Raw genomic sequence first — 72,089 nt, 5'->3', positions numbered from 1 at the left:
TGAGGCCAGCCTCTGGGTGTATTGTTTTGGGTTCTTCTTGGGAGGGGTAGCCATGCAGGCCAATTTCAGCCTTGCCTGTGACCAGCCCAGGGCTACTTGGTAGAAGCTACAAATCTATATGCAGTTGGTGCTGCCTGTATTGGACCTGGAGTCGTGTGGGAGTGGCCTTATGGTGATCCAACATCAGCTGCCACCAGTTTCGAGGCTGGGGCAGCTTAGCAAAAGGTCCAGGGCCCCCCTTGACCTGTTGCCACCTGCTAGCTGACTGTAAAGCTCAGTCACTTAAAGAGCCTCCTTTGGTATGTGGGCTGGTGGGCTGACCTGGTGCCCTCCATCCCTCCATCCCCTCCGACTGAATTGGGCAGGGTGCTGTACCCGGGAGCCACAATGTATGGCCAGTGGTTTTTACAAAGTTAATGCAGGTTCAATTCTTGTGCCAGTGCTGAACCTGTGCCCATTCCACAAAATGCCCAGAGAACACCGTGGCCAGCCATCACTTGTCTGGGGCCCACAGATCCCTGAGAGCTGCACAAGAAAGGCTGTAGCATGAGTAGAATGATCTGGGGCTGACCTCCTGCCATTGAAAGTTTCCCAGGCTGCCACAGGCTGTGAACTGGTATCGAAGCCTCCTTCAGCTTGTGGGGTGGGGCCAGCTTCCCAGGAGCTGAGAGAACCTTGGGCAATGAATGCCACACTAGCTGGGTGGAGCAGGGTCCAAGGGGGTGTGCATGTAAATTTTACCAGACCGATGTGGTGGGCCTGCGGGGGTGGGTTCGACACAGGAAAGATGGTGCCATCCTACAGGCTGCACAGGAGGCAGTCTCTACACGGGAATAATGGTGGCTGTCCCTGTAGCACCCTGAAAACACACAACTCAGTCTTTCCCCTCTGTGTCTCTGGTGCCTCTTGAGTTGCTGCCCTTCCACCAGAGCCCAGAGTTAGTGCTTGCAAGCTAGTGTGTCTGTGTATGGGCCCTTTAAGAGGATATCTGTATTTCCAGCCATCTTGTATCTCATTGGGACGACTGGTCAGAATCCTCACTGATTTTCACTGCCAGTTGTTGTGGGTCTCCTCTTCCCAGCACAGGGCTGGAGACCCTGGTGTGGGGCTATGATCTCTCACTCTTCTGGGGAGACCTCTGCCACATAGGTTTCCCTCCTGGTGCTTAACCAACACCTGTAGGTTTGGGGTCAGCCAGTTTCATGTCTCTGCCCCTCCTACCAGTCTTGATATGTCCTCTTCTTTACATCCTCAGTTATAGGGGTTCGGTTCATCTGGTCTTCAGATGATTCTCGAGGTTGATTGTTCTATGATTTAGTTGTAATTTTAATGTGATCACGAGACATGACAGACATAGAATTTACCTGTCCCACAATCTCGGACCCAAGCAAATCAATATCTTTAAAAAAAATTGATTTGACTTTGAAGCAAATGTACATCAGTTTCAAAACCACAACTTTTAAAATGAAGTAAATTAATTCTTTTGTCAAATCAATATTATTAAAATTGAATTCAAAGAAGTAATACATAAATTGAAAAATTGGAAAGCAACTAAATTTATTATCACAAAGTGTCCTTCAAGTCTTTCTTATAGTTTTGCAATCAATTTACATAATTCTGTCGATTACAATTAAATTTTGTATATTGGTTCATGTTGGAAAATATGTAAAATCATTATTATTGATTTGTATTACAGAAAGTTTTAATTTCAGCATAAATTTGCATACAAGTGTAGGTCACAAATAAACTTTTTCTTTTCTTAGAGCTTCAAAGTTAGTTTCTTCGTATGCAGTGTGATATCAGTAAGAAAATATAAATTGCACTGCCATTTTTTGGCCTTGGATTATTAAATATTTTGCAAACATTCCTTTTGTCTCAAGGAGTTTATAGTTTATTAGAATTGAAGTTTATATTTTGGAAACTCTTTATACAACACTTCCATGACTCAACCAATGAAAATAAGATCATTAAACCTATTGTCTTCTATTGTTTTCCAAAGTTGATAAACTGGTAATGACTTTTGCATATTTACTGCATGATTTTAACAATTATATGAATGGTGCTTTCCCTAGAGTTTGCTTCAGAAAACTAAACACAAATATTTTCAATGTGTATCATATCGTGGGATAAATCAACAAGGGAAATATCTATGTCTTGTGTTAAAATACCAGTAAATGAAATTTTAATATAATTGGAACACCATACATAGTCATAGAAACTAATTTTTCATGTCTAGATGGAAATTTTCTTTGAGAGATATAAAGCATTTAAAAATATCTGTGCCATTGGTTTGAATTTTTAGTTCGCAAGTTGATGTTTATAAATTTGGGATTCAAATTGAGGCGAAATGTACCAAAGTATTAATTGGGTCCTATCTCTTAAATATTGTATGGCCCTTCTAAAGCTAATGAAAAGTATTTGTAATTTTTCATATTTTGAATCAACTGATTTTTTGATACTGTTGGAAAAATTTATTATTCTAGTGATAATGTTGTAAGGTCATTAATTGAGGATCTTTCAACTGAAAAATTTCTTTTGTAGATTTTTCTTATTATTTTATAACAAAATTTCTATAACTGAAATAACTTATAATTTCTACATCTGAAAAAAATCACTTTCTATTTTGTGTAAGTATCTAAGGAATTTTCTAGCTGGCAGCATTACAAATTCAGATCCTGTTAATACTCTTACAAAATTTTTGTTAGATATTTAATTCTGATTCCAGGTAACTAATTTTATCATTTAATTCCTTTTTCACTGTTGTGAGGAATCTTCTTATCAAATTCATTCTATATTATTGGCTGAAAATGTCTTAATATTGCTCACTTATTTAAAAAATTCTTTTACACAACAAACAACGTTTTTGTTTTCCTTTGCTGTAGCAAATTGCAATTGCCATTTGAAAATTATGATGCACTTTCTTCTAGTCTCTTTTTTCTTTACCTTTCCAGTTATAATACTGGCCTTTGCATTTTTACTCCATCTGCATCACAATATACTTTCATTTTGATTTAAAAAATATTTATTTATTTGTTTAAACTGGAAAAATAGTTTAATTATATTACAATTAAATAATAATAAACACTTTAATTATGTGTTACATTTTACATAGGCATCATTATAATATATACTGATTATGAAAGTACTCAAATAAACACAAGATTACATTGATGACTAGAAAAAGTCATTTGTATTTAATTACTTTGTTGATATCCAGTTGATCAGTCATGTATTTTTGTGTAATACCAGAAATGATGTGTATCCTTGAAACATGCTCTATAATATTACATTATTATATTATCCCATGTAATCTTTATCATGACATATAATCCTACCAAAACAATGAATTTTGTGTTAACAAAAGAAGTATTTTGCACTGATTCAATCTTTATATTTAAATTCATTAAAATTAAAAATTTAGTGTCTCAGTTGTATTAGCCACATTTCACATAGTTGATAGCCACATGTGGCTAATATAATAGAAGACACCGATCTAGACCTTTTGGACACTTTACAGACCATCACATTCATCCATTACATCAATTACATTATGTCATTTGGACTGGAAGAGGAAGAGGTAGCTAGCACACTAGAAACCTTGGTAACATACATAGTCTAGGGAGTGGGAAAGAAACCCTGCAAATATTCAGGGTTCTGCCATATTCATAAAATTTTTTGAAGCCCAGTGTTCAGAGGCATGGCATGATGTCCCTCCAAAGGAAAAGATAAACTATTACATAATGCACTTTTTATCTTGAATAAGAGGGCACAGTAGTGCCTGGTGGGACTCTTTAGTTCAGTTGACAGTATATTCTGCACATAGAGATATTACTCTGGCCCATGTGCCAGGTAATGTAAAAAGCTGCCAGCTTTGAGAGGGCCTAGAACAGGAAAAATTTCTGCTGCTCTGCCACTGGGGTCATATGATCCAGTGGGCCCCATGGTGTTAGTGGTATCAGTGGGAAAAGATGGCTGCATGCGGTTTGTGACAAACTCCAGTGGGAGAACCACAACACAGGCCCATAGGATTCTGGAATAAGGTCATGATATCTGCAGTGGAGAGTTATAAGCTTTAAAACAATGATAACAATAACAAATACTCCTGGTTTACTACTGGGTCCTAGTAGACACAGAATGCCTGACAATGGGACACCAAGTGACCATGTGGCTGGAACTATCCATTATCAGCTGAGTCCTGTCAGACCCAAGAAGTCATAGATTCGGTAGGCCCATACTTCATTGCAAGATGGGAGTGGTGCATCCTGGGTTGAGCATGAGAAGACACACGCAAGTGCATAAGTATGTTGCCTACACCCACGTGACACACATCACTGTTGCATTAGCGACTCCCTCAGCTCATGCCTGTGGCTGCATCAGGATTCATACAAGCAGTTGAAGCAGTAACAAAAAAACTGATCCTGGTTTATAAATAGGTCAACTTGTTATGTGGGTACAAGCCAACCCCTGTGCGATAGCTTCAGGATGGTCTTGAAAGACAGCAGTGGTAAGAAACTTCTCCTAATTGTAAGAGTTTTGGATAATGCACTTGACCCTCAATGCTGTATGAAAAGAGAAATGGCCCCAAGTTTAAATGCATATGGACTCATGGGCAGTGGTGAATGGAAACAGACCGAAACATTAGGAACAAAGAATTCTGGGTTAATAATATGGGAACGGACAAATAGGAGTTGTCATGATGTGTGGATTTTTTTGTACACATGTACCACCAGAGAACATCCACCACAGAAGAAACACTAAACAACCAAGTGGGCAAAATTATTGAGCCAGTTGATGTCAGCCAATCTCTGTCCTCATGTACCTCAGTGTTGGATGGTGGACGCATGGATAGAGTAGGTACTGTGGCAAAGATGGAGGCCTCACATGAGTTCAGCAGCATCCGTGCTCACTTACCCAGATTGATCTACCTGTAGTCACTGCCAGCTGGCCAGCCTGCTAGCAATGGAGACCAGTGCTGAGCCCCCAAATGAGCACCGTTCCTTGAAAATATCAAGTGGCTATTTGGTGGTAGTATGACAACATTGGGCGCCTTTCATTCTGGGAGGCTAGAAGTTCACTTTCACAGGAATAGGACATGTAGCTTGTATAGGTATTCCCTTCCTGCCTGCAGGGCTTCAGCCAGCACCACCATTCACGGGTTTATATAATGTTAGATGCAACAACATGGTGGAGGGGTGTGAGAAGGGGAAGGGGGGAGAGGGAGAGAGAGAGAAAGAGAGAGAGAGAGAGAGAGAGAGAGAGAGAGAGAGGATGATTGAGAATGCTGTATTCCTATAATTGAAAGGTTCAGATGTCCAGAGAACAGAAGAAAGAGTTAGTGAAGAGGAGATGGGAGATGAAATTGGAGAGGTCATCAAGAGTATATCACAAAAAGCCTTTGCAAGCCAAATTAAGAAGTTTGGGCCTTATGGCATGGGTAACCAACAAAGGATTTTAAAAAGGCAAGTGACGTGATCAAATTTGCCACAAACTTCTTATTATCTTGGAATTGACTTCTTACCTTATTTGTGGAGAAGAAGGGGAATGTGACATTCTGAACTAAAATATAATCTCATGCAAGCCAGGTTCCTGTCCTGTTTATCATAGAAGAAAGAAGCCCTCTTATTTTTATAATGAGACAATTTTTTTCAAGTAACAAAAACATACAAATGGGATAGGGAGGGCATCTTTGCCTGCTCATATTTGTAAAAACCAAGAACAGAATATAGAAATGCTCAAAGAGCGTGTTTGAATACATCTCTTTGTAAAACATGACAGAAATGAGTGATTATTTAAATTGGACAGGACTTTGCATCCCTGGCTCCTTGGTGGCAATGCCTTTTGTCTGAACTCCCTTACTAGAAAAAATGTCACAAAGGATAAAAAATGAGTCCAATAAGTTTTATTCAATTTCAGAGTCTATTATATATTCTGTTTTACACAAAGCATATAATTTTAAATTTCATAGATAGGCGCACTGAACATATACTTGGTAGATATACAGCTATTTGTACGGGTGAAATTGAAACCCTCCAGGGAGGGTACATTAATAATTCTTTACTTGTAAGACAGAACAGCCATCTCATATTCCAAACAAAGCCCGTCCAGCACAAAAATGATTCATGGTCATTTATAAAAACTGATTACCAATCACCAGATCTTAAAGCCATGGCAATCTTTATTTTTCAATCTCATAAACAATAAAGCTCCCTTTTGTTTAACACATATGAAGGACCTTTTTCCCACAGAGGAGTTAGTAAATGCAACAGCTAATTTTCCACATCTGACAGCCTGCATAAAAGCTGATGAATACATATATGATAAATATATATTTTAGTGGAAAGAAAATATTAATGTGTATATATTTATATAGAGTTTTCTTTCACTGAGTTGATTCAATGGGAGAACAATGCAGAATCTGACTTCTTTGTTTCAGTGCCCCACAGGCAAAATTTTTCCTGACAGGACAGTTAAAAATATTCTTCATTAATCCCAGATAAAAATCCATATTCACATTTAGTTTAAATGATTCTCTGAACAAGAGTTTAAAATCATAGTTTCTGTACTTAATAGTGGGAAACAAGAGATTTTAATAATTCCTGATTAGTAGCTTAATCTCACTGCTTGGTAAAGACAGACGAATCATTCATCATTTTTGATCACCGAGGAGTCCCAAGGTACCAGGTAGAACCCGCGTGACTCTGTGACCAACGGGTCCTGATGGGGCTCCTTTTCTCTGTTTCAGTGGTTGAATAACAGGCCAAGTAGATAAGAAAGAAACAAGGCCATTTTTCTGCTTGGCCTTCACGTGTTCTGTCAGCATCTGCTGTGTGCTCCAGCGAGACAGTAACTTCTCCAAAGGTCAGCTTGAAAGCCTAGAAGTGTGTGCACCTACCATGTAGTCAAAAGTACTCATGAAGGGAGGTGAAATCCAGAACTCAGTACAGGGGTAGCCGGACGGTGGGAAGATGGAGGGACACAGGCAATTGATGTTTATTTCCCATGATTTACACGATTGGTCTTGTATTTGGAAGAGTTCCTTAAAGTATTTTAACTCTGAGTGAGTTGAAGAAGTATAATAAATGATCAGTCCTAAGTCAGGTGATATTTTGGGCCATGTTCAAGGGTGATGTGGTCAGGGTTGTGTAACAGTTGAACTCCTATTGACAGAAGTCCGTGGGTATCATTGGTCCCCCATATCAAGAATAAAACAGAACGGCCATAAGTTATTTTAGGCCACTTGGCTTCTCCTGCTCAAAGTCTTGAGTCCTACTTTGGAGCACTAGCTCTGGTCTTTTTTTTTTTTTTATATTTGTTTATTTTTATTAGTTTCAGGTGTACAAAACAATGTACTAGTTAGACATTTACACCCCTCACAAAGCGATATAACCCGCCCCCCACACACCAATCTACTACCCCTCTCACATTGTATATAGCTGTTACAATATCATTGACTATCTTCCCTATGCTGTACTCCATATCCCGTGGCTATACATATATATAAATACACATTTACTTATAGCTGACATTCTACATCAGCTTCATACGTATAGCGTATCGGTCAGGCATTTACACAGTCTATGAAGTGATCCCCCTGGTAAGCCCAGTGCCCATCTGGCACCTTACATAATCTTTATATTATTGATTATATTCCCCATACTGTACTTCATATCCCTGTGACTATATTGTCACTACTAATTTGCACTTTCTAATCCTCTTCACCTTCTCCCCCATCCCCAACCCCTCCCATCTAACAACCATCAGTTTATTCTCTATGTCTCTGAGGCTATTTCTGTTTTGTTTGCTTGTTTATTCTGTTCTTTGGATTCCACATATAAGTGAGATCATATGGTATTTGTCTTTCTCAGTCTGACTTATTTCACTTGACATAATATCCTCTAGGAACATCCATGTCTTTGTAAATGGTAAGATTTCATTCCTTTTTATGGCCAAGTGTAGGTTGGTGCGAATATTGTTGTGGTTTTCGCAATTAATTTTAAACTTTTAAACCACAATTACTTTTGCAGCAACCTAATATAAATGTACCACAGTGTCTTTATCCAATCATCTAACTAGCCCTGATCTGAGTCCTTCTAGAGCCTTAGGACTTTCATGACCGGGTCTTCATTTAAAAAAATAACTCCATGTCCAGTATCTGTGGGCTCTCCTTTGTCCTTTGGCCATTTACGTGCTTTGGGCTTGAGCTTCCTTTTACTCTGTAATATGATTTGACCCACTCACTCTTGTTGCTCATCTTGACTGGTGGCGTCATTAATGGTATATTGACTATGTCAGTCAAAAATGGCCAGGCCCCTGCCTTCTTGTATGTTTCCTTGACAATTTTCTAGGGAAATTTGAAAGGAGGTTTAGTTGTGGGGGCAAAGGTATTCAAAAATTCCAGTCCAGTTTTGGCCACAAGAACAATCTTTAGATCTTATTCTGTACCAAATATGTAATCCCTCTGGGGTCTGTTCTAAGCTGTGTAAGCAGATAGTTTCCAGTTTTTCAATGGCATTTTTAATAGTTACCTTCTGGAATTCAGCTTTCAAGGGATTTTCTGATAAGAGCTATGTAATCAGGATGGAATCTCTTATGAAAAGGACTTTCCTTTTCCAAAGCTTGAAAAAGCTGTTTCTCTTTTCTCAAATTATCAGGCTATCTATCAATAATTGAAGGTGAGATCGAAACTATGACCTTGGAAGGTAGTGCAAAAGATTTGCTGAAGTTGTTGAATAGTGTGAGCTAGTTTTTAGATTATGAGTTTTTGAACTATATTAAAAGTAAACTTTTCACACTTGTCAGGGTCCTGGGAACAGGTTCATTTATTCAACAAACATTTTACGTATTCAACAAACAGTACTGTGAAAGTAGAGGAAGAAAGCAAATATAGGAAGTTTCTAGCTGCTCTTCCATACTGAGTGTCCTTGGCACATTACTGTAGAAAGCTCCATCCTTGGTCTAGCTACTGTAGTGTCTCACAGTTCCATGTTTATCTTTTGATAAATGATGTACCCATCTTAGCCACACAGACCTCCATCCGAACGACCTGTGGAGTGTACTAAAACACAGATTCCAGACTTCAAGCCAGATAAGCAATCAGTATCTAAATGGAAGGGCTTGACATGTGTGTTTTAACAAGTACCCTAGATGATTTCTTATGCAAACTAAAATCTGAGAGTTACTACATGAGAAATTGTGGCCAGAATCCTGCTTCCCTAACTTAATAGCGTGACGTTGGGCAATATATTTAATCTCTCAGTTCATCTATTTCCTCATCTGTAAAATGGCAGATAACAATAGTGTCTACCTCATGGGGTAGTTGCAGGGATCCTGTGACTTAATATAGTATGTAATGAGCATATGTTGAATGCTTGGACTAGCGCTTAGGAAGTGCTATTATTATCAGCGCTATTAGTGGTAGTATCGCTGAAAGCAGGAGACTGTTTAAACAGAAAGATAGTTTGTATGGAAAACCAGTGGGCTCGGTTTCAGGGCTAGGCAGGGTATCACGAGGCAGGGTCTCCTGTCTTGTGCTCAACTGGGTTAGGATGAGCAGGGCCCGCGCTGTAAAGCTCAGGGATTGAGAGAGCACCAGGCAGTAGAGTGTGGTGCTTGAGGCCCAGTTCCGTTTGAGTCCCAATACTGCCCCTCGTGGCCATATGACCTCAGGCCGGAGAAGCCTCGTTCCCCCACCTGTTAAGTAGAAGAAAATTAAATCTACTCTGTTCATCTTTTAAGGCTTACCTTTTGAAACCGATTGTTAAAGTAGGACTTTTCTGGTTGACTGTATTTTGATGTTATGTCCTCCATTCCTGAAGAGAGGAGGGAGACCATGCTGAGAGCAACTCCATGATAAGCTGGTCACTCTTGGCCATCATCTTCCTCAAAGTTATATAATGGGAGGCACAGGAAAGAATTAGAAGAGAAGGAAGACTGAAGAGTTCTTTGGAGAAAGAGTGTTAGCGTTCTGTACATTTCCTCCTCTCCTGTCTGCTCCTCCCCTCAAAGTCAAGGGGGCAGGGCTACAGGTATGATCCAGAAAACTTGATATATGTCTACTGAGCTTTGGGAGGGCTACCAGGGCATCACGTTGAACAGAAAGAGCCCGGATGAACCATTGCTGTAGGAGCTGTGGAGAATCATGAGGGGATTAGCTGGGGATGGTACCAGGGAACTGCAGTCAAAGCCTGGGGACCTGGCGAGGAGTCTCCGAATATCCACCAAAGCGTCACAGGAGAGAGAGAATCAAGTTAACATTTGGACAACTGTCACACCCAGGGCTATTAATGCCAGATTACACCTATGGCTGGCAAGAGATGCCTTTTCTTGCCCTTCTTATCTCTTCTGCCTTCCTTTTACCTGACTTTGGAGAGGCCAATAATGGCCAATGGGGGAGAAAGTGAAGCAAAACCAAATGCGAATTGTCCGTGTTCCTCCAACTTCTGGATGTAGGTTTTTGAGCCTGACACAAACCCAAGCTCAGGGAGGGGAGAAACTTGATATTGAAAGAAGGTTTGAAATTTTAATATTAGACTGGATTGGGAATTTCAAAATCTTGAGGTGATCAGAAAAGCTACAGGAACTTTCTGGGATTTTATTCAGTGAAAGAAAAGACTCCATGAGTCTACAGAGTAGGTTTACAAAGATATCAGTTAGGCAGAATAAAGTTATTTTGGGGTTACATTCTGACATGTCCAGCTGGTTCACAGAACCAGTTACTTTGTAATGCTGCAAGAATCACACAAGCTCATGGTTGGGAGAGTTCTTTGAATATTGTAGTGTCACACATATTTTGCAATATTGTTAATATTATTATATGCATATAGATATAATGAAAAAAAAAACACAGAAAACACTTACTAAGTCCTCTTTAGTGAAAAGAATGTCCTGTACTAGATGTTTAGAGGATATAGAAATAAATATGACATTGTCCCTGCCTGCAGAGAACTTATTATCTCCGAAGAGTGAAAACTGCATATCCTACAGTTTTCTTACCCAGCTTTCTGCATGCCAAATGAAGTCAGACAGCAAACGTGAATGTGATCAAACTTGAAAATAAGTTATGGCAGCTAATTCTCTATAGATATGATTCAAACTAAACAGAAAGATAGTTTGTCTTCTCGTTGCCTGTCTTTGAGCTCCTCAGCCCAAGCCTCTCTTATCTTCAAATACTTGATTCTTTCTGTGTCTCTTTTCTGTGGTTCCCACTTTCTGTGCAGTACATTTTGGGGAAGATCAAAAGGAGGCATTGAGGAGCCATGTCCCTTCTCAGATATCTTTGACCTTGAGTGTAACCTTCAGACTGCTTGGTTGCTAGGCAGCAGTTTCAAAGATTTCTTAGCCAAGATCCAGTAGACAGTCTTGCTAAATCTTCACATCTGACGTAGCCTTAATGTTCTCACGTAGGACACATGTTACCTGAATTGAGAAATTCAAACTGATGTAAGATTTTATTAATTCCCAACCATTCTTTCAAAATAAAGAAATGACTGAATGATTAATCATCAATTTATTTAATTCCCATTTGTTCAGGTTGGACATATCAGGATGTCTTTTAAGTCTCCCCTCTACTTTGGGCCTAATATCTAATCAGGAACTAAGCCTATTGGTGCTTCTCCATAATGTTCTTTCTCTCTGTGTTATCTCCACCACCCTAATTTAGGAGGATAGCACAGCTTATGTTGACTACCACAGCATCTTCCAAAATTGTCCCATACGTCATCTTTCAACTTTCAGAAGTGCTATTCATTGTACGTGTAAATCTATATTAGCTTCATAAATTTTAAACCCTATTCATGGTTTTCCCCTTTGCAATAAATTCAGTGTTTTCTATTGGTTCAGAATAAAGTCCGAATTTCTCAGTCCCAAATTCAGGTCCCTTCACCCTCCTTCTCCAGTTCTTCATCCTCATCCGGATGCATTCCAACACAAAACTTACGCCCCATCATCTCTACTTTCTTCAGTGACCCTCCAGAGAACTTTAATTTCCTTCCACCGTGCTGCAAGCTCTTTAGGAGTAATATTCACCCCAACGCATTCTGCCTCCCACAGAGCAGCTAGCCCAGAGTACAACACAGACTGCTCTTGAGTAAATGTTTGTAGAACAAGTCAACGAGTGTACCCCACAAAGTTATTGTCATTCTTACATTCAGCTCTTGTCTCACAGAATGCTCTTTGCTTGGAATGCTCTCTGTTCACTTTAAACTGTTTGCTAATTTTGGTAAATTAAAGTTATGCGTAATTTTCATCTATTTCCATTCATTGGCACGAAACTCTTCATAATCTCTTCTCATCTTATTAATGTTTGTGGCATCTGTAATTAAGACTCCTATCTTTATTCTTAATTTTGTTATTCATATGTTCTCTACCTTTTATCTTGAGAGATTTGTTCATTTTAGTACTCTTTGTAACAAACCAACTTTTGGCTTTTGTTCTGTCTTCTCTATTGTGTGTTGTTTTTCTATTTTATTAATTTCTTCTCTTTATTATTTCCCTTTTATACTTTCTTTGGGTTTAATTTGCTATTCTCTCTCTTATTTTTTTTTTAACTTTCTGAGAGAGATGCTTACTTCAGTAATTTTCAGCCTTTTCTTTTCTTTTTCTAAGAATTTGAGGTTATATGTTTCACTATCAGCCCTGTGCTAATTGCATTTTACAACACAGGAAATTGTTATGTAGCACTGTTGTTTAGCTCTAGATATTTCCTAATTTATAATATGATTTCTTCTCTGATGTGAGTGATTTAGGAGTGTGTTTTTCCATTTCCAAATGTGAGGTTGTTTCTCTTTATCTTTTAGCTGCTCATTCGTACCTAATTGCGTTGTCTCAGAGAACTTTGTGTGACACTAAGACTTTTGAATTTTGTTAAAAGTTTCTTTAGGACCCAATATATTGTCTATTTTGGTTGAAAAGAATTTTTATCTTTAATTGTTGGGTGAAATATTCTAAAATGCACATTAGGTTATACAGTTAATAGTATGATTTCAATCAGTATTCTTAATGCCTTTTTTTTCTTTTTCTTTTTCCCCTGCTTGGGCTAACAGATACTGAGCACGCTATGTTTAAAAAAATCTCCCATTAACATGGTAGTTTGTTTGTTTTTCTCCATATTTATAGCAATTTTTGTTTTAAATATTTCCAGGATATATTATTAGGTACATGCACATTAAGAATGATTACAACTTTTTGATAAATTGAAACTTCTAGCATTGTGTAGTGACCCTCTTTTTGTCTTTCTCTAGCTATGTTTTTCTCTAAGAATCAGTTTAATCTGATGTTGATATAACTTTCATTGTTTAATATTTACCTAATATACCTTTCCATTCTTTTGCTCCATATATTTGTATCCTATATCTTAGATGTGTCTCTTATAAATCACATAGAAATGGATTTTTTTTATCATCTTCAATCTTTATCTTCTAAATGGAACAGTTTCTATATCAGTATTTATAATTATTGATATATATGCACAATACATTAATTTTTATGTACATATTCATATGTATATAATATATTAATTTTGTTTTTTCTAATTATAGCATCTTATTTTTCTTTCTACTTATTTTGTAGAAAGAAACTTATTTTGTGTGTTCTATATTTTTTTTACTCCTTTTTGACCTCACTTGTGAGTGATTTTATGTTTTCTTACTACATTTTTTTGGTCTTATTTTAGACATATACTCAATTTTTATTCTTTTAGGGATTACTATAGAAATTTTAACATGAATGCATAACCTGAAGTCTCAGGTTAATCAATATTTTGACATTTATCCTCACTAGTGACTTTGTAAGTTACTCTTTTATCGCTCTTTTAGTTATCTTTTTTTGTTTTTGTTGTTAACAGCTTTGAGATCTAATTTGCATACCATACAATTTGCCCATTTAAAGCATGCAATTCAATGATTTTGAGTATATTCAGAGTTGTGCAACTATCACCAATGTCTAATTTTAGAACATTTTTCTCACTCCCCTACAAATAAATGTACCCAATAGCTGTCACTCCCCATTTTCCACCCCCAACTTGCCCCTGCTCCTCTCAGCTACTAATCTATTTTCTGCCTCTGTGGATTTGCCTATTCTGGACATTTCATATAAATGGATTATATAATATGTTGTCTACTGTGACTAGCTTCTTTCACTCAGTATAATACTTTCAAGATTCATATGTGTTGTAGCATATATCATTACTTCATTTCTTTTTATGGCTAAATAATATTCCATTTTATTGATATAGTGATATATCCATGTTAACTAGGTTTGGTAAATGCTTTTAAAGTAAAGTTGGCTTCAGCAATTATTTTAAATCTAAAGATTCCTTATTCACTTATTCTCTGGTTTGAAATTATTTAGTTTCTTGACTATTCATCCTAAATCAAGACGTTAAACGAATTAAAATCAGCCTTTTCAGATGTTTGTAGCAAACATCTGGGTGCTATATTGCTGGACAAATTAACCATGCAAACATCCTCTTTTTTATGCATTCAGCTCTCCCATCTATCCTCTTCTATCAGATCAAGCACTTTTCACTAAAAGCTTCTTTTCTGATCTGCCAGCTTATTGAGGTCTCATTTGCCTCGAGTTCTTTCAACCCTATTTTGGGGTTCAATTCATATGCCTTCTGACACAGATGAGCGTGTATTCAGTCACCACTCACCGTGATGGGAAGCACTGGGTGAGCATGGATGGTCCCTGATGTTTCTCTCTATCTTCAGGAAGATAGTCTGACTTTAGCATTAGCAAAGGGTAGACATTCAAGAAATAACTATTGAATAAATAAATGAACGGAGTCAAAGCCTTCTATTTTCTTCTCTGACAATTGCTATCTTGGAGTGAAAGTTCATGTATGAGGCTCCTGATGCCTGATAAAGTGAGTCAAGATCTAGATACCAATACACCACTCGGGGCCACCTTCTCTGTGTCCGGATACTTGTTCTCAGAACACAGGAGGGGGTCAAAGTGCAAGCTCTCATTATTTACAGCCTCCACAGGGCATGTGAGAGGACTCAGAACAAATCATCTTCCCCAGTCGGCCTCCATTGATGCCTTAGGCTATTCAGGGTTGGGAGGCATTTGTTGCAATTTTGATTTCCCAAGTTCAGAGGGGACTTAGATATGTGTCTGTCTTAAGCTCCTTATTATCTTTCTGCATATTAAGTGGCAAAGCCAAGGTCTCAGTAGAGCATATTCAAAAGGGAGTTCAAGAAAGGAATTTGGATCAGCTCTGATTAAACTCTAATCTCCTAATTACCACTTTGGGAGGAAAGCGCTCACCAGAGCCAGTGGTAGGGCATTTTTCATGGAGGCTGCTTCTGTGGTTTGGTCTAATACGCAGGACACAGTGACCCAGGAGGCCTTGTGCTGGCCTGACAGGTATGGGAGGACTTTCTCTGAATTTGCAAACCTTTAAGTTGAACTAGTAATGGAGAGCGTGAGGTTGAACAGATAAGGCTATGGCCACTCTACTGCGGGATGATGAGAAATCAGTATTCCCGGATAGCGAATGACTCAGGAGGGCCCCTAGCCAGCCGGTTTAGGATTGCTTAGAGAAGGATGAGGGAGGCAGGGAACAACCATCACTGTGGAGCTTTCACCTGCTTCATGAAACCAGCACATTGCCTTTATTCTTTCTTCTGGAAATAGCAGTTAGTTCATCAGGGATGTGTGATCTTGAAACAGATTAGAAATGTCTATCTCTTTTTTAAAAGATCGAATAAGTGGAGCAGAAGTGAAAATATGGCACTGCCGCCTAGCAATAACGGAAGATTTCACATAAACCAAATCTAATTTATCGTTGGCGCTTGCAAAGGGTCGTGGAGCCTTACACATAATAGAGGCTTAATGGGTATTTGTTGAATTTAATGATTTGAATCATTTGCAGCAAAACAAATTCCACTTCATTTGAATTGTTCAGATAGGTTTCCTCTTCGCTCCATTTAGCGCGGCAGGCAGGTAAGATTTTCTACATGCAGTTGAACCCCAGCGTGAGGGACCCTTGGCCCAGTCGTACTCCATGCCCTGAGCCACAGAGGCATGTGACTGTTGTACTGAAGTAGAACGACTTTGGCCTGAGTCCTGGCTTTCTAATTTACCTGTCAGTAAAAATACAGTACTTGTTGGTGAGAAATAACATTTATGATGAAATAATAGCATCTGGTACAGAGTAGCCTTTGATAAATATTTGCTATAAAAATAAATTATGATTGCCCCTTAAGATGATGTTGGGCAAAAGTCAGTGATTCAGGCTCAGGGTGGCCCAGTGAAATATCCATGCATCCTGAGAAGACATGGAAAAGTCCTAGTAGCCGAGAAGTATTATGATGGTGTCTGAGATGGATTGACATTAATTATGGCAAAGTATGTATCTGAATGGAAATCTGATCACTGACTGGATCAGGTACCTTTGCTATTGGAAGGACACCTATAGCTCAGAAGGGAGGGAGGTTAGGAGAGACACATGATGAGGAAGAAGACTGCACTGGATGGAAAACCCAGAGCAAACCCTCTTTCTAAAGGACTAAGAATGGTATAGTTCCCCTGATTCGTACCGCTTTTTCTCCATCTGCTCATAGCATGTAAATCCTAATTTTATTATATGATTTAGTTGCAGAAGCAGACCAAGGGAGGGGCTTTATAATCAGTAAAGTTAGAGGAAGGGGTGTGGCAAAGAACCACTTCTGGAGCTGGAGTTTTTGATCTGCATTAAATAGAAATGTCTGGAAGCGGGGGCTCAGGAGGCAGGATTTTTGTCTAAGTCTCTCCAGGTGAGTCTGATATATAACTAGGGTTGCATTGCACTGTTTCAAATTATCCAGGAATAAATTTTCGTTTAGCTGACAGAATCAAATCATTTTGCATGCTAGTATCCCCCCCTAGAAAGGTGATAATCAAAGCAATGTTTCTCAAAATGTTTGTTAAAAATACAGTTAATGGACCCTTACCCCAGACATACCAAATCAGAATCTCTGGGAGGTTGGGGCTCAGAGGATTGAGTCTTGGGAATATTCATTTTGAAGAAGCTTCCTGGCTGCCTTTTATGCTTACTTCAGTCTAAAAAATAATGTCAGTGGATTGCAACCTTGGCTACATAGTAGAATCACCCGGAGAGCTTTGAGAAAAACCCTGATGTCTGAACCCCTCCTCCTAGAGATTTCCATTTAATTGGCCAGGCCTGGGCCCTGGGGATCAGCAAGTTTAAAAGCTCCCCAATGAATCCACTGTTTGCTAGGATTAAGAACCACTCTACTCGAGGCCATGTATGTTAATAAACCAGTAAGCTTAAAATGTGAGCGGAAAATCCCTACAGCAACTATGTGGACAAAGAATCCATCCCTTTGGTTTATTGGTTACACACATTTCCAGTCCCAAGATTGTTAAGCAAATGATACAAATATGCAAAATGGGAAGCCCTGCAAATCTATCACAGACTGAATTCTAGCACACCCATGGATTAAACACCAGGTGCATTTCCTTTAAAACAGGAACATGACAAGCATGTTCACTATTATTAAAAAAATTGTCCTGGAACTTTGAACTAATGAAACAAGGCAAGACCAAAAAAAAAAAAAAAAAAAAAAAATAGAGGCTGAACTAGTGGAAAAGACTAGCAAAATTATCATTATTTTCTGATGACACAAACTTTGTCTAGTGAACCTAATATATAACTAATAAGAATGCTTAGCAAATTGGTAAGACGTAAAAAAAAAAAAAAAGAAAAAATGCACTGCCTTTCCCATATTTTAACATTAACCAATTAGGAAAAATAATAGAAAATGATGTCATTCACATGAACAATGAAAAGAAATCTAAAAGGTCTATAAGAAAAGCACAACACATGAATGAGCAACATAAAAGATATCTTGTATAAATGGAATCACCTAATTCATAAATAGGGACAACTGATCCGTAATGATATCAATTTCCTTAAAATTAATTTATCGTTTTAATACCATTCCAAAAAAATCAGTGTTTGTTTATTTAAAAAAAGGAAAATAGGAATGTTCTAAATATGTTTAAATAGGAATGTTCTAAATATGTTTAAATATGTTTAAATAGGAATGTTCTAAATATGTTCTAAAAATGTTTAAAAATAGGAATGTTCTAAAGTCTATTAGCAGAATGAGTAAGAAAGATTATTTAATAAAACTGTGAAAAAAATGCCTGTATGACTTGCCTTACCATTTATAAAAACGTACAAACTAAGAAATACCGAGAGATACGTTTCAAGAAGAAAAAGAGATGTTGATGACAGAATAGAAGACAAATGAAAACAAACAAACAAACGAATAAAAAGTGAAACCTCCCTAGAATACATATAAAGTCATGATACATTGATAGTATTTCAAATCCCTGGAGAAAATTATTCAACAATTAGAATCAGAACAATTGATTAATCTTTGGAAAAATACTAAGGTTAAATTTCTACCTCATGTAATATAACAAAATTAATACCATTTCATTTGGATTAAGTGTCTCCTTATAAATCACTAGAAAAAAGATGGGTACCTTAGTAGAAAATATGTAATTTATGACTCATTAATGAAAGAAGAAATGTAAGTTACCAATAAAAATGTGAGAAGTGTCCAACTTTACCAAATATCAAACAAAAAACTTAAAGTAATATATTTTTCAATTTTTTTACTTTGCAAAGAGAAGAATTATGAAGTGGTTGTGGTAAATTGGCCTCTCTCCTAGTCTACTGCTGAGAATGTAAATTGGTATAATCATTTTTACAGGGCAATTTGGAAACATGTATTAAGAGTATTAAAATGTCCAGAACCTTTCAATAAGTAATTTCACTTCTAGAAATTTTTCTTTAGGACGTAATCAGAGATTTGTGTAATGATTATTGTGTAAGGCTGCTCAGCACGGCATTATTTCTGTAGTGAAAAGTAGAAACAACGTAAATGCCCATAATAAGGGATTGCTTAAATCAATTTTGGTTTAGCCCTATACTTCTGTAAAACTTTAACAAACTATCTTTTTGAAGAAAAACGACATGGAAGAAGTTTGTGCCGTTAATAAAAGACAGAAAAGACCTTTAAAGTAATTTGTATATTGGCTTCTGGGGAGAGGAAGTTTAAACCCATCCCATACTCTCTGGCAGAATGATGAATACAATAGTCAAATCTGGACATCTTTTATCGAGTAATATATTAGCAGGTAGAATAACTTTGTCTAATTATAAGGTTATGCTCAGACGGGAGTCACTCCTCTCTTGCGTTTTTCTTGCCAGAATTATAATGGCACCTTTTGTCTTTGGCTGGCCTCCTTTTTCTCCTCTTAGAAATAGGAAGAGCTGACAGAGTGAACGTGGAGGAGGAGGTGGAGGCCAAAGCCATTGAGGCCAGTATTCGCTCTTCCTTTCTTTTCCTCTTAGTCCTTTCCTCTGGCGCTGCTGGAGGAGGGTGTTGGACCCTCCTCCTTGTATTTCACTGGTAAGAGGCTAGATCCCAATTTGAATTTAGGGGAAACGAAGAGTGCACAACTCAGGCCTCCCCAGCCTAGTAAGAACAAACAATCCTCCTCTAGCTCATCAGAGTCACAGATTAGGGCTTGATACCACACAGCAGCTAAAAACATTCTTATCTGCCTGTTCCTTGTCCTCTGAATGTTTCTCTTGGAGTTATTTCTCTTGGAGACCTTTTACATTGTAGTGGTCTAGGACAAGATTAAGTGATTTGAGGTCTTAGTCTCCTCCGAATCTCTCCGTCTCTGTCTTAAGAGACTGGTTTTACAAATGGACAAGGGTCAGACCATATATGAAAAACAGAACTCGGACCCACGGCAGCAATCAGTCCAGGAAGATAATCACAACTCGTGTAGCAATTGGCTCAAAGCACTCAGGACTCAATCAAGAGCTGACAGTTACCCTAATTTTTGTCCCTGCTTCCAATTTAGGATCAGAGAAAGCCAAATATGCTCCCTTAACCAATCACAGAGGGAGGAGTCTCTGGTTTTACTTAGCATGCTGCCAGCTTCTCCTGGGTCACACATAAGGGCATGCTTACGCCTTCCCTTTTTTTTCCCCAGTATACAGCTTTTACACTCCTCTGCCTGACCTTTGAGTTTCTGTGAAACTCAAGTGATAGTGGCTGACTCTCTTGCTGTAGAAAGCTTGGAATAGTCTTTACTTGTTCTCATTTGGGTGGTCTCCATTTGTGTCCACATTCTCTATCTATGTATGTCTGTATATGTAGAACTATATACAGAGAAACATATGCTATGAAGGGAGAACTACCTTCTATCTGTAGTGATGCACATAATAATCGCGGTAAGTAGAGATTGCTTTTATCTTGGGAAACAAAATGTGCAGGTTTGTCAGACTGAAATTCAAGAGAGGCCTGGCTCCCAGCACAGTTCCGAGAAGTAATAAAACTTCAGACAAGAAGAACAATGCCAGGTAGACTGGAATCAGGGAGGGCTCTGAGGATAAGAAACTGGAGTATAGGTCGAGTGGAGACAGGAAGTCTGAGGTTAGTGTGATTTACCTGGTGGACCGTGGGATCCTACAAAGCATCCTGAAATGGATTCACTGGATGTAGCCTGGAAGTGCTCTGCAGAGTAGGGAGGAGGAGAGACTGGGGGCAGGGAGAGTAGCCAGGAACACTTACAATAGTGCAGGAGAGATTTTGAAGTCACCCAGGAAGAAGGGATGAAAGATCAGTGCTTAGAGATATGCTGTGATGGTTAACTTTATGTATCAACTTGATTGTGCATACAGGACTCAGATATTTGGCCAAATATTACTATGTCTGTGGGGATATTTTTGGATGATACTAACATTTAAATCACTAGGTTGAGTAATACAGATCTCTCTCTCTGTCTCTTTCTTCCTCCTTCCTTCTCTCCCTCCCTCTCTCCCTTCCCCACCCCCTGTCTCTGTCTCTCTCTCTCTCCACACACACACACACACACACACACACACACACACACACTTCATTGGTTCTGTTTCTCTGGAGAACCCTGACTAATACACACACTATAGGAAACGTTTTTAGACTTTGATTAGACTTAAAAGGCTGAGTTGGTATGTATGATGGGTGAAAAAAATGGAGGCTTTTAAGCTAAAAGACAGAATTATTGACAGATATGGGAAACATAGAAGTCTGGGAATGGTATGAAGCAGAGGGAGAAGAGATCGGTCAGTCCCCTTTGGAATATGTTGAGTTTGAAACAACAGCAAGATATTCAAGAGGAGCTGGTGAGTGGATCTATAAAAGGTCCTCAGTAACGTTTCTTGAACAGAAAGAAATCAGTAAGATATAGAAGCCTAATGAATTACAGATAAGTTTGTTGTTTAAGACAGTATTCTCCATCTCTGACACCACCCAGGTAATCATGCTTCTTAAGGAATGTCAGCAGATTTTAATCAAAATTATTTTTTTGTTTACTTTGATCAATAATTATGCTCTGAACTAGCACAAACAAATGGGACTGAAGTGGAACGAAGAAGTCTCTTATGTACGACTAATATTTTGCAACTGCAAGCACATTGTAATTGTTATGCAAAATTATCCAGATTGCCTGTCTGTGCGGAACTCAGCAGGTGAGCCCTTCACTGTCCAGTTCTCTTTGCTTGTGCATAACCACTTAATGGTGGACAGAGGGATTGCTCAAAAACCTTGACTGTCAAATACGTAAACATGAACCAGGGTTAGAAAAACAGGATTAATGAAGTCTGCTTAATGCATGCTCTCTGCTGAATGACTCCTTGGCAAAGAGGCAAATGTCCAGTAGATTCCAGAATGTAACGAGAGCGGCCAGGACAGGTCCACTGGTGGCATCACTCCCTGAGCTGTCTGCTGCCCTGCTTTGTGCTTCCGTCCGTGCACACTGAATCGTTAACCTCTGACACGGAGTAGGGTTCAGCATTTCAGAAGTGTCTTGATTATGAAAAATCTGCCAGCACTAATGGGGAACCTCTGACCCAGGAGCCGCCCAGCCTCACAGCTTCTCAGCTGCTGCAATTTTGATTGAAAAACAGGTCTCTGGTGTCAGGAACAAAGTAACTAGGAATTGGGCCACCTGTAATCGTCACACTTTTATGCAGACCATGAAGATTCTTTTTCTTTTCTGTTCTTTTTTCTTTTGCTGTCAAAAGACTGATTTCTAACATTGTCTGAACACAAAACTTACAAATCACCATCTTCGACTTTTCACCCGTCCATCTCTGTTAGGGACCCACTGCATGCCAGCTCACTGATGGTTATGGGGGTGGGGGTGAGGTTATTAAATAACAGAGTCATGGGCGCGCACACACACACACACACACACACACACACACACACACACTGATGTCACATGCTGTAAGTCACATTAACACCACCTAATCTTCAAATAAGAGGGAGATCAGTGTAGCTTTGAGTAGCTGGGAAGACTTTTTGGAAAGGGTAACACTTGGCCTAGGTATGGAAGAATGGATAGGATAGGCAGAGAAGGAGGTGGAGAGGGACTTTAAAGCAGAGAAAACAGTCTGGACTTGCTTTAAGTCAGAATGACCGCTGGAATTCCGGTTTGGAACTCATCTCTGTATCCCTAGCAAGTAGTACGTGGTGGACTACAGAGCTGTTCAAGTTAACTTACCTATTTGTTGAGCCCTGTATAGTCACAGGAGAGCGGGCAGTGTGCCGGAATTCCTCAGAACTCCCCCAAAAGAAAAAGACAAAGAAAAAGAAAAAGGTCATACAAGCAATTCAGAAGCTAACTAACATATTTCCATAGCAGAGGTTTTTTTTTCCAACTTGTCTTTGTGAAGGGACATGGTTGCTGTACTTCTCTTTTGAGTGAACCCAAGCTTAGTTTTTAAGCCTTAACAAAGTTCAGCCTACTCACTCATTCACTTGAGTATTTCCAATGTTCTCATATGCCAGGCACTGTTCTAGACACCAAGTATTCAACAGTGAAAAAAACAGACAAACATCTCTGTCCTTATGCAGCATATTTACTAGTGTCTATGGTGGGGAGCACTACCACTTTTAATATAATTCATAAGTAATTTATGTAATGTATTAGAAGGTGATAAGTGATACAGAAAAAAATACAAGCAGGTTAAGGGAATAGGTGTACTAAGGTGAGGGAGGGAATGCAGATTTTTTACTGAGGTATTTAACATATTTATCATACAATTTTTATTGAAATGTTCATATGCCACAAAATTTACCCTTTTTAAGAAAGCTTGTAATTCATCACCACTATCTAATTCCAGAACTTTCATCATCCTTCCGAAACACTCTGTACCCATGAGCAGTCACTCCTCATCCCTTCTCTTTCTTTCAGCTCCTGGACACCACTAATATATTTTCTGTGTTTCTGTGGATTTGCCTATTCTGGACATTTCATATTAATGAAATCATACAATGTATTGTCTATTGTGTCTGACTTCTTTCACTTATGATGCTTTCAAAGTTAATCTATGTTGTAGCTTTTGCTGGCTGTATAATAATCCATTGTATTGATGTACATGTATGGCCATATGTTTTCAATTTTCTTCCACCTAGTATTGGAATTGCTGGGTCAAATGGTAACTCTATGTTTTAGCTTCTTGGAGGAACTCTCAAGCTTTTTTCCAAAACAACTGTACCATTTGACATTCCCAGCAGCAATGCATGCGGGTTTCAATTTCTCCACATTCTCATCAACACTTATTATTGTCTGTCTTTTTATTGTAGTCATTCTAATGATATTTTATTGTGGTTGTGATTTGCATTTTGCTAATGACTAATAATGATGAACATCTTTGCATGTCCTTATTGGTCATTTGTATATCTTTGGAGAAATTTCTTTTCAAATCTTTTGCCCATTTAAAAAATATGACTATTTTTCTTTTTACTATTTATGTTTTTACTGTTGAGTTATAAGATTTCTTTATATATTTTAAATACTAGTCTCTTATCAGATATAATATAGCTTGCAAATCATTTCTCCCATTTTATGGATTGTATTTTTACTTTCTTGATAGTATCTTTTGAAGCATAGACTTTTTAATTTTATTAAGTATAATTTATCAATTTTTTCGTTTGCTGCTTGTGCTTTTGGTGCTATAGCTAAGAAACCACGGTCTATTGCAAGGTCATGAAGCTTTATACCTTTTTCAAAGAGTTTTATAGTTTTATCTGTTATATTTACGTCTTTGATTTATTTTGAGTTAATTTTTGTGTATGTGGGTATCCTGTTGTCCCAGCACATTTGTTGAAAGACTATTCCTTCCCCATTTGACCCAGCACATTTGTTGAAAGTCTGTTCCTTCCCCATTTGACTGTCTTGATACTTTTATTGAAAATTTGTTGGCAGTAGGTAAATAAGTTTATTTTTGGACTCTTAATTCCATTCCATTCATTTATGTCTTCCTTATGCCAGTAGCACACTGTTTGGATTACTGTAGCGTTATAATAAATTTTGAAATTAAGAAGGGTTCTTTTTTAGATTGTTTTGGCTACTATGGGTTCTTTGCATATCATCCATATGAATTTTAGGATCAGCTTGTCAATTTCTGCAAAAAAGGCCGCTTTGATTTTGATAAGGATTGAGTTAAATCTGTACATTAATTTGGGGAGTGCAGTCTCTCTAAATATTAAGTCTTCCAATCCAGGAACATAGGATATCTCTCCATTTATTTAAATCTTCTTTAATTTTTTTTCTTTTTTTTATTTTTTAAAGACTTTTTTTTCAATTGGGGAAGGGGAACAGGACTTTATTGGGGAACAGTGTGTACTTCTAGGACTTTTCCAAGTCAAGTTGTTGTCCTTTCAATCTTAGTTGTGGAGGGCGCAGCTCTGCTCCAGGTCCAGTTACCATTGTTAGTTGCAGGGGGTGCAGCCGTAGAGGAGTCGAACCGGCAGCCTTCTGGTTGAGAGTCTGCACTTCAAACCAACTGGCCACCCAGGAGCTGAGCGGCAGCTCATTGACTTCATTCTAGTTGCAGAGGGTGCAGCTCGCTGGCCCACGTGGGAATCTCACTGTCAGCCCCGTTGCCCAGAACTCATGGTCTAACCAACTGAGCCACCCGCCTGCTCCTTTAATTTCTTTCAATGACATCTTTTAGTTTTCAGTATATAAGTCTTGCACTTCTTTAAAACTCAAATTTAGTGCTAAGTAGTTTACTCTTTTTTATGCTACTATAATTGGAATTGTTTTCCTAATTTATTTTTGGATGATTGTTAGTTATAGATATAACATTAAACTTATTTTTTAGCTCCAGAAGATTTTTTTGTGGATTATTTAGGTTATACACATATATGCAATATATATAAATATATATATACATATACATATATGTATATATGTATACACTAGATCATGTCACCTACAAATAGAGATAATTTTACTTTTCTAATATGGGTGCCTTTTATTTTGTTTTCTTGCCTTATTTCCCTGGTGACAATATCCAGTGCAATTTGGAATAGAAGTTGTAAGACTGAACATTTTTGTCTTATTTTTGATCTCTGGGAGAGAGTAGGGAATGAAATTTTAAATTAAATAGAGCAGACTTCAATAAAGAAGTGACATTTGAAGAAAAAAAAATTGAAGGACATTAAGGAGTCACATAGAAAGCTATACAGGTGGCAAAATGTTTCAGGTAGAGGAAACAGCCAGAATGTGAAGTAGGGGGTGTAGCTAGAATAGAATAAGTGAAGGACAGAACAGAGAGAAAGAGGTCAGAGAGGTGATGAATAAGGGACCGAATTAAGTAGGACATTGGAAGCCATTGTAAGGATTTTGGCTGAGTAAAATGGGGACCTATTAAGGGATTTTAAACAGAGCAATGTTATGATCCAAGTTACCTTTCGAAAGAAGTACTTTGGTTCCTATTTGAAGAATAGACAGCAGAGGAGTGAGGCAGGAAGAAGGGAGACCAGTTAGGAGGTGGCTGTGAAAATACAGGCATGAGATGATGATGGCTTTTACCACTTGATAGCAGTGAAGTTAGTAAGAAGTGGTCAGAGTCCACATATATTTTGCAGCCAAAACTAAATGTACAATTTAAAATGAGAGAAAGTAAGAGGTCAAGCATGATTCTAATGTTTTTAGGCCTGAGCAACTAGAAGGGTCAATTGAGATGGTAAAGACCACAGGTGGACCAAGATGCAGGAAGGGGAGTTCAAGAGTCAAGAGTTTCTGATATATGGAATGTTGAGATGTCTATTAGATATCCAAGTGTAGTTATTGAATAGACCGTTTGATATATGAGTCTGAAGTTCAAGAGAAATGCCCAGGCCACAGATATAAATTTAGGATTCCTTGATATAAGGATGTTATTTAAAGCCACAGACTAATGAGATCACCAAGGGAATGATTAACATATAGACAGAGATGAGAAAACCAAGGAATGAACCCTAGAATAGATAGACATTAAGAGTTAAGACTCTAGGGAAAGTAGGAAGAATCAGCAAAGGAGACTAAGAGGGAAAAGTCAGTGAAATAGGAGACACGAGTATGTGGTGTCCTGGGAGCTAAGTGGAGAATGGAGTGTCAATTGTTTTAATACTTGACATTTTGTGAAGAACTGTGTTAGCCTCTTCAGCTTCTGAATGATAGATGACATTTTGATGCTCTTCCCTATCAGGTAAAAAGCTCCAGATTTCAGATTCTGGGGACTGGCTTCCCTCAAATGTAGCCAAGTAAGAGTGAAGGACAGGGCGCGGTGAGGTAGCAGTGGGGAGACTGTGGGAGGACAACTGATGCAATTTTCATATGTCTCCTTCCATCGTACTTATGTTTGCTTAGGGGTTTGCCTTGGTCTTCACCGTTGTTTTGAGCTGCTAGTCAAGTATGATAGATTTTCAGCTTCTGGTTTGCAAACTCAGATCTTGTCAGTTTTATCCCAATTGGAACAAGAGTTAATTAAAACAAAATTAAAACATTAATAATTTGGGGGGAAGTAAGGGGAATGCTTAAATCTCTGGAGATTGAGTAAGATAGTTTTTCATGGAAACTGAAAGTATAAAGCTAGGAAAAAAATCCATCTAAATTGTCAAAGAGTCTAATTTCAGAATTGAATATTTGCTTTTGACATTAATGATGATCTTTCTCATTTGCAAAGAAATTTCTGATATTCTGTAGTTTCGTGAGTATGCAGGCCATTGAAAGTGTGAACACAGGCCCAAATATGGCGCAGAGTTTTAATGGAGAATGTAAAGTGCCTGTCTCAGAGTTGTTTTCACAGATTACACTGTGGATAGATGTATTATCCGTCCATAGCCAGGATGATAGGTACCCTTCCTGACCCATTGCAGGGGCCCAAAGGGTGTTTATTAAATAAAGCAATAAAAAAAGCCACCTTGGGTTTATGTGATCCATTTCTTTGACTTCCTGCACGATCTCACTTAAATCACTCGAAGATCTTTCTTTTCAGATTACATAAAAAGAGGAATGTGCTGTTTTGGCTGGAAGAGTTTCTAATCATGCTCGGGAGTCCAGAGTCAGTAGTCATTCTTGCCTTCCCTGAGGTATCCTAGGTGCTGTGCATGGATCTGAGGGGGCAGGACTTTATTCTAGCCCTCACTTAGCTTTCAGAGTTGCATCGCTAGGGACCCTCCATCCACCTCTGGGATGAACTTTCCAACAGTGCACTAGATGCCTAGTCAGGACTGTTGTGTCGTGACTCACATGACATGGCCAAGCAACCTGTCACTGCTGTCTGGGGCTTTGTGGCCCAGAATATAGTGTTTAAAGTAGTAAGTGTGAAAAAAGGACTGATCTAAAACAGCTTTCTTAAGCTTAAGTGAGCAAATACATTCTCTGCAGTGGCAGCAGCTGTTTGGAGGTTTTAAACCACTGCTCCTGTATAGAGCTGTCTCTCTGCATTATAGTCCACTGATGCTTTGGTTGCAGCAGACTCATTTCCCGCAGGCACTGCTGGCTGTGCAATGGCACCTCTGATTTGTAGCTGTAGTTCCTCTGCCTGATAAATATGTGGTCCCATGCGTTGAGGGCTCCGAGCTACTTCAGGGAAGGAATCAGTCAGGGATCAGGTGGCAACGGAGACAGCTGAGCTAAAAAAATCATAGATATGATTAGAAGAGCTAACACGTGCACAGTGCTTTAGCGTAAGTCTCAAGGTACCATCATAGCCACACGATGATGATTATCTGAGGAATGTTTCTAAATGGTCCTTCCTGATCTCCAGGCTGAATATCTTCCCTTTAACCTTCCAGATGCATTCTCTATCCTCTTTGTTCCTGCTCTGTGCTAGTATGATACCGGCTTGTGTGGACTCTCCACTGGCTTCCATATCCTCTGACTGCCTTGGGTCCAGCTCGTGGGGACCTCGGAAGGAGTTCTGCAGGGGAAGGAGAACATGTGGTGTGGGTGTTATTCCCCATCTGCCCCTATAGGGTCATCTTCGGTTGGTTGGTCTTGGGAGGGAAGGTCACAGCTCCTGTCTGACAATTCTCTCTACACAGCCTCTCTTTCTCCAGGTTACAGAATCTGTTCCCTTTCTTGCTTCAGGCAGAGGGGTAGGAAGACTCATTCTTATTGGCCCCAGTGGACAACACAATCCTGTGTGTTTTACCGGCACCCTTGCAGATGGTTCCTATATTAATTGCTCGTTGACTCAATTTGAGTGTGTCATCTATTACTGGTTGAGACCCTGAATAATACACATTCCTACTTCTTCTCACCATTACTGAGGCAAAACAGGGAGGCCTATGCCCCTTGCCCATGCTCTGCTTTTTCTGGGCATACTTTGTTGACCTCTTTTTCCCTTCAAAGCTACATTATCCTGAAATCACTTAATGGGGCAAGTGTGCTTGTAGAATGTGTTACCCACCCTTTTATTTTCTCCTGAAAGCTCTGCCCGAAAGAAAACACAGGTCTCAACAAGACGCATCGAACTGTTTGCAGCATTTCTTGAACTTCTACCATCAGGACCCCCTGATCTCTGCTTCTGCGAGGTGGTGTCCTCATGGACACTCCTTCACTGAGCGTGGCTTAGATCGCATGTCCCTCCATTGATGGGCTCTGCCCCTGAACTTTGCATTCAAATGGCTAGTAGTTGATGCTGGTGCAAATGCCTAGAAACTTAGATGAACAGACTTTTGAGTTCTAGATAACTCTTGGGATTTCCAGAAATCTGGGAAGAGGTCTACAGTTAGAGGACCTTTGAGTTCTCAGGAATAAAGATACGAAATTTATGTGTAATTGTCTTGTGTTTACCCTCATTTACTTTACTCTCTAAACTTTCTAATTCCTTACATAGTTCTAAATACATAGTCTGGGACTGAATTACATTAGCTACTAATTTCTTTGTCAGTTAATGTAGTTTTTTTCTTTTTGTCACAGTGTGAGATTTGAATAGCTAAATTTGTCACTGGCAAACAATGTCGCATTTTCAGAGTATCTTGGGCCAGTCAGAAAACAGCAGCTATTAAAAATAAGTCACATTGAGTTATGCCTGAGTACTCACTGAGAAAGAAGTTGAGGGGTCAAGTCGGGTAATCTAATGAGCTCTCCTGAAACCATGCGTGTCTTGAGTAGGCCTAAGAAGATGCTCTAGAGATCTTAGAGTTGATTTAGAATCATCACTCTGTAGAGTGAAACAAGCCTTCTTGATTATATTCAATGGGGATTTGAATACACATTGTTTTCCGTATCTGAATAGGCCTTGTTCTCTGTCTGCCATAAGACACAATGCAATTCCCATGCAAACAATGGCCTATGATGAGGGGTGCTTGTCAAAGAAAAAGTTAAGATTCAGGGGAATTATAAATAATCGTTTCAATGCAGATCTTTCTCTGGGACAGAATGGAGAACTACCTTCTTATTTGAGGTTTCCTTAAAAGTCTAGTCTTCTCCAGTGAATTAAAAACCAATCCTGTATGTTAAATAGAAATGCCCAAATGCAAATCATTTCTTCAAGGTCTTTAGCCACTATTTGATAAGTGCATCCTTGGTTGGGTCTTCATTTCACACATATTAATACCAGTAAGATAGTGAAGCCATGGGAATGTATTACACTAGTATATATGAATTTTTCTAGCTTACTGAAACTTTTAAGTTGCTTTCTCTGACATGATTTACTTCTAGAACTTTTAGTTTTTAAGGTGGTGGCAGCAAACACCAATAGTATCTAGGTGTGAATGCTTTAGACACTTCAGACTGGGCAGGTGTCTATTTTCTGTTTTGATTCCACCCTTTTATGACAATGCCCAACATTTAATCAACCATTTTTCCTAGAGCTGTCTATAAGGCTAATGAATTTTAAGAAATGCTCTTTGGAAACTCCCAGGTTCTTGTCGTGAGACATAGCTGATGTTTAAGAGTTCATTGCTCTTTAACCCAAACTGGAATAATTTCTCCAGTTGCATCACATAATACTTTCACACTGAATTTATCTATCCACACTCTGTCTACTCCTGAAATCTCCAAATATTTTCTATCAATTTGGCTTTAATACCAAAACACGTATAGTCAATTGAAACATGAGCATCTCACTGAATTTCTTCTTTCGTTACCATTCATAGAATTGTAAATAAGAATTGCACTTAGTACAGATTTCTTGGCTCTGTCACTCTTTACACATACATTCAAAGAGAATTGCCCATCTATTCATACTCTGTTTTCATGTTAAAACCAATTTTTGATCCCTGACCAACAATCCTTTCAAACCCAGGGTTAATCCATTTTCAGTGGCCTTTGATGTGAACACTTCTAAGTGGCTTAAAAAGTATATTTCCAATTATCCCCTTTTAGTCACCTAAGGTCAGGATAATTTGCCTGGGAGCCCTGGTTTCCAGAGAGTGTGCTGAGAACCCCAGAAAGACATGGGAAACTTAGCAAGGAATCTGTAAATCCATGTGCCCTTCTGGCATTTTCTATAGGTGGAAAGTATATTTGTATTTTACATCCACATTCTATGATTTTTAAAATAAATGTTGATACTAGTTGATAAATGATTGAGGAACTAACCATGAGCATGTGTCTCTAATCACCATCTGACGTGTCCTTGGAAGCTCTCATGCTGCTCATTAATGAACAGAAACTGTCTAAATAAAAAACAAAACAAAAATAAATAGATGTTGATACATTTGTGATTACTAAAATCCAAATAATTTTAAAAGAATTGTGAACTTCATAGGATCTGTTTAAATAGTAGGCATATATCAGTGAATATTAAAATTCAAGGAGAAGTCTTTATCGTTTGGGCATTTTAAAGGGGTCTATTCCTCTGAAAAGTCGGCATGTTGCCTTGGAATCACAATGTTACCTTCATTTAAAAGTCAATGCTGGCTTCAATAGTTGGTAAGAAATACTGGGTCAGCAGGTGGACTGGATATGATATAGTGAGTCTAAAACAACAATGCACTCTATGGCTCCCCAGAATTTTTCCTATAACAGGTGCAGGTCACATGGCAATTCAGCAATATCCTTCCACCAAGTGTTCTCTACAACGCCCTTTGATTATTTGTTTTCTTCCCAAATCTGGATGCATGCTAACTTCTGTGGGCCAAGTTAGGTATTGACTGAATCACCCGCATTTCTTATTTAATAACCAGCCCATCTGTTAGTAGCTCTACCTTGTTCAAATTGCTCCTGACCACAGCAATGGAATGAGATTAATGCTTTTAGAAATAGAGCTTGACTGCTGGGGCCATTTTATTGTATCCACAAGCGTAACTGTGCTCACGGTGGGGATCCAGTGAGGGAATGTGTATCCTAGTGCATGGTGAGAGGTGCAGTGCTAAGCAAATGTGCTTCCTTTTTATTAATAGAGAAGCATAGCACTTACTCTGTGTTCTGAAAACATAAAATCTGGCAGATGGGGTACATAGCGTATACAACACAAACGTGTTAACATTGGTGGCGCAGTAGAATAGAAGGAAAGAAGGTGGGAGGCCATTGGAAGCTGAGTTTGTTGGGGATGGCGTTAGGCAGTAAATGGAACAACAACGGGGCTTGAAAGATGTGAAAGGAAGGTCAGGGGAGCTCCTTCTGTGCTTGGTAGTGCACTTGGAATTTTAGATACATCGTGGCACTTAATCTTCATATTAGCTCTAAAGGTAGGCAATTATTACCTCCACTTTCCTGATGAGAAAACTGAACACTGAAAATTAAGTGGCATGGATTTAAAGGTTATACAGATTAAAACGATTGCAGAACCAGGCGCTAGTATTCAGAACTAACTGCAAAGTCCATTAGTAAAGTAGAATTCAGATATCAACCAGGAAGGCAGAAGTTAAGCAGTTGTTTTTTTTTTTTTCCTTTCTGATGACACAGTCTCATTTGTAAGCGTAATTTACAAAAAAGCCAGAGCCACCATGTATATACAGATATAGCACCATGTGGTCGTCACGAGCATGAGATTCTGAAGAAAGCTTGTGTATCAGTCAAGGTTCAACTGGAGAAGCAGAAACAGTATAATAGAGGAAATCTATCTATCATCTATCTATCTATCTATCTATCTATCTATCTATCTATCTATCTATCTATCTATCTATCTTTCTATCTGCCTGTCTATCATCTCCTACCTCCCTATCATCAATCTATAAGTGTATTACAGGGAATTGGCTTATACCATTGTGAGGGCTGGGTAAGCAGTCCCCGTCAGGCTGTCTTCATATCTAATGCTGGATCTGAACATCCACAGGGAAGGCAGTCTGGAAGGGAAGCCTGGAATACCATAAACATAAACTTAAATCCTGCAAACATGAGCTAGATAGATTCCTGCTATGGTGGCCTGAAACCAGTGTTTCTTTTGGTTGCCTCTGCCTTTTGTGATGAGGGTATCCTGCAGATACCCTTCGTCATGGAACTAAATGCACATACGTGGTCCTGATGGTGCTTCCCAAGGTGAATCAGCCATCAATAGCAATGTGTGTATGCTACAAAATAACGTTGTCTCCCTTCTACCCTTCTCCTAAAATCTCCCCGAAGATTCTGGGAAATATAGTTCAGCCTACCCAAGTTTGCACATCACAAAACTATCACACCTTTTTTCTAAGCTGCTGAACTATTGTTCTGATAACAGGCAACAAGCTTACTATTATAGGACTAGATACCCCAGCACAAAAGTAAGCAGGTTTGTTGGGGATCATTCATTCTTGACATTGTAGATAATTAATCTTAGTAGTTTCAGGACAAAAAATGTCAGTCATCATTTATACAAATGAAGGCATTGCAACCTATGAAAAGACAGTTTTCAATTACTATTCTAACCACAGTATGATTAAAGCAGTAATAATATGACTTGTGCCATTTGATTTGGCTGAGAGGCTGAGACCCCAGCTCCCGGATCCATTCCCAGTTAACTTTGCGCATGGAAAGTGATTGAAATGCTTTTCTTTTCTGACGACCTGATTGCAAACTTTGGGGTTAGACACATAAATTTTAAACATGTGTCAAGTCTTGTCCTTCCTCTGAAGGCATTTCATGACTTTCCCTGAAGCCTACTGCAAAGAGCACTACAGTATTATCCTCACCAAAGACAAAGGAGAATTTAAATTAAGATATAAAATTGGGTATCTTAACCCAGGTGCTCCACTTCAGTATGTAAATATTGTAGCTAGCATATATCTAAGTAATTAGGCAGTTTTTGGTGTGAGATTGCATAGCAAAATGGTATACTGCTATTAGAATTCTTCAGTATGATATGAAATCCAGTTGCATAGAAAGGCTAAACAAAATGCATTTTTGATTCTCTTATAATAAAAATTTTGCTAGCTTTTCAAAAATATTCAAACCGTTCATTCAGTCCATCTACAATTTTCTTGGAACATGGCTGGCGGGAGACACTGTTCCTGGGGCTGAACGGATAGAGATGCTCAGGATGTAATACCGATTGGCAAGTAGCTCCGTTGATTTAGGGTCAATAAAACATATTATAAAGACAAGTGCCCAAGTGCTTGGGGTATCATGAGTGGCCACAGGCCTTGGCAGCTGAGAAGGAGCAGACGAGCTATCTGAGCTGGGTAGGAGAGATGGGTAAGGATTTGTCAGATGGAGCTGGGGGCAGGCACTCTGGGCGTTGTGTCATCTGCCTTTGTCTGGTTCAAGAGGCCAGGTGAAGATAGAAGATAGGAAATTTTAAAAGGGCGCTTAACTCTTAATTTTCTGTTTATCCTTTCATGACAATGATTGTGACCTGAAGTGTTTACAGTTAAAGTTAATGAACGTTTTATTGTTCATGACCGTCCACCACAAATTAGACTCTTGCATTCTTCTTCAAGTGGGCGAAGGCCCCAGGCAACCCTCCCCAAAGACAGAGCTGTGCAGAACTAGCTCTGTAGAACCCTTAGTGGGGTGAACTTTGCAACAGGGAAGCTGCAGGGAGGGACTGCAACACAATGTGCAAAGGCTACTTGGAGGCTGAATACTGAGAACACGCTGGTGTAGTTATGGGAAGGAGAGGAGGCATGGCCCCTGCCCTGGGGCGGCCGGAGGATTTGGATGTGGTCTTCACCTCTGATCTGGCCTTGGAGGTGAGCTTGAACTCCATAGCTCCTCTCCTGGCCTGAAGCTCCTTTCTCCTAGCTTCTCTGAGGATGCTCCTTCCTCTGCCCCACCTCTGAGGATGAGCCCCTCCCACTTTTTTTTGGGGGGGTGGGTGAGTAAAGATGATCCATGTGCTTTTATTGATTTTCTAAGGAGACTTTAAACAATATTCTGTTATATATTCATGGGATGATGTAATGCAGAACAGGGTTTGGGCTCTTCCCTCTTTCCCTAGAGCAGGGTAGTTAGTAGTCCTGGCTTAGGGACCTGCAGGCCCATCTCACAGTCCCAGCTTAGTTGTGTTTTCTGGGCTCTCCAGGCTGGGCTTCAGTATCCCTGTGTATAAAATAAGGCAACTGAACTGGAGCAAACAGTGCTTCCTGGAAGGTGTCTCTGGCTCCTGCTGAACCCATCCCTGACCCCTAATGGGAGCTGCTTAGCTGTGTACGTTTCCATACACATTTTCCATTTTTAAAAGATTTCTATGGCTAAAAGGTTTAAAAACATGCTATTGAATGCTCTCCCAGGGAGGGTCCTCTGACTCTCAGATTTCATGATTATATTCACCACAATCAACTATAATGACAACTGCTGAAAATTCACAACAGAATATATTAACAGGACTCTTTCTCACATAGACTGGGTGTTTGTCCCAATTCATACGTTAAAATGTGACCCCCAAGATGACGCTAGGAGGAGGTGGGGCCTTGGCGGCTTTGCCATCCTGAATGGGATCAGTGCCCTCATAAAGGAGACCCAGGGAGCTGCCTCCTCCTTTCTGCCCTGTGATGTCCCAGTGAGAAGACAGCCGTCAATGAGGAAGTGGGTTTTCCCAGACTCCATGATCCTGAGATTCCCAGCCCCTAGACTGTGGGGAATAAATGTTGTTTATAAGCCCCCCAGTTTATGACATTTTTGTTGTAGCAGCCTGAACAGACCGAGACACTTTCCCTCCTTGTCCTACGTAAACATGCTGATATCCTTCCTGGTTGCTAGTCTGGTGTTTGGTCAGTATGTGGGTTCTGTAGTAAGGGAAGGTTGGGGAAAGAGCTCCTCCATGTGCAGAATATCTGTAGGATTTATTTCAACAATAGTATTGGGGGAAGTACTTCGTGCTGGACTCTGCTTTAACATCCCCAAGCGAATTGTTGCCTACACCATAGACCTAGGCCTGGGTGTTCACTTCTGCCCCAGTCCTACATCCACAGCTTCTTGCTTCTGATTTTGGCTTGCACATCTGCCACATAATTTCCATTCTTTATTGCACATTATTGCAAAGAATTCTTTATCTTACCTCAAAGCTGGTTCTTTTTTCCTGATATCCTGGTCAGGCTGGAAAACTCAGAGCCATCTGAATGTTCTCCCATCTTTACCTCAAATACCCACCCAGTCCCCAAATCCTAATAAGTCTCTTTTTTTTTTTTATTGCTTCTTGCTTCCATTTCTCTTTTGCCTTTACTACCCCTCCAGTTCAGGCTCTCATCCTCTCCCAACTATCAAAAACACACAACAAGTCTTGACTGCTCTGTTCTTTCTCCACTCCAGTCCTGTACAGAGAGTTCTTGGAACCAATGTTTCTGAAGAACCATGCATGGTCTCAATACCATGAGTCAACACTCCTATGGCTTTGCATTAAACTAATAGTCTTCACATTTAGAATTTACTTACATCCCTCCCTCCACCCACAGTGGGGCCCCATCTTGTCTTTGTAAATAAGAATCCTCTTACCATCACCTTACTGACATAATCCCTCTTCCCCAATTCAAGATTGTTGCTGCCGCTGTATTGTTCAAACGCTTCTCTCTCTGCAACCCATCCTGGCTCATCCTCAAGGCCCATTTCAAGCCTCACCTCCTTTGTGAAATCTTCCCGAACAATTTCAAGACTAAAAGATATTTCCCTGTATCACAGTACTATCTGTGCCCTTCTTTATGTCAGTTCACTGGATACCGTGAGATTCTGTTTCTGTTTTTTTGGGGGGTGTGTGTGTGTGTGTTTATCTTATCACTTCCTCTAAGCAGGAAGCTCTTGGAGGGCAGGGCCTGGAAAGGGTTCTTGTGGACCCATTTCATGAGTAAGCAGGCAAATGCCTGCTGTACCTCCAGAAATCTGATCTGTTGGAAAAATACCGAAGGATATCAAAACCCATGCAGTAACTGTGCTGTATTCAAACTCTTACCGTAATTCATTATGATGAATAGCTCCAACTGTGTTTTTTTTTTTCTTTATTTTAATGAGTGCATTTCCTGAGAAAGTTGAGATTTGTTGCTGAATGACCCATTCTGGCATATCCTAGGACTTATCATCTTGAGTTTCTTTGTTTCTTTTTTTTTTTCTTTAATTAGAGCAGAGAAGTTATGGACATAACATTTTTGTATGTTTTTATAAAATTCACACTTTGCTCATGATAATTTATGTTTTCCTTGGTGACTGGTAGACACATTTTAAGGGTCAGCCTAGAAGTAGCAGAATCAGTGGAAACACCTTTTCTAAACCTTTCTTCCTTGTGTCATTAATCAAAAGAAACACACCTACTAACCCAGCCTGTCAGATTCACTCACAGAAGTTGCAATTTATCTCCAAACCATTCTTGCCCCGTGAACCTGGTAGCTGATTGGGTAATGAGTAATTACATACCTTGAGTTATTATTCTGACTTAGAATTTTTCAGCTTCTATTTTCTGTCAGTAAGTGGAACTAAACTGCATGTGTTTTGGCTTGAGTACACAATGAATCAGAATTAATGAAATGTCATATCCATTAAAACAAACTCAGAAAATTGCGTGCAAGTATGGATAAGAGGCTCTTAGTTCTAACTTTGCAGCTATAAGCAAAATGATATTGGCCATTTCTCATAGATCATTCTATCCAGTCTTACTTCCTGCTGTTACTCTCTAGGATCTGGCCTGCCCTGAGGGAGGAAGAAAGGGACCAAGACCTCCATGAAAAATACCTGTAAAGGGAATACCTAGATACTGAGGACAGCTGTAGTTTTGAAACCAGTTACTTCTTTAGTGCAAAAATGTCCATCTCTCCTCTCTGGGCACTCGTTCTGACACTGGCTCTTATTTTCTACTGCTATGGACTTTGAAGCCAAGATGGGCTGACAAACACAGGACTGCAGGCTTGGCAACAGGACTAAGTTGTGTGTGTATAGTCAACACGATCTGTTTCCAATGCTTAACACATTCACTGTTAAAAATTGTACGCTAAAAAGTTTACCACTTCTATGCATTGGTCTAAACATGCAAGTGGTTCTCAGTCTGAAGTGATGTTGGAGAGACCGCTTGGCAAAAGGCAGGGAAGAGCAATGTGCAGTTCCCTAGACCCTTTCTGGTTTTCAAATGCCTCCTGGGTGACAACCGCTGTGACAGTGCCAATAGCCTATTCAGGCTCTTCCTGCTGCCTGCAGTTGACTTCACTGCCTACCCGTGAGTATCACAGACCTGAGTAGATTTATAAACAAGTGGCAGCCCTTCATTTCTACAGAAACAGTGAAAAATTACCCAAACAACTAAATACAGAGAACCATATGTCACCTCACTATTGAGTAGCAGCCTCTGAATTTCTGACTTTGGATGCACTCTAGAGGTTGGACCATCAGTGCTGTGTACCAGTGACGAATAAATGCATAATCCTGGATGTCTCCCAAGCATACCACTAGCTCGGGCCCTCCTTTTGCTAATATGTATAATATTTCTGTTTCTACAAATATATTTATGACAGGAAGTGATGAAGCTTCTCTTATTTAACTGATGGGTGGTTGATACTGTTACTTCTACTTTCAGCAAATTTATAAAGAGAGACATGGAGCACGTGGTAGAGGGTGGAGATTAGGTGTCATACCCTAGGACTTATCATCTTAGCAAGTGTCATATACAGAGATGACATTGCATTGCTAAACTGCCGCACAGAATGCAGGAGGTTGAGAGTAGAAAAACCCCATTCCTAAATTATCAGGGAATTGCAGAAAACCAAAACATACACCCACCCCGCACCCCCGTGCAGAGGAGGCTCTACAGTTAAGTGGAGATCACTCTAGAACCCAGCCTCTCAGGAGAAGCCTTGATACCACTCATTTCATGTTAGTATGAATTAGTGAGTTTCAGTTCTCTCCCCAAAATGCCTAAGCTCTCAGCTAGTATGAAGATACAGGATTTGGGGGAAATGGGGATTTGCAGGGCTGGAGTAATTCCGTGTGGCTTTCCAGGTTCCCTCCTGCCCTGGCCAAAGCTTCTGAATCATTGCCCCTTTTCTGACATGATCTTCACAAAAAGGAAAGTGAGTATGTCCCCTTTTAATTCTACTCTTATTGAGACGTGGGAAGTTCATAAAAGGAAGAAGGGGTAGGAGAGAACCCAGGGGCCTACAGGAGAGAAATACTGACAACCAGGGCCTCTTGACTCTTAAAAAGGTGTCAGAGCCATGGGTTATTGTGTCATATTTGCTATTGAATGTAGTCATAGAGCAGAGACAGTGAATGATACGAATGGTATAGAGACACTTTTCAGATTTTGTGGAGCAGTTTCATCCTGAGAAATGAACCTGAGTAAACAATCGTTTCCTGCTCTCTAACTGTATCTTCAAATCTTTTTCAACCCTCCTAATCCTGGAGACCAACTGAAGTATGGAGGGGAAGCCGGGATAGACCACGCAGCGTTGCGAGGGGAAGCATCCCCAGGAGGAGACGGGAGGCAGGCATGGGCCCGTGGGGCGAGCACTGGACCAGGAGCCCCGTGGCCTGGCTTCCAGTTCTGGTGCCACCTCTCTGGAAAGTCACCACCTCTCACGGGAACTTGATTTCACTCTCTGAAAACTGAAAAGAATGGGTCACGTGATCGCTCAGCATCCACCCAGCTCCAGATCTGGTTCTGTTCAGCTTTGAGGCCAGCAGAGTTTGCTACTGCTTTGTCCTGCCAGTAACTTGTGAGTGTCTCTTTCTTTTCTGCTTCTCTGGCTCTTCTTTGCCTTCTTCCTGAGGCTTCCTGACATGCCACAGCTGCCCTGCTCTGTTCCCTGTCACACCAGGACCTAGCAGCCTGAGACCAATCAGTATTTGATAAAGATAAATCTGTGCTCGGAACTGGAACAGATGTTTAGCTGATTAGGAAATGAAACCCTCTGCTGAAGTAAATCAGCTTCCATGTGAAGACTGTGTATTATGCTGTAAAAAGGACTTATTTCTTAAAATGTGCTTGGCAGGATACATCAAAACAAGGTCTGAGGGTAGGTCACTCGTTTTAGATTACTCATTTGCAATATGGCCTTAATATAGTTATTCTCAGATTGGTAACATCACAAAATATTAATGTTTTAGAAAGGAAGGGACCTTTTTCTTTTCCTTCCCACCCAGTGGAAGAGTTCTTCTCGTCTTGCTACTCAAAATGTGGTAACTAGACCAGCAGCCTCAGCATTACTGGGAACGTGTTAGAAATGCAGACTCTCAAGCCCCACTCTAGACCTGCTGAGTCAGAACTCACATTTTAATAAGATGCCAAGGGGACTCATATGTACATCAAAGTTTGAGAAACACCACTCGAAGATATCCCTGATCAGTGGAGGACCTGTGTTAGTGTAAACACATTCAGACACAAGAGGCCATCTCCTCCACATTACAGCACATTCTATTTGGGGATTGCTCTAAGCGTCAGAATGCACTTCCTTATAGTAATAAGATAGCAAATATTTATTGACTTTTGACCACGTGACTTCTTCTAAATGCTTTAAAAGTGTATGTTGTCTCACTTAATCCTTGCAACAATCAGGGGAGGTAGATACTATTTGTTTTTGCTCAGCTTAATCCCTAGATACAACAAATGTATGAGGGAAATGTTCTTGTCTTTTCCATTTTATAAATGGAAAGCTGAGGCCAGAGAAATTGAGTAACTTGCTCAAGTCACATGGCTAGAGAGTGTATCATGAACTCTAACCTCAGGTGTGTTGGCTCCAGAACCCAACACACTATAACCACTATTAACCACTATATTATACGCTTATTCTTTACAGTGATTAAAGTGTTCTTTTCTATAGTTTCTGTCCATCTGTCTTCTAGAAGTGCAAATAAAATTGTATTTTATTCCTGGATGAAAGCTCTTAAATTATTTGGGACCAACATGCAGGAACACTGCCTTTCATATGTTCTTCGTATGACTGACTTACATATCCTCACCATCTTAGTCAAATTCTAATTTGTAACTAAAGTGCGATCTTCAGGATTGTACCGCAAACCTCAGCTGTGTGATTTCTGAGCGGGGGAAAGTTGGAAGATTATCTTCAACCTGTATCAGAACACCATCCTTTGAATAATGAAGTTCAAGTACCTAGTGAATACTTTTACATAATCACAGCATTGCTTGATATTGAGTTCAACGTCTATTTCACAAAGACTGCTATTAAGCTAAGTCTCTCTAAGTCTGCATTTGAGGCGATGATTTTTGAACTCAGCGGCCTGTCCCTGGAGCAGACCTGTCATCAGCATCATGTGCTTCTGCCCACACTGAGCTCAAGTGATGCCCTAATATAGGGAGAGGATCGGTACCGCCATTATCCAGGGCAGGGCTGTGGAGGGTAAAACTTGATATCTATCATGTGAAATTTCATCTTGTTAGCTGTGACTCATTATTCATCCTGTCAAATCTTGGGGATTCTTGATTCTATCACTCAGCACATTTTCTAGCTGGCCCAGACTTGTGTCATCTGAAAATTTGATCAACACACACCTTCTGTCTTTATTATGGAATTTGCAGCTAAAAGTGCTGAATGCACCGAAGTTGAAGGAAGCCCCTGAGATGGGGACATGCTCCCAGAGACCTCCCCTGCACGCTGACTTCTGTTCACTAAGCTGCACCTTTTGGTGCAGGCATTCAGTCATCTTAATATTTCAAAGCTCTTTGTGTATCCTGCATGTCCTCATTTCCCCAAGAGAGAGGAGGATGGCCAATATGCTATTTTAAACCACCAACACCCTGCAGTTACATGGCCTTGAATTACTATGATGGAGATAGCAGTTTAGTGGACAGCACCTTGAATCAATATTAGCAATGAGCTAGGTGTGAGCTCCGGCTCTGCCACTTCCATCTGTGTACTCTTCCGTTAGGGTGGATCAGAGACGCAGACCCACTAGGAGGGAGATACATAGATATATATATAATTATATCATAAGGCATTTGTTTTAGGGATTTGAACTACAAAATTGTGGGAACTGGTTAAACAGTGTATGAAAGTGTGTTACTTCCATGTACATCGCTAGGATTTGAAGCAATAGCATAGCCAGCTGAGTGTGAAATAGAGTGGAACAAGGACAAACTGAAACCCATGAGCATGTTGTGGAGACCACAGGATGGGCTAGAATACACATCAGTCTCTCATTACCTCTAGGACTCAATATTCACAATGCAGGTGACCTGCAGGAGTAACTGGGTCCTTCCTTACAGAGATAAACACACACCTAGCACAAGAGTCAGAAACCAAAGGAGGAGATGTGGTGGGAGCTGGCGTTGAACCCACGGCCTGGCCACTGCCCCAAGCCAGCCAGGTGAACCAGCAGATCAGCAACAGTGTGAATGAGCTGCAACAGCTGCCTGACATCGGCCTTCTGTCCACTGCTTCATTCTGCCTCCCTAGTCTTGTGCGAATTCCTCCTTTAGCTCATACTGACCTGAAAATATGCAAGAAACAGAATTCTGGGAAACATGGCTTTCGTTTAGCTAAATTGACGCATCCTGACTGTGTATCATCTTTTAACAACACTTATCTTCCAAATGAAGACAATTGAAAAACCATGTTTCAGCTTAACGTAATGCAATTATTCCTTGTACAACAGAAAACATTATAACCCTATCTCCAAAAGTGAATACAAATTCTTTTTATTCATCTTTGGGTGATGTGCATTCCTCTTCTTGCTGGATCACGTTGTTCCTTTGACATCCTGTAACTTAGATACTGAGATAGGCATAACTATCATTACCATATCTTATGTTAGATGATAGAGAAATGGGAATGGTGAAGAGGAAATGTGGTATATATGTACTGAAACATATTCATATTAAAATGAGGAAGTACTAAAAATTATTATAGTCCTTGTTTCTGCAACTGGCCATGTGGTTATAGCTGGTATTTATAAGTATCTTTTCCTACTATGTGTTCTGTATTTTGTGTTTCCTTTGTCTCTACAAAGTATTTCTGCTGGTTTTGGTTTCTTGCCTGGTATGGTGACTCAACCTTTGTTCCTAAAGTTTCTTGGGGGTATTAATAGTCCTGCTTCTATTGAGTTGTTGAAATTTTCCACTGACTTTAATGATAGGACCTGGAATACTAACAGATGTCTCAGGGACTCTCATAAATTCCAGATGAACTCTTCCTTACCTCCAATATGCAGCAGCAACTCTGTATCCTCTGAAAGCATCAACATCTCAGTCAGTCCCTTAACTGCCTTCTTAACCTTTTGAATTACTGCCGGGAGGAGCTCAGTGTGGCCCGTGGCTGTCTCAACTACTATTAATAGTTTCACTAAGGCATTGTTATGTCCCCTGGTGGAAGCATCCTTCCTCGGGAACTAGGTCTCATAGCCCAGAAAAGGCCAAAGTGGTGGGGAAGCAAAACTTTCTCTTGTGGATAACTGGGGGTGATAATGAGAGAACTTCTAGTCTCAGTGAAGACCAGTCTCATTTTCAAACTCCTTGGTTCTAAGACCAATAATTTCCAGCTTAGGGTGAAACAGCACTGTATATTTCTTGCTCATTTAGAGCATAGTGCATTTCTAGAGGTTGCAGAAATGATTGCCATCACCTTGGACCTTAAAAATGCAAAGGTTGTGATTCCTACAAAACTCTTCTTGCAGCTTGTTACTTTGGCTTGCACAGAGGACAGATGGGTCTTGGAGAATGACAGTGGGTCATCATAAGCTCATTCAGGTAGTGAGTCCCATCGCAGCTGCTGTTCCAGATGCAGTGTCACTGCTCGAGCAAATCAGCACATGCCCTGGCACCGGGTATGCAGCCATTGATCTGACAAATGCCCCTTTTCACTGTACTTGTTACAAAAGATCATTAAAAGTTGTTTGGCGTTCATCTAGCAGGTGCAACAATCCACCTTTCGGTACTACCTCCGCTCTCCAGCCACATGTCATAATCTAGTTCTCAGGCACATCATTCTGGTTCATTACCTTGAAAATATCATCCTGTTTGAAACTGGCGAGCCGTAGCAATAACCCAAAATACATTGGTAAGAAACGTGCAGGCCAGAGAGAGAAATAAATCCCATCTATACTATGACTTCAGGTCATTAGTCTGTACCACTGGGGTCAGGGACTCAGTCATCTAAATACCTGGATGGCACTTCCATGCAGCCTATGTGTTTCTAATTGCTTCAGGAGGGCGACATCTGGTTAGTCCATTTAAAATTACCACCATTCCCCACCAGTTACACAGCCCTGATCTCTTAGAGTGGAGGCAACAGTAATGTGGTGAAAATACCTCAGTCAGTATTGGAAATGAGCTACGTTTGTGCCACAGTTTTGCTACTTATTGCTGTATATTTCCTTGGGTACATCAGTTTCTTCATCTTGAAAACGAGAACAACAAAAATCCAATAGTAGAATAAGGAATTTACTACTATACAGTCCCTTCTATGTGCAAACACTTTATGAATGTGAGTGTGTTTAATCCACATGCGCTTTGATCACCTGCTAACACGTGAGGCACTGAAGTTCTGACAAGTCCTTTAACTTGGCCAGGCTCTCGCTGTCAGGAGGGGGTGGAGCCAGGATGTGACCTCAAGCTGGGTGGTTAGCAGACTGGGGTTCTTTCCATTTGGCACTTTGTCTGACACCAACGATGTCTACGTATAGATTCTGTGCTGTTCGTCGTGAATTCATGCTCAAGTGCACTGATCTTCCCTTCCCCAACTGCCTAGAAATTCTGTATCTAGCCATCTAGAGAATCTGCCCTTAATTCCTGGGGTGAATTTCACTTTGGAAAAAAAAAATATTGCCTCATTTTGAAAATTGCCCTTTTGTATACTACAGGTTACAAAGCACTTTTACTTACATGTTTTACTTACACTTTCATGTTCTCTCATTTAATAATCTGTGGGGTAGAGCCTCAGTTTACATGTGGGAAACTGAGGCTCAGGTAGGTGATAAGATATGAAAGCATGCACAGTTCATAAGTGGCAGAACCACTTCTCTCCAACTTCAGGGCTGTCACCCACTGTCTCAGTCCTGAGAAGCCATATTTCCCTCCTTTATCGGGAGGCCTCTTGGTGCAAGACACGGTTTTTCTCAGGAAGTATGTGGGGTGTATGTGAATCTCAGGAGGTTCAGAGAGGTTCCTACACCAAGGGCCATAGAAGAGCCTAATATGTTAGGAGAACTTTATTCTACAATTTTGTCAGAAACAACACCACCCTGAAAGCCATAACCATCAGAACACAGCAAATGTTGGCTTATCAGGTGTGATTATACTGAGGGTGACAGGATAATGAAAATGCGCCCAATACTCACCAATGACTTACTTTATTTCAGACACTGTTAAACCAGTCTTGTGTCAAACCTCCTGTTAAAAATAACTAACACTCTTGAAAAAAGAATGATAAGCACTTTTTAACCCATCATTTAGCCAGTAGGAAAGTTAGGACTCATCATAGGCCAAAAACTCTGTGAAAGCAGTAGAAGGCAGGAAAATCCCTGAATGTAGTTGTTGTTTTTTTTTTTTTCTGACTCCTGGAGACCTTGAGCTTTAGTTTTCAAGGCTGAGACAGGAAGTAAGGTCAAGAGTCTACCCAAGGCAGTGAGTCTAACAAGAGGCCAGTGTGTCAAGGGTGATAACCTCTGAAGAGGTTCTAAACACACTGTCAAAGTTTATACCAACCTTAAGCTGAACCACAGGATATGGTTGATACTTGACTATTTTTGAGCTGTAAAAGTGGCAGTTTCAGATGATTCGATGTAATAGATTGTTACAGAGATTTTTGCCCACAGCTCCAAGTCCAAAGCCCAGAATAGTATCTGGTACATAGCAGGCGCTGAATATTTGTTGACGGCGTGAATGAATGATAACAGATGAGAAAACAATCATCAAAAATGAGAACAATTCCAGAGGCGAGTGAAAAAGCATATCTAAACAACCCAGGAGTAAAAGAAGAATTCCTAATGGAAATGAAAGGAAACCTGAGTTTAGGACCTCCTGAGAATGGGCGAGAACATAGAAGGCAGGGGTAGTCTCTTGATGCTGCCTTAGAGGGACTTGACCAAAGAGATGGGTAAACACATAGATTTTTAGGGTCCCCACTACATCCTTCCTAGCTGTTATTTGCCAACTTGAAATTTCTGATTTTCATTCCCATCTGAATGACATAGATATTAAAAAATAAAAACTCGTCTTTTCAATGTTTATAACCAAATGTAATATCCTTGAGTAAAGTACAGGTTCATATTTGTAAGAGAAACATAGAATCCAAATTAAAAGCCCTATGATGTGGATCTTAGAAGCCCTTCTTTCAAGAGTCACCCAAGATTATGTGAAGCTTTCTCACCACTCCCGTCTCTTTCATATTTAATCAGATTTTGAGATTAAAGATGCAATTTCCTTTTGTGTCTAGAGAGGTTTATTAGGATGCTACACACTACGGTTTCCATTCTGCTCCTCCCCTCCCCCAGGTTATAGAACTAAAGTGTCTATCATATAATTATTAATTGAAAAGAAAATTATTTACTTTTCTGATTTAATGAGCAAAAATACTGTGAAGTCACATCTCCTGTGTGGGTTAAGTTCAAAAATTAATGAGTGAGGTGAAAACTATAGATAGGTAAAACTACACAGGAAAATCTTTTATACTATCCATAAATTAAAATACACAAGTTTAAAAAAATATTAAATTTATTGGGGTGCATTGGTCAGTAAAATTATATAGGTTTCAAGTGTACGGTTCTATAATACATCATCTATATATTGCATTGTGTGTTCACCACCCAGAGTCAGTTCTGCTTCCATCACCATATATTTGACCTCCTTTACCCTCTTCTACCTCCCTCTCCCCCCTTATCCTCTGGTAACCACTAAACTGTTGTTGGTATCTGTGAGTTGTTTCTTTGTCTTGTTTGTTTGTTGCTTTCAGTTTTATATCCCACATACGCCTATGAGTGAAATCATTTGGTCCTTGACTTTTCCTGACTGATTTATTTTGCTTAGCATGATAATCTCAAGATCTGTTCATGTTGTCACAAATGGCACTGTTTTCTAATGGCCAAGTAATAACATCCCATTGTATATACATACCAAATCTTTTTTATCCAATTATCTATTGAAGGACACTGTGGTTGTTTCCATGTCTTGGCCACTGTGAATAATGCTGCAGTGAACAGAGTACATATATCTTTACGATAAATGTTTCCAGATTTTTGTGGGTAGATAGGGATTGCTTGGTCACATGGTAATTCTATTCTTAATTTTTTGAGGAAACTCTATACTGTTTTCCATAGTGGCTGTACCAATTTACATTCCCTCCAGCAGTGCATGAGAGTTCATTTTTCTTTACAACCTCTCCAACACTTGTTCTTACTTATTTTGTTGATGATAACCATTCTAACAGGTGTGAAGTGGTATTTCATTGTGCTTTTGATTTGCATTTTCCTAGCAGCTAGTGAAGTTGCACATTTTTTCATGTATCTGTTGGCTATTTGTATGTCTTCTTGGGAGAAGTGTCTGTTCAGATCTTCTGCCCATTTTTCAGTTAGATTTTTTGTTGTTGTTGTTGAGTTTTATGAGTTCTTTATATATTTTGGGTATTAGCTCCTTATCAGAGGTGTTGCTTGGAAATATCTTCTTCCATTCGGTTGGTTGCCTCTTTTTTTTTTTTTTTTAAGATTTTTATTACAAATACAGTTAGCATACAATATTATTTTAGTTTCAGATGTCCACAACAGTTATTCAACATTTATACACATAAAGAAGTGATCACCATGGTAAGTCCAACAACCATCTGACACTGTACCACGCTATCACAATATTATTGACTATATTCCCTATGCTGCACATTACATCTCCATGACTTATTTGTTTTATACCTGGAAATTTGGACCACGTATTGCCCTTCACCTTCCCCCTCTTTTTAATTTTTCAGTTACAGTTGACACTCACTATTATTTTCTATTAATTTCAGGTGTACAGCATATGGTTAGACATTTATATAATTGAAGAAGTGGTCCCCCTGACTAGTACAGTACCCACCTGACACTATAAATAGTTATTGCCATATCATTGACTATATTCCCTGTACTTTACTTTACATCCCCAAGATTATTTTGTAACTACCAATTTGTACATTTTAATGCCTTCACCTTTTTCACCCTGGCCCCCAACTCCCTTCCCATCTGACAAATCTAGTACCCACCTGATACCATACATAATGATTACAATATTATTTACTGCATTTCTTATGCTATACCCTATATCCCCATGACTACTTTGTAATAACCATTTGTACTTCTTAATCCCTTCCCCTTTTCTACTCCCCTTTTCAACCCCCCTCCTATCTGTCAACCACCACAATGTTCTCTGTGTCTATGTGTTTGTTTCTGTTTTGTTCTTTTGTTCCACATATAAGCAAAATCACAATGCATTTGGCTTTCACTGTCTGACACTCCACTCAGCACAATACCCTCCAGGTCCATCCATGCCACCACCAATGGCAAGAATCTATTCCCTTCCCTGGGAATATTCCACCTCCGCTTTATCTATTCTTCCATTGACAGACACCCAGCCATTGTAAACAATGCTGCAATGAATATATGAATGCACACATTCCCTCAAAGTAATGTTTTGGGTTTCTTCAGACAAATACCAGAAAGTAGGATTACTGGGTCTTTCTTTGTCTTTTGTGCTAGCCTTTGTTTTAAAGTCTATTTTGTCTGGTATAAGTATTGCTACCCCAGATTTTTTTTTTTCATTTTCGTTTTAATGAAATCTCGTTTTCTATCCCTTTACTTTTAGTCTGTGTGTGCCTTTAGATCTGAAGTGAGTCTCTTGTGAGCAGCATATGTAAGGGTTTTGTTTTCTTATCCATTCAGCCACCCTATGTTTTTGATTGGAGGATTTAATCCATTTATATTGAAAGTAATTGTTGATAGATATATAGTTATTGCCATTTTATTATTAATATTTTTGATGTTATTTTTTTCTGTCTTAAAAAACTCCCTCTAACATTCCTTGTAATACTGGTTTGGTGGTGATGGACTCCTTTAGCTTTTCCTTGTCTGGTAAGTTCTTTGTCTGTCCTTTGATTTTAAATGATGGCTTTGCTGGGTAGATTACTCTTGGTTGTAGGTCCTTGTTTTTCATCACTTTGAATATTTTGTGCCAATGCCTTCTGGCCTGCAAAGTTTCTGTTCAGAAATTAGCTGACAGTCTTATGAGAGCTCCCTTGTAGGTAACTAACTGTTTTTCTCTTGCTGCTTTATGATTCTCTCTTTGTCTTTAACTTTTGTCATTTCAATTATAATGTGTCCTGGTGTGGGCTTATTTGGGTTCATCTTGTTTGGGATTCTCTGCACTTTGGGGGCTTGTATGTCTATTTCCTTCACTAGGTTAGGAAAGTTTTCAGTCATTATTTGTTCAAATAGATTCTCAATCCCTTGCTTTCTCTCTTCTCTTCTCCTTCGGGTACCTCTATGATGTGAATGTTGTTATGTTTGATGTTGTCCCAGAGGTCTCTTAAACTATCCTCATTTTTGGGGGTCTATTTCCTTTTTGCTGTTCTGATTGGGTGTTTTCCACTACCTTGTCTTCCAAATCGCTGGTTCGATCCTGTGCTTCCTCTAGTCTGCTGGTGATTCCTTCTAGGGCATTCTTCATTTCCAGTATTGCGTTCTTCACTTATGACTGGTTCTTTTTTATGGTTGCTATGTCTTTTTTTATGCTTGCTATCTCTTTGTTGAAGTTTTCACTAAGTTCCTTAAGCATCCATATAACCATTGTTTTGAACTCTGTTTCTTATAGGTTGCTTGCCTTCATTTTGTTTAGTTCTTTTTCTAGAGTTTTCTCCTGTTCTTTAATTTGGGACATATTTCTTTGTTTCCTCATTTTGGCTGCCACTCTGTATTTGTTTTTGTATGTATTAGGCAGGGCTGCTATTTCTCCCAGTCTTGGATGTGTGGCTTTAAATAATAATTGTCCTGTGGGTCCCAGGGGCATAGTCTCCCTGGTCACCTGCTCTGTGTGATCCGGGAGTGTCCCTTATGGGGGTTGTGTGTGCCCTCTTGTTATAGTTGAGCCTTGATTGCTGTTGACATATCTGTGGGTAGTATTAACCCTTAGGCTGACTGGCTGTGGGGTTTGGCCTCATCCATAGGTTATGGGCTGCTGTAGGTTTGCCCCATCAGGCTCTGGTGCCTGTTAAGACCACCCTTTGTGTGTGCCATTTGTGGGGCAAATTGGACGGTGCTCTGCTGTGTTCTGAAGCCAACCTCTCAGTATGTTGGTTCTGTGGCTTCTTAAGAGGGTCTCTAGTGCGGGCCCAGGTCAGCCACTGCTTGTGACTTGCCAGGGAGTACCTGGAGGGAGCTAAAAAGTGACCCACAATTGGTCACTGACTGTGCTGTACCTGGAGGCATGTGGGAGAGGCCACACTGAGAACTGAGGACAGCTACCACCAATACCAGGTCTGGGATAGCTCTGCAAAAAATCCAGAATACTCCGAGGTCTGCTGCCACCTGCCAGCTTCTGTAAGGTTCAGCTGCAGATAAAGCCTCTTGTGGTATGGCAAGTTGGGTGAGGCAGGGTCTCAGTGAGTCAGCAGTGTGGAGCAGCAGAGCTCACTAGGCCAATCAGATTCAGATTTGTCCTGTGGGGGTGGGCTCAACACAGGAAAAATGGCTCCCACCTGCTGGCTGCACCGGAGGACCCACAGAAAGAAAATGAGGACTGTCCCTCCAGTCCTTGCCCCGAAGTTACACAACTCAGTCTCTCCCCATATGTCTCTGACACCCCCAGGGTCACCATCCCTCTGATGGAGCCTAGGGTGAGTACCTGCATGGGCTCTGTAAGAGGACATTTGGGTTTCTCACAGCTTCTGTCCCTACTGGACAGTCAGAATCCCCACTGTTTTTCACAGCCAAAAATTGTGGGGGCTCCTCTTCCCGGCACTAGTTCTCTGGGCTAGTGAGTCTGGTGTGGGAGGCTGGGGTGCCTTGCTCTTTCGTGGGGCACCTCGGTGGCCCAGATACCTCTTCCGATTTTCAGCTGCCACACTTGGATGTGGGACCAGCCCACTTCATGGATCCACACCTCCTACCAGTTTTGATGTGGCTTTTTATTTATAAACTTCTGTTCAGCTAGACTTCAGGTGGTTCTCCAGGTTGATTGTTCTATAATTCAGTTGTAATTTTAATGTGCTCACGGGATCAGACAAGCACAGCATTTATATACTCAGCCATCTTGGATATCTTGTTGTAATTTGGTTGCCTCTGTATTTTGTTGATGGTTTCTTTTGCTGTGCAGAATATTTTTAGTTTGATATAGTCCCATTCATTTATTTTTGCTTTTATTTCCCTTGTCTCTGAGGTCAAATTCATAAAATCCTCCCTGAACCCAAGGTCCATTATTTTAGTACCTATTCTTTCTTCTATGCGATTTATTGTTTCAGATCTTATATTTAGGTCTTTGATCCATTTTGAGGTAATTTTGGCATATGGTGACAGATAGCAGTCTGGTTTCACACACAAGGTTTTAATAGTGTGATCCTCTGCGGTATTCCTCATATACCTGGTGAGAACTACTGAGCTCACTAAAGACAGAAATAAAAAGAGAAGCATATCAGGAGATGTCCAGATATTTAAATCCTCTGCTTTTAATAAAACTATCAAATTCACAGGGCCTTCAAAATTGTATAATCTTCAGACCTCATTAAAATTGCTCCTCCTAAGGCTAAACTCTTGACAAAAGAGTATGAGTCCACATGCCACCAAGGCTTTCCTTGCTTGTTTAGGCCACTCTACCATTACGTGGACCAGTGTCTCGTGAGCTACAGAGTGCATTGATTTTTGAAAGGCTGCCTGAAATTGAGCAAAGGTGGCAATGCCCAGAGCTGGGCAACAAGTGGAGTCTGGTCTCTGATCATTCACAGGAAGCTCTCTTTTTGTGTAGAGAAAAATAAAGAATGGCTGGTGTGCAGACTATAGACCAGGCAGAATATTCTCCTTGTGATTTGTTAGGAAAGAAGGTGGCCTTCTCATTGTGGGGTGGCTATTGGCTTATGTGACCCAGAAAGGGGCAAAGCGAGATAGAAACTTTTGCCCCCAATAGATTCCAGTTTCAAAGCCATCCCTAAGAAAAAGCACTGCAGTCTAGGAGTCAAAAGACTTCATATCTCACTCATTGGTGAAGGTATTTCCACTTACCTTTGACTTGGACTTGGTTCTGTAAAACACAAATCAGAGTCCTTTGCTAGACTGTTTTGAAGGACATGATGCTGGCCATAGAGCCATGGGAACATATACTAGGCAAATATAAGAAACAGGATGAATATAAGAAAATACTAAGTGTAAAAATCAATATTCTCACTTAGCTAAACTTGCAGGAAATCTTTTCCTGGACTAGCTATGGGCTACAATAGAGAAGCCCTGATCAATTACGGTCAGGGAGGCTTGAAAGATGTGGATTTCTATAATAATGCAGCCTAATTCACAGGGACCGATTTGTTCAAGCCTAGACATGCTTGTCAGTATAATTGAAAGGAGCACGATCAGACCTCACGTGCCCCAGCCAGCAGCAGACTCAGGAGACTGTGCTCTCTCTCTGCCTGGGGACCTTGGTACGCTACTTGTTCCGTGGCTGCTGGGAAAACAAGGGAGGAAAGCTTCTTTCTTGCTTTTGGGCTGCCCATTAATCAACATCACTTTCCTCATTAATATAAAGGTGTTCTCAGTTGCACATTTGGAGGAGCTTCCATCAATTCATTTTTCCTTCTGGTTATAGAAAAACCAGCCTTCCTAATGAGGAGAGCTGTGTTTTTTACAAAGCTAAATATTAATTCTTCTTTCAGTTTGTCATTTACATATCTATCAAATTGGGTTTACTTTTTCAATTTACACGGTTGAAGCCACACAGCCCGAAGATACATAATTAACACTATTTCCTTGCTGAGGGTCAGAGTGCCTGCTTTGTAAGCTCAGGTTTTTCTTAAGACAGTAGTTAAGGTACATGAGAAATAGAAATTTAATTGGCATAACTAGGAGGATCTCCTTGCTGGGCTGAGAGTGAGAGATAAATGGTCATTCTCTTCAGTCAGCAATTTCTGCATACACAGTGTAGGTTGCAGGTGTTTCCACTCTCATAGAGGGAAATAGTCGGCCACTCAGCCTTGAGTGACTTTAGGAAAGAGCTTTGTACTTCTCTGTCCGGGGATTATGGGGTCCAGGGAGTACTCAGGGTGTCTTTCCCTGGTCAGAACTAATAATCGCCAGGTTTTAACAGATACTCGTGTAGGTTTGTAGGTGATTTACTCAAAACTTGCCTAGATTTACAGATGGACTGTATTCATCAACCTCCCTCTCTCCCTCCTTCCCTCCCTTCCTCCCTCCCTCCCTCCTTCCTTCCTTCTCCTCTTCTCCTTATCCCTCCTTTCCTTCCACATTGAGCACCTCCTAAGTTACTATATTCTTGGCACTATGCTAGATGCTGGAAATACTACAGTGAAGAAGACACAGTCTAGTGGGGGAGACAGAAATGAAACACGAAACTCTAGGACAGTCTGATAACCATCTCCACAGGAAAGATGACAGGGTTCTGGGGTACAGGAGGAGTGAGGCAGGCAGGGATGGGTCTTTCCTCTGAAATCTTTCAGCACTGGGTTTCCTGATATCTCTGATATGGTTATTTCACTGAGAGGTGTCTGTGATTCTGGGCTTAGATAGGCCACATAAAGTATTTCAGAGTTCATTTTTCTCACCTATAAAATAGAAATAGCAACAAACCTGAATTCAGCCATGCAACATGCTTATAATCCCAAACCCAGCAAAGCTTCCTGAGCCATGGATGGTATCACATAAGGTTCTGACCTTCGTCTGTAAGTGACAGTTTATGTCATGGAATTATCTCCTCTATCTTCAGGGACTTGGAAGACCTCCCTGCAGAGCCAAGGCAAAAAGATTTCTGGTGCTAAATTCTTCCTAAGCCTGCCGTGAACCTGCACGTCTGCCCTGGAATGCCTTCTGAAGTCATTGGAGATTATTAAGGTGAACTCTATAAGCTTTTCATTTTGGATGGGTGAGGGGAATCAAAGTTGCAATATGGCATCTACAAAGCTGGTGGTTCTATTTTACATTTTGTTCTTTCAATCACCTTTAATGTGCATTTGGAATTTTTCCACTGGGTGTCAGGCTCAGTGAATACTACCTATTTTCTCAATTAAAGAAAGGGTGTCTTAATGGCAAGAATGCTGGGTCTAAGATCAGACAGAGCCAAATTCAAGTTCTGAAACTGCAATTTACGAGCTGTATAAATTGAAGCAGGTCACTTCCTTTCTCCAAAACTGAGTTTTCTCACCTCTAAAACGTTGATAATTACATTACAAATTTATATAGATTTTGTGGCTACTAAATTATCTTGGCAGATATTCAATGTGTCATAAAAATGAACTATTGTTATAGAATACCAACTGCAGACATGCTATGCACATGTTTACCAAGGCAGGGTGCCTACAGCTTCCATGCTGCATAAGACAAAGCCGCTTGGCACACTTTATCTCACGGATGGCGTCGTCCAGCTACATTGATTGGCATGGTGGCTACTTGTAGAAGACACCCCTGGGGCTCTCTCTTCAGCCCCTACTTCTAATAATTGCCTTGCCCTTGCTTGTCCTTAATGCGGCTGTAAGAGACACTGTTTTAGTGCAGTGATTTTATTCCTTAGATACAGCTAATTGGCCCAAGGGTTGGACTTGAGACTCAGAGAGTTTGGTCAAGTTCTCTGCCTGTCGTGTAGCAGGAAGATTGATAGTTCAGGGATTCTAGAGAGACCATGCTTCCTTTCATGTGGACCTGAGAAGCAGAATTTGGTCTGGAGAAAGAGAAGGAAAAAGAAAGAAAGAAGAAAGGAAAACAGAGGGGAAGAGAAAGAGATGTGTAATGGATGTGCACAGATGAGTAAGTGTATGAGTATGAGCTGGAGAATGAATCCAGAGACCTTGTTCCATTTATTCCTGAGATCTAGCCTTGTTCCTAGCCCTGATTCCCTGAGACGGTCAAACAGTATTTAAATAATTAATCTCTACTTTTACCCAAGCTATAGAGAATTGGGCTTTTGTCACTAGCAACCCTAAAACTTCTAATTAATCCCTTCTTCCACAAATGTTACACCAGGGAGGGTACCCAGCACACAGTCTGGCAGATATTACATGCAGCAGCTATTACACACCTGCCTGATCTTTCTAAATGGTTGGTCATTGTTATTAATTTTACTCACAGCAGAGAGTGTCTATGTGAGTTTTAAAATGATTCTCTATATGTTATTGTTCTCTCTCTGAGTTAGCTCCCTTTGACTGAAAGAAACAAAGCTAGGTAACACGCTCTCAGTTCTGGGATAGTCAGAAGCAATCTGGTCTTGAGGATAAGAGAGAAGCTGGGATGTTGTTGTGGCTGCAGACTTTGGCAGTTTCTAACTCTGGCTCCCAGGAAACCCACAGACCAGGGATGCAAGAGGAAAGGCTGAGTAGAGCAGAGTCCCTCAGGAGCCTGCATGTCCCTTCCAAGTTTTGCTGGAGTGATAGTCCGTCAATGCCATCAGAACCACTTCTTACATGGAAAGTGATCCTGCAGAACACCTTGCCGTGGTCCTGTGGTCCAAAGAACCCCTACCCATATCTTACACTCTACCTGAAGAGACGAGACTGTGAATTATCACCGTGTTGGAGAGGCAGGATCACATGGTTGATAAGAGCATGGATTCCAGAGAAAGACTACCTAGGTTTGAATCCTGGCTATGTTGCGTGACCCTGAGCAAGTTAGTTATCCTCTCTGTTCTTCAGTATCTTCATATGTAAGATGAGGAGAATGGTATTATTTACCTCAAAATTCTATGAGGGGGTTGAATAGGTTAATATATGAAAAGCATTTAGAACAGTGCTTGGCACATAGTGAGCACAATATAAATATCATCGTTATTGCCACGGCTGCAACTTTCTACTGCTAGGACCACCACCAACTTAGGAGCTCATAATCTACGCAACGTATTACGTAACACTGGAACATATTACAGCTACACTATAGACTAGGGAGGGTTAGCAGAGTCAATTCCAAAGGAAAGGTAGTCACACAGAATTATGGGAATTGGGCAGAAGTATAGTATAGGCAAGACCCTCATCTTAAAGTCCCTTGACTGGGTGGGGATAGGGGTTAATGTTCTCCTCTGATACCCAACAAGACACATGAATCTAATGATTAATATCTCTAACATACAATTGTCCAACACATGCTTTTACACTTCTCTATGATGAACTCACTTCTTTCTGAAGCAGATCAAAGTGATCTTATTAAACAATTTTACCAGGTACCAAGTCACATAAGCTAGAAAACTAAAAGTCAGCCTTTATTCTTTCTTCTCCCTTATATCATTTCTTTGCCCCTTATTCATTTATTCAGTCTTATTAGTTTTTTCTACCCCACCCCAAAAACAGAGTAAGGATGTGGTTTCGCTAAAAACTTGTGTAAGTTAAGACTAAACCTGTAGAAAGCAGGAATTTCTGTTTACCAGCTAAACTGTCATTGCTCTTAGTTAGAGTGTAAAAAACCTTTAATATGTGTGGACTGATAGTTTTGAAAAGAACAACATGTTAATTCATTTTATATTCAAGGACTTCACATTATTTCAAATTGTCTGTATGCAATAAAACTTTATAAATGTTTTTATATCACACTTTCAAATCTGTGTAATTTGAATTTATACACATATCTCTTGAATCTGTCTCTTCCTCCTCATCAGAAATGCCTCATATCTTTCTGGATTATTAAATTTTCATTATATATTGTGATTATAGTGTTTGTTTTTGTGTCTATATCCCTGTAAATTCAAGTGTAAGAAATGATTTTTGTTTATCTTTTTGTTTCATCTTTTTTCTCCCCTCTCTGTACACACACACACACACACACACACACACACACACACACACACAATATCTGAAAATAGTACCTCATTCAATCTTCCCGACAATTCTAGAAAGCAGGTGGATATTATCTTAATTTTTCAAATTAATACAGAGGCTCGGATAGGTTAGTAAAATTGTGTAAGGTCACAACATTCATAAGTGATAGAGTCATCATTTCAACCCAAACCTCCCTGACTCCAAAGTCCATATTTTTTAAAGACCATGACAGAACTCTATTCCCATTATTTCCCTTGCCTTTTTAAGTTTCTTAAGGTCAGAAACTATGACTATTTCCTCTTTCCTTCTGTAGCATTTAGCATGGTAACCTACATCTAGGCTGGCATTAAGGAAAATGGGTAGTGGATGCATTGGTTATTCCTAAACTAGAACATAGCACTGAGAGGAACGAGAGTACTTACAAGTGGAATAACTGGATTAGAAGTGATGAGGGTTAGATCTGCCTGTCTTTTCAAGTAATGTTATTGCCAGGGCTCAGAGTTCTACTAAGCCTAATCCTCATCCTTTGTTTCCCCAAATGGTAGCCAGACTGAGAGACTCTAAGAATGAAAGAAACAAACTTTGATGTTTGCTCAGCTACCTGCTTCGTTGTTGGCCTCAGTAACTGATTTGAGAAGATTGATCAAGAGGAAGAGTAAGAAACCAAACCTCGCATTCACAGGCCAAGACAAGTAAAGCCTTTCCCTGTCTGCTGCCTCACCCACTGTGCTCAGAACACTGGCACACTTTTCACTTCTCAAAATCATGACATTCTCTCTCATCTGAAGGGTGATGTGCCAGTTGCAACCTCTGTCTGCAACATTCTTCCTATTTTCTTTGCCTAACCAATCTCTAGTCGTCAGCTGAGTCTCAGGCAGAATATCTCTTGCTTAGGGAGATACTTTTTTATTTTCTAGAGCAGGTTAAGTATCTCTGTCAAGAAACCTTTGTACTCAGCAATCTGAAATCAATTCCATAATTCTTTTATAAACACTTGGTGCCTCTTTTGCATATCAGACTATAAGCTACTTGAGGGTCCAGGACTGTGTCCATATCATCCATCTTTCTTGTCTGGCACAGAGCACAGAACTTTATACACGATACATGCTTAAAAAATATTGATTGATGTGTAAATAAAGCGATGAAGGCTAATATAATAATCTCCCTGCTGCTCCCCATTAGAGGGAAATGAAGAGGGAGAAAAAAAAAAAAGAAAGAAACGTCTTTCAATTTCACTTGGAGAACATAATGTTTCAATAAGAAAGAGAAGATTTCATTTTCTGGACTGTTGTTTTCAGAATGTTTGTCATTTACATTTTCACATTATTTGACAGTGCTGCTTATATTCTTGTAAGACTGAAATTGAATAAATACATTTCAGAGTAACCCAAGGTGACCTGCAGGCTCAGGCAGCCTGAGTTTGCTGGAGGGCGAGCAGTCTTTGGGCATCAGGAGAGGCCTATCTGCATTTAAACTGGCACTTTCTCCTTCACTGTGATCTTTAAAAATCAGATGCCAGTCTGATAAGAACACTCATCTTCAGTTCTGAAATGTGATGCATTTTAAGTCTTACTCAATGCAAACAATGAGAGCCGCAGTTCAATTAGAACTTCTCTCCTTACATTCAACATGTTCACAAGTTGGTCGGGCCTGTTCATTTTCCATCTTTTAAAATGAAAAGGGAGATTTATGCTCGCAATAAAAACACTCTTCGGCACTGTGTGTAGGGAGCCAGGCTTGGGTGGAGAATGACAGAGCGCCCTGAGGAGCTTTTAGATTCTCATTAGGGAGTCTGGAATGACACAGAATTTAACATTTAAGTAGGCTGACTGTATTATTTATCTTCCTAACCCAGGATGCTTGTGAGAGTAAATCGGGGTGTTATTAATTATTAATCTGGACTAACCTGCGTAAACCAGTATCGTCTGGGTTAAATGTGGGCATATGTCCATCCTATATTTAATAAGACTTTGCAAGAACAATGACATAGACGTCTCGTGTAGTACATGACTCATTGCCAAGTGAATCTGACAGCTCATAATTACTCTAGAAATTGAGAAAAGGAAGGGGGTGGTGTCACTACATGATGCTGGGTGGCAAGTGAAGCTGTAACAAGAAGATATAATCTGAGCTGCGTTTGGAAGGATGTATAGGGCAGGTAAGTGGGCAAGGGAAGCAGATTTGCCCGTGAGAGTGAAAGTGCAGAGGTGTTTTTCAGGAGTTAACTGATTGATTTGGATTATTTAGCCTGGGGTAAAAGTCATGAACATTATCAATATTTTAAGAAAAAAGAAATATGTGGTCAATACTCCCACTTCCGAGCTCTGCTCACTGTGGAATTCTCCAACCTTACAGCAACCCCAAATCCTGTAAAGATCAGCCTGGAAGTGCCTGAGGCCATTCCCACAGAGACCATCTCTTCCTCCTCCTCCTCCTCCTCTTCCTCCTCCTTTTCCTTTTCAATCTCCTTTCCCTCTCCTTTCGCCTTCCCCTCCTTTTCCTACCTTTCTTCTGTGGGCTTTTATACCACACTCTCCCATGTAAACTACATCCTTGTTTTTCTCTGGCCATGGGGACCGAGGCCAGAACACAAAGCAGAACATGCTGGACTGTCAGGGCTGTCATTCTAAAAGTAGAAGCTGAGTGGGTCTGCAGAGAACGATCACCTCCTATCCAGCGAACATTATCTCCTCTGGGCTCCTGAAATTCCCTGGACACCGGTACTCTCTTCTTCAGAAGGAAAACTCTTGAAGGCTGAACATCCAACTGGGGCACTTCCAACAAAGGCCCTTCTTTGTCTCTGCCTAATCTCTGAACAAAGGCTTCCTATTTCTCGTAGAAGAGAGACTGCTATCATTTTTTTAAGAGGATTTCTGTTAAGAAAACCAAATTGCTGAGTGTCATTGTTCTGGTCCTGCCTGGAGAGCTCATTTCCATGAACTTGAAGCTCCACTCAGTCAAGGCAGCTTCGAAGGAGCTGTGTTCCCACGTGCATGTGAACTTCGGGGAGCTTCCTCAGAGCCTGCAGGACTGCCCAGTTAACACAGGCTGGAGGGCAGGATATTTGAGTACGTTGGTAGGAGATTTTTATTCTTGTTCTGATGAAAAATGTACAATTTTTAAAGTGTAAAAGAATGTTTCATAACTTATAAGAGGTTTGTGTGCTTTTCACAGTTACTAGATTTGCAAATTTCTTTCTTCTTCTGGGAAGTTATAAACACCACTCTCTCTGTCCCCCGCTTCCCTCCTTTTGCACTATTGATGCTGGCTTACCTGGAAGGAGACTTGCAGGCCATGTACCCATCACTGCAAGCTGGAGAAAGCATGGAGAACCAGGAGAAAGGGCAGTTTTGTAAGAGAGAGAAATAAGAACTTATTTTAAACCACAACTCTGGATAGCTGCATATTCCTTTGGGGGGGGGGGGTAGTGTAAGAGGCTAGAAGTCTTTGGGAAATTCTATCCATGGAGATATTGGGAGGAATTCTGGGCCTTTATGATGTGAAGAATAGGATTATTATTTATCCATGAGAAACAGGAAATTCTGCCATTTGTGACAACATGGATAGACCTTGAGGAGGCGTTATGTTAAGTGGAATAAATCAGACAGAGAAAGACAAATACAGTACAATATCGCTTATATGTGAAAATCTAAAAACTCTGTTTCTCATAGGAACAGTAGAATGGTGGTTACCAGGATCTGGGGGTGGTGGAGGGGCAATGAGGAGATGTTGGTGAAAGGGTACAAACTCCCAGTTATAAGACAAATAATTTCTGGGGATCTAATGTACCATGTGGTGATTGCAGCAATTAATAATGTATTCTACACTTGGAAGTTCCTAAGAGAGTCACTTTAGAAAGTTGCTAAGATCTTAAATGTTCTTACCACAAAAAGGAATGGTAATTATGTGACGTGTTGTAGGTGTTAGCTAATGATATGGTGGTAATAATTCTGTATATCAAATCAAACCAATATTATTTGACTTCCTAAGGATAAGACACTTCCATTGATATCTGACTCACAGGAGTTCCTGGAAGAATTCAGGAAAGGCTGACCTGGGCTCTCAACATTGGTTCCAGCCTCATGTCTCTCACTTACAACTTCCCCTTTTCTCATTTTCCTGGAGGCACATGCTTTCTTCTTGAGTGAGGGATGTTCTTCTGGGCAGAAGGTACAGCTACAGATGTGCTTTGCTTTCATGATTCACCATCTTACGTGTCTGGCTGCTTTGGATCATAGCCCCATTTCTTGGCCTTTTTGTCTCCTTTTAAATCAAATTAACTGTCACATTGCTCAAGAGAACAAACAAAACTATGCTAAATAACTGATTAATAAGTTAAATTCTCACGTAATGCTTATTTGCAAGGATTTGTGTTAACCACTGTAGAGGGGAAATGGTGGTTGTCAACCTAGAGTATGCATTGGCAACTCCTGAGGAGCTTCAAACAAAATAGAATCTGTCGATTGCTTTGACAGGGCATGGGACTCAAAGCAATCTAAAGATTCAATACAATCAAGACCCCAGTGGCATTTTAAAATTATTAGAAAAATCTATCCTAAAATTCTTGTGGAATCTCAAGGGACTTAGAATAACTAAACCAACCTTGAGAAAGAAGAACAAAGTTGGAGGTTTCAAATGCCCGTATTTCAAAACATATTATAATGCTGCAGTAATCAAAACAGTATGGCACTGGCATAATGATAGACATATAGACCAATGGAATAGGATAGAGAACTCAGAAATAAACCCTAGTCTATATGGTGAAATAATCTTCAACAAGGGTGCCAAGTCCACTCATTGGGGGAAAGAACAGTCTTTCCAACAAATGGTGTTGGAAAAACTGGATATCCACCTGCAAAAGTATGAAGGTAGACCCTTGCCTAACACCATATACAGAAATTAACTCAAAATGGATAAAAGAATAAGACTTAAAACTATAAAACTCTTAGAATACAACAGGGGAAAAGCTTCATGACATTGGGTTTCAAAATAATTTCTTGAATATGAAACCAAAAGAATAGGCAACAAAAACAAGATTAGACAAATGGGGCTCCATCAAGCTTAAAAACTTTGTTCATGAAAAGACACAATCAACAAAGTGAAAAGGCAAACTGGAATGAGAGAAAATATTCACAAATTGTATATGTGAGAAGGGGCTAATATCCAGAATGGATAAAGAAATTCTACACCTCAACAACAACAGCAGGAACAACAACAAAAACAAAACACCAAGTAACCTGATTACAATGTGGGCAAAGGACTTGAATAGATATTTCTCCAGAGATGATTACAAATGGCCAACGAGCATTTGAAAAGATGCTTAACATCACTAATCAGATAAATCAAAACCCAAATGAGGTATCATCACATGTTCACTAGGATGGTTACTATAAAACAAGCAAACAAACAAAACAGAAAATAAGAAGTGTTGGTGGGGATGTGGAGAAATTGGAACCCTTGTGCGCTGTTGGTAGAGAATGTAAAATGGTGCAGCGCCTATGAAAAGTGTAGAATTATCATATTAGATCATATCCCACTTATGGGTATATATAAAATAATTAAAAGCAGATCTCAAAGAGATATTTGGACACTCATGTTCATAGCAACATTATTCACAATAGTGAAGAAATGGAAACAAACAGAATGTCCACTGACAGATGAATGGACAAAGAAAACATGGTGCAGACATAAAACAGAATATTGTTTAGCCTTAAAAACAGAAAAAATCTGGTCACATGCTACAACATGGATGAATCTGGAAGACATTTTGCTAAGTGAAATAAGCCAGATGCAAAAAGGCAAATCCTGTGTGAATCCATTTTTATGAAGTGCTTAGAATAATCCAATTTATGGAGACAGGAAGTAGAATGGTGGTTTCCAGGGCTGGGGGAAAGGAGGAATGGGGTGTTGAGTTGTTATTTACTGGGTATAGAAGTTTGGGACCTTGGTCCAACACATTCGCAACAATGTGAATATACTTAACACTGCTGAACTTTACACTTAAAAATGTTAACATGTATATATACTCTGCCCAAACTTCAACTTCAGACCATAGTACCAGAGTCTCTAGGGTAGGAACCCCGTGTTAGTGCTTCTGCAAAGCTCCCCAGGTCTCTGAGGTGTGCAGCAGGGTTGAGAACAACTGAAATAAAGAGATGGGTAAGCACTGGTCCTGCCTCCACGGAATTCGTCCTCTGGAGGGATGTGCAGTGTGTCCACAGAACAGCACAAAGCCAGTCCGTTGTGATAGAGGCCTTAGATTCTTACAAAGTGTCAGGAAAATCCAGAGGCAAAGACCTTCCTTGCAGCACGGGGTGATTTTCCAGGTATTTGTGCCGGGCTTTGAAGAATCAATAGGGGTTTGATAGGCTGCCTGAGCGGGCAGAGGGTCTGCAACTGTCACAAAAGGTTAAATAAAGGTAGGTTAAATGCCTGAAAATGATTAGGAAATGGAAGGGTGTCTAGTTTCACTGGCGGATGGAAAGGGTGTGTGTGTGTGTGGAGGGGCCAATGGTGAGAAGTTACGGTTTCAATGACAAGCTGATGCCAGCTTGTGGAAGGCCTTGAATGTCATGCTAAGATTAGCTATTATTCAGTAGACAACAGGGAGTCATTGCTTTTGTAGCCAGGGAATGAGAAAAACCAAAACATCTGGATGATTTAAAGTCCAGAGTGAAAAGAGCTATGTTGGAAGAAGATATATTTTAGTCTTCCTTAAATGACATAGACCAACCAACACCTTTGAATGGCCTGTTCACATTTCATGCAGGTTTTCAACACATTATTTCATTTCCCCTGCTTGCTCCAGAGCCCTCTGTGTTCCCCAATTCCATACTCACTAGGCCCCAGTTTACCCAGTTGAGCACATACCAGTCACTCTATCCTGGTTCCCATCCAACGGGCCTAGTTCCTTTCCTAAACTAAAACCATCTGCCTCCCAAGAACTCTCTTAAGGAAGCAGCAATTCATAGTTGAAAGATCAGCGCTGACTGTCACCCACAGCAAAAACCATTTTGTAAGTACGATCTCTCCACGGAGGCTGGTGTGAATGCTGCTGATGAACTGGAGCAGCGGTGCGGGGGTGGGTGGGTGGGGTGGCCCTTGGGAATAGCTCACAGCTACTTGGCAGTTTGCTTCCTTTACGAGTGCCTGCTTTCTTTCCCTCGGAAAGCCTGGACAATTGTGTTTTGCACAATATTTTCAAATCTGCCCCCGGACACTGACATTTCGAAACAACCAACCTGCTTTGTTTGAGAAATGCATTTAAATAAATTAATGAAACCACTGCTCCGAATGAATCCTTTCAGGCTGTTTACAGGGAAATTTTGAAAGGGCAATATTATCACCGACAAAAACCGCGGCATCTGAGCAATTTGATACATCCAGAAAGCTGAGGGGGGAGGCAGAACATAATGACAGAATTTTACCCATAGCAAAACCATTAAAGGTCGCCTACCGAAGGACAGCCGAAATAGAATTTGTTTTCAAATTATAAGATTAAAGAAGGTTTCTTGGAGAAAGAATTATTATACAGTGTCAAATGAAAGAGCGAGATGAAAACTGTTGGAAGTGCAGTCACCGCCGAGACCAGCTCTGCTCCGTGGTCTGCACACCCTGCAGTCTCTCCGCCTCAGTGGATCGGGTGGGGTGGAGAAATTAGCAAGTGCTCCTCCCTCCACACAGATCTTTCCCCCACTGAGAGTTCTTTTCCCCTCCGGTCCTATTGAAGACATACTTGCCCACGAGGGAAACCATGTGGAGGAGTGGAGAGTTTCTTTGTTAATGGTACCCGTTGGAGAGGACAACATTAAAAAATTCTTTAAAATGAAAGGAGCAATTTAGAGTTTCCAAGTCATTAGGCAGGTTTATGACTTGTCCATTTGCAGAGGAGCTGATGGGGCTCTCCATACAGCCATTTCACTTAAAACGGGCTCATCTCACATGTGGCTTTTGCTGAGTTCCCCGCACCCATGCCCAGAATTCCTCTGGGGTAGGCTGAGGCTCCCTTTGGGGGACATGGGGAAGCTTGCTGTGCCTGCTCTGCAGCACTGTTTTACTTAAACTACTACATAACATTAATGTGGGTGTACCGGACTCTGCAATGAGAGAGTTAAATCGAACAGACCTGCTCTATTACTACTGTCAATTCTAACATGTATAGTGTCTACATGTCAATTCAAACATGTATAGTGAATAAGTTCTTCATAAATGTTGACTTGTTCAGGCCAGGAATGAACCTGAACAACTAGGAAAGGAAACGATAAAGGTGCTTTCTGCATTTTAAAAATATTTGAATACACTCCTTGACAATCAACTCTCTTTTTACGTAAAACTTTCTGTAGCGGACACAATTTGTTCAAACAACAGGGTGGGAGGAGCTAGGAAGATGGTGCGATTTGACTAGTTGTAAGGTCATAAATAATATGTAATTCTGAGCACACAAACATGGAGGGCTTCCAAATACATGGTCAAAGGGATCATCCAATTTTTCTTATTCAAAATGTTCACTTTGGACAGAAATGCCTCCTTAATGGTCATTGCATGTCCTTTGTGCCTTCTTGTGCCTGACCAGCTTCCTTGCTGCCCTGTTCCCTTCTCAAATGTCAGCTCTCTGAAGCTGGCCCATGCCATCTTCTACCTCAATGCCTATGGTGTGAGTGAGGGATGATGGAGAGATGCTGCAGAGCTGAGACCAAAGTCAAGTTGTCCGGAGGCCAGAAGCTGCCTGGCATAGTCCTGACTCAAGAAGCACTGGTCATCTTGCCTTTTCTTCTACTCTCTTGGCTAGAAAAACCACAGCATTAGTGACAGAGCAGCAGAACTTCTGGGATGTCCCTGCTTCGGGGACCAATGCTCCAAGGTGTGTTTCCCTCCCCAGTCATTGAGGCAAATGAACAAAAGTGAGAGTCCAGAAAGAATCTGAAGCTTCTAGAAGAGTTTGGTAATTGACAGGGGAGCCCTTACAAATCAATAGGGAAGTGTGATTTGGGATCAGAAAAATTGTGGTAATTGACAGAGGAGCCCTTACAAATCAATAGGGAAGTGTGATTTGGGATCAGAAAAATTGGCTTTCCATATGAAAATAAAAATAAACTGCATTTCTGTCTCTTATAAACAAAATAAATTTCAGGTAGATTGAAGACAAAATGTGTAAAACATAACTTTCAAACTCTTAGCAGAAATTTATATGAACATCTCAATGACTTTGGGGGAAGAAAAATATTTCTTGAGCAAAACCCCACGTACACAAGTTATAAAGGAAAATATTGCTATACTTGATTCAAAATTTATAACTTCTACATGGCCATAGGTGCCATGACTATTCTAAATGTGAAATGACAGTCCAGGAAAAGATGTTTTGCAACACCTGCAACTGACAATCTAGAATGTATAAAAAAATTATACAAGTCACTAAGTAAAAGACAAACAACCTAATAAATGTGGGCAAAGAATGAAAATAGTAATGCATAAAAGAGGCAACCTAAACAGGGAAAGATAAATAATCTTGCCAGCAACCACGATCTTTGACTAAGGTGGTGGCTGCCAGGCTTTTCCACTGCAAAGCTACTCTTCTTTCTTTTACAATCAATAAATATTTTGAGGAAAGGTATTTTTGAAGCTATCACATGGCCCATCACACTTTCATGCACTAGTTTTAATGTCCATTGATGTTTCTTGCCTGAATTACTTAATGCTATGATGGTTGTTACATGGTGATTTTCAAACTCCGTTATTCTTTCTGTGTTTATCAGTTTGCATCCCACCGTAATGAAAAACTTTCTCTTCTCTCCATTTATTTATCTCTATCAGGATGGATGAATTCTTACTTTATTTACAGAGTTAGGATCTGTTACTGTCTTTATTATTTTGATACTTAAATTGTCCCGCTTTGGGCAGAAGGAGCTCTTTTGAAATGGCTTCTGTGTCCTTTTGATGTTCTCCCTTTATTCATTGAGCAAGCATTTCCTTCTTTTCTGGCACAAAGAGGTGCTCCAGCCTCATTTTGTACTTTCTCTGCCCCAGCCTTAGACTCAGCTATTTCTCCAAGGAGTCCTGGTTTCTTTTAGTGGAGGATGGTGTTTAGTCACTAACATCTCGGTGCTAGGTTGTTGGGTGTCAGTGCTGCCAGGGCTCAGTGGGCAGAGCTAGGGAATATATGCATATATATACACATATATACTAATTTCTGTAGCTATCTATACGATTCAGTATATCTACCGTATATATTGAAAACCATGAATTCATACCTTAAACTCTATATAAATTCAGCACTTCTAGCTTATAGCTTTTTTTTTTTCTTTCCATATTTGTAATTTCTTTCCCCAACTGTGGGAAGCCTGCTCCTCCCACGACCATCCATGTGGTTACTTATTTGAAAACGTCCCCCAGTATGCAATTCCTCCTTTCGCTGGCACCACACTCCTGTTCCCAGGCCCCTGCAGAAGCTTCTCCTGTCTCTGTTGGGCTTTCAGCCCCTCATGCCAGGCTGCCATCATTGCTGCTCCCCTGCACTGATGCCCTTCTCGCTGTGCTCCCACATCCCACGCTGACCTGCTCCCACTGCCCTTGCTGAAGACATTTCTCACTTAGCCAGGCTCTGCCACCCCTTGTCAGTTGCACAGGTTCTTTTCTCCCCCTGTTTGAGCTCTAACTCCAGATGTCAGGCTGCCATCACTGTCCCCTGCAGTGCCCCTTACCCTGCTGGGCTCTGATACCCGAAGCTGGGCTGCTACTGCCATTGTTTCCTCTGCTCAGGTATCCTCCTTACCCTACTTAGACCCCAACCCGCCCCCAACACCTTTCTGTTCCAGCACCTCCTCTCTCCACTAGGTCTCTGCTACTTCCCCTCAGATCCTGCAGGCTCCCCCAGCATGAAGGCCCACGTTGCTTGGCCCCACTTAAATTCCCTGTTTTTTAAAATAAGCTCCTTGAATGATTCTTATAAGAGAGCCCAGAAATGAATTTACACTGGCATGCTGGCGTCCGCTTGGTAGTTCAGCCTCTTACCCATTGCCATGATTTTCTGCATCATGCCTAAATTTTCTTTGCTGTCTTTTGCCCACACTCTTAGGAAAGGAAGCTCACACAATTCCCTTACTGGCAAGGTCTTTTTAGACAGGAAGTTTCGTTCCTTCTCATTTCCACCCCTTATTCCTTGGTCTGCTCACTGCAGACAAAGAACAAATTTGAATATATCAAGATGATCATCACATGTGTCTCTAAATCTTCTCCTTTATAGTCCCCAAACTTCTGGTCCATCAACATTTTCTTATATATCACCATATTTATATTCTTTAATACTATGATTATTTTTGCTGGGGATATGCTAGATTACTAGTGTTTTTAAAATTTAGCTACTAGTCTAGGGACCTCACCTCCTTTAACTTGAAATATATAACTCTATTAATTCAGCGCATGACCCATCCAATTCTCCAGCCTATACATTAAATGGACAGCTCACACTGAGCTGGTTGTTCTCTAAAACTCTTAGGCCTATTCTTTCTAAACTGTGTCATCTATAAAAGAAAAAAGAAATTCTCATATAATTCAAAGTGATTTGGCCCAAGGGTGTAAACAAGATTGCAGGGGAAATCTTAAAATTACTGGCTTGTTTATAAGATATTCTAAAACTGTTCATTTACTTACGCAAAGTATCATATGCTTATAATGATATGTCTTATCAATTTATTGTGGAATCCTTAAAACAACCAAGCTTTTCAAAGTTCCATTAATTATAGGCTTATTGTCATCTACTTTCCACAGATCTACATTCAAAGGAAAATATCCATATTAACGTACACTGGATCCATGATTTAGCAATAAATGACTTAGTTCAAATGCATTCTTAGGCATAACCCCAACATGTAAAACATAGAAGTGAATATGCCCTTGGTGTAACTTGTTATTCCATCTTAACTTTTTCCTCCTCTCCTGAAGTATTCCCTGGGGCTGCCACAGCATATAGAAGATACACTAGATGGATTATCAAGGAGCTTCAAAATATATTGAGTGGTCATTCTGCCACAGATAGCTGGCTTGAAAGTACAGCTCCATTACTAGCCCTAATAGGTCCCCTGTATGAGTGCTAGGAAATGTGTTTTTTAAACTCTAAGCCCAGCTACTGTCAGGATGAATTGGTTGTCCCTTAATAGAAAGGGGATGATTGAAATAAGTCACTTAGAGATGTTATAGAGACAGGCCATTCACCCATCCATCCATCTATCCATCCACCTATCCGTCAAAATTTTTATAAAGAGTCAAGATCCCTAAATGGTTGTAGAACAAATGTGTGAATCTCTGAAAGGAGTGTCATTAACCAAGTCCATTGGTTTATTATTCTCAAGTGTCTCATGGGTGATAAATACCATCACATTGCACGTGCTCTCCTGGCCTAGTGCCAGATCAGGCTTTTTGGGGGTCTTTTGCTTTGAGTGAGGGACAGGATATTCCCTAGTTTTTTTGGGAACTGCCATCACCTTTGGCCTTACACATTCAGGCAGGCTCTCTGGCTCAAAGGTCAAGTCTACTCTGATTTGCCTCACTTTCTTTTCAGTCTTAGAAATACAGTTGTCTTCACCATGATTATAAACATTTTAGTGGATATTCATGGCCCGTTTCTATAACGGGGTTGATAAAAGAGGGGAGCCTAGTATTTATGAAACCGCTCTTCGGCATTAGACAGCATGTTAGGTGCTTCTTACTTTATTCCATGCTTCTGTCGTGGTTGGTGCTTTCTCACCTCTCAGCCCTCATTTCAGGATCATCAATGACCAGTTGGTCTAATTAGGTTTCTTACCTGCTATTTTCTAAATTTTAATCTGATGTTTTCCATTGTATTTTTATAATGATCTGCTCCTGATCTCTTATTTCAATAGGATATGTTATTAGACGGCAGTGGTTATGGCTGCTGGATAATTTACTTATCTTGTGAATTTAGTCAACTATGAAAAATAGTATACAATTAGGACCTCCCTGATAGGGGGATTGGGGGTCTGAAACAAATTACTAATGTAAAATTCTTGCAACCGTATATGACAATAAATGATCACTCCTACTTCTCTTCTGAAATGTCTACAACTGCGATAACAGCTACTATTATTACTGCTACAACTATTACTAATATTTTCTTATTAGAGTATGCCCCCACATAGAATAGATGCTCAATAGAGATTTTTTGAATGAATGAGTGCCTAATCCTCAGAGCTATTGTATGAAGTCATATGAGGTGTGATCAAACAATACAGTGAATGTTTAAATTAAAAAAAAAATACAGTAAAGGACACATTGTCATTAATCCCCCTCAAAATACTCCCCCTCACTTCAAACACACTTATCCCATTGTTCTTGCAACTTTCTAAGAAGTTCTGGAAGTCCTCTTCTGTGAGTGTCTTTAATTGCGCTGTCGTGGCTGCCTCCATGTCCTGAAGCAATTCAAAACTTTTCCTTTCATCGTCATTTTGACTTTGGGGAAGAGCCAGAAGTTGCACGGTGCCAGATGCAGTGAATAAGGTGAATGAGGACACACCATAGTGTTTTTTTGTTTTGACTAATTTTTTAAATTAGTTTCAGGTGTACAAAGCAATATAAAAGTTAGACATTTACACTCATAAGAAATTTCCGTACCAGAAGCAATGTGTGACATGGAACATTGTCATGATGGAAGATGAAGTAAAGACACTCACGAAAGAGGACTTCCAGAACTGCTTCAGAAAGTGGCAAGAATAATGGAATAAGTATATTCAAAGCGAGGGAGAGTATTTTAAGGGGGATTAATGGCAATCTGTCTTCTACTGAAATAAATTTTTAAAATGGAAACATTCACCGTATTTTTTGATCACAAATTATGAGGAAAATTAGGCTCCAAGAGGAAAATATCTTACCCCTGCTGGATAATTTACTTTTTGCCCCAATAGTTTGCCCAGTTGTAAAGGTGGGACTGGGCCCTATCTGCCCGCAACAGGAGAGAGATTTCCATTACCTCCATACCTCACCACTTCAGGCAGCAGAGTTTTATTGTACTATGACATCCTCCATAAAAAATTCTGCAAAATTAAAATTTGTAAAAATAAGTGTTTAAGGACTTTGGTCAAGAGGATCGTCACTGGTTAGATGGCCTTGTTTAAAGGGTAACTTGTATACATGCCGCCCCACCCCCACTCCATCCAGGATGCCCTGATTTGTTCTGTTTTCCAGGAGGGCCCAGGGGACAAAATCTCACAGTGTGAAAACACAAGTTGTCGCTGAGTCTGAAGCCAGAGTCCCCCTGTCTTCCCCGTCCCTCAGGCTGCCCAGAAGCACATTTCTCTTTCCCATCTGCTCTGTGAGCCGTGTTTTCTGCTGTGGCCTCCCTGGGGCAGGAACCGCCTCATCTGACAGGCTGTAATTTGGGTCATTACACTCTCCCATGGGCACTGATGACATTTTTTTCTTTCCTAGACATGACTGCTGTGCGGTTGCCTCATGGGAGGGAGAGTTGATTATTCCTTCTCCTTGGCTTCTGGCTCCACTGGGCAGTGCTGGTGATGGCAGAAGTGGGCTTCTGAGGGCCCGTTTCTTAGCTATGTGTCCTGTTTGGTGGTGCTTGTCTTGGCAGAGGTGCTCTGCCAGTGGAAGGAAAATCTAGAAGGGTCACACCTGGAGCACTAGGACGTGGGGATAGTGTGTGAAGTGGCAAGGACTGCAGGGAAAATGCCCTTGCTCAAAAATAGCTCTGCATTTTACCCACCGAGATGTATTTGCATTAACAAGTTCCGGGATGCTTATGCTCAGAAAAGCACCCATATTGCTGAGAACGACCACAATCACCTTGCTTCGGTCAGTTCCCTTCAAGAAATGCTTTTCGATGAAACCAGGAGAGAGAGAAAAGCGAGTCCTCTGGGGAAGAGCCTTCCTGGGTGGAGCTGTAGGGAGCGTGGAAGCTTCTGGAAGGCAGAGCAGGCCCTGCCCATCCTGTATGGGGTCATGGAAGAGGAGGCATGATGGTGACAGATACACATACTTCTGGCTTTACCTTAGATTGCTGTCTAAATTGTCAGCTTTACCCAAAGTGGCACTTAGGGAGATGGAGTGGTATGATGGATTAAACATACTGGCCTTGGGGTCAGATAAAATGGGATCCAGTCGTGTTCTGCCAATTACTCCCTTAGAAATGTTGGCAGGATGTCATACCACTCTAAACAGTTTCCTTATTTGTCAAATGAGGGAATTGCTCTCAGATTCTTGAGGTCCTTCACATAGTGTTTTATGACTCTAAGAAGCAGCCATATTTCTATAAAACTGCCAGACGGGGTGCCAGGCTGCCTGTCTTCTTGTCTTCTGGGCCCAGGACCCCTAAGCTTCAGGTGATTCTGGGGCTTATAGTATTCACTTTCAGCTCCTTACCAAGGGTTCTGACTTTGTTAAATTAATGTTTGTTAAATGGAGCACATGATGCCGACGGTGAGCCGCAGTTCAACAACAGACCACAGGAGAAATTGAAACAGAGACGTTTATTACTCACGGGTCCTCGTGGAAGTCCCCAGCATGCCTGGAGGA

This window comes from Rhinolophus ferrumequinum, chromosome 13, assembly GCF_004115265.2.
Source record: "Rhinolophus ferrumequinum isolate MPI-CBG mRhiFer1 chromosome 13, mRhiFer1_v1.p, whole genome shotgun sequence".
Classification (NCBI taxonomy): domain Eukaryota; kingdom Metazoa; phylum Chordata; class Mammalia; order Chiroptera; family Rhinolophidae; genus Rhinolophus; species Rhinolophus ferrumequinum.
The sequence above is the reverse complement of the archived record's forward strand: the minus strand, read 5'-3'. Positions refer to the sequence as shown.